General features: G+C 36.9%; 3 long non-coding RNA genes across 4 annotated transcripts; 2 read left to right on the top strand and 1 right to left on the bottom strand.

Moving 5' to 3' along the window:
* Positions 1–8,504: 8,504 nt before the first annotated feature.
* Positions 8,505–9,778, top strand: LOC138125267 (uncharacterized). The gene is made up of 3 exons (XR_011157391.1): positions 8,505–9,270; positions 9,323–9,411; positions 9,673–9,778. It is a non-coding gene; the product is annotated as an uncharacterized lncRNA (long non-coding RNA).
* A 26,854-nt stretch (positions 9,779–36,632) lies between these two features.
* Positions 36,633–70,478, bottom strand: LOC138126511 (uncharacterized). Its single transcript, XR_011157860.1, has 2 exons — positions 69,994–70,478; positions 36,633–36,937 (listed from the first exon to the last, which is right to left on the bottom strand). It is a non-coding gene; the product is annotated as an uncharacterized lncRNA (long non-coding RNA).
* Positions 55,880–58,059, top strand: LOC138126667 (uncharacterized). 2 transcript variants are annotated; one of them, XR_011157912.1, is made up of 5 exons: positions 55,880–56,793; positions 56,864–57,148; positions 57,201–57,408; positions 57,463–57,821; positions 57,882–58,059. It is a non-coding gene; the product is annotated as an uncharacterized lncRNA (long non-coding RNA). The 2 variants fall into 2 exon arrangements; XR_011157911.1 differs by having other exon boundaries at positions 55,880–57,148.
* Positions 70,479–72,089: the final 1,611 nt, after the last annotated feature.

Raw genomic sequence — 72,089 nt, 5'->3', positions numbered from 1 at the left:
AAATTTATTTCGTAATACATATGTATAAACTTTTATTGTCCATGACTGTTTATAGCGAAAATCGGTTATAACGAGTAAGTATGTTGGTCCCTTGAGTTCTCGTTATAGAGAAAGAGTTTGAAAAATCGCTTATACGAAAAAAAATGGCTTCGAAGTAATTTTTTTACAGGAATATTTTGAAGGCATTAATGCCATTATTACGACTAGTCCGTAATTACTAATTACACTCTAGTTACACATTTTCGACCATATAAATTCGAGCAAAAGATTTTCGAGAAATTGCAGTTCGAGGAACTTGTATTTCGAGAAAAGTTACAATCGAGCAATTTCATTTTCGAGCAACTGCATTCGAGGAATTTGCCTGAGACGCCCTTTAGTGATATCACCAACAATATCCAGACAGATGCAAAGGCATTAAGATAATATTTTTAATTTAATTATATTGCTTTAAAACTGTTTTGTAGGCAACCCGAAGCTTTTTGATTGTATCTGGCAACCCAGTGGCCCAGTGAATGCAAATGCTTATTCAACAGACTTGGATTGCAATATTAAGCAAGAAGTTCGTCTTGTACTCTATGATATGGTGCAGAGCAGTAAGACAAGGGTGGTGTATTGTAAAGCTATTTTTTAATGAAATTTGTTTTGTCAGAATAATCTTTCGTCATTTTTTTTAGATTGTTATGGGTTTTTTGGTCATATGAATAATGACGTAGTTTAATTATGTCATTTTTTGTTGTAGAGAAGCCTGCAACTTTAAGCAGTCTTGGTACAGAGTTGGCCACAAAATTTATTTATGAACACAAAAGGTCTAGTTTAGCACTACTTTTGGAAAACTTAAACTTTTCATTAAAAAAGATGGCAATCGAAGAGCTCTAATGGAAAAGCCACATGTAGTTGCGTTAAGGAAATTTTTTTAATCTAATTTTATGGAGAATGCTGCCTCCATACTACTGCATCTTTAATCCTATAGAGATGGTATGGAGCCAGGCTAAAAGAAAATATGATGAAGTGGTCCTAGAAATCCACATCCTTTGTAAGCATGAGCCCTTGCTTTAGCAGCCATAACAACACCACAGTGGGCTAATTATATAGAGCACACAGATCGACTGATTTTTTAAATACTAGACCAAAGAAAAAATCGTCACTGTCGACGAAATCATCATCAATTTATATTTGGATTCCGACGATAGCGATTGTGATTTCAGTAATTTTGATGATGAATAGTTTGTTAGCCGCGCGAAATTCTCCACCCACAGGGCGTCCCATTTACGACCCAGTCTGGAGCACGTTCTTGCCCAAGGTTGCGCAAGGGAGGAGGAAGGAGTTTTTGCAGCGTCGGTCACCTTACAATTATTAATTATTATTCATTCTTTACTCGACCAATGTACCAATTACCAATACCAATATACTTGGCAGGTATTTTCTATTAGGCATATTATTAATATTGCCGAGTTTGCGACCTTGGGGGGTTGCCGCTCGCCCCACCATACTGGAGAATAAGATTGTAAAATCACATTTCTGCGATTATTTCATTATCCGTGCGACATACGTCTATCTAAGTTATAATAGAAAATATAGAGCCTACAATTCTCTACATTTGTTTGTTGTTTATGTTTTTTTGTCAGATCAATAGTTTCGTAGTTACAGCGTGTAGAAATCGAGAATTTCTATTGTTTTTGTACTTTTTATTCTTTTCTACACCACCACAGAGGTAGAGCAATAGGGTGCGTTTTGTTTAAGTAGTGTCCCCGGTGGGCATAGTCCACGATGCAGTAGAAGTTTACTGTTTTACTCTTTTTGATCTCTTTGTAACGTAGACGGATCCAAATGATCTGGATCGATCGGTATACCTAGATGAGCTAAATTCATCAGAGTTTATGAATTCGGGAATTCCTCTTGAGAATTTTCCTCTTGTTCCTCAGGGTCATCATCATCAGGATCATTTGGCGTTTACCTGTTTCATTTGTATACACGTTGGAGTCTGATATGCCCCTAGACGGACAAACAATAAATACTCGATTTCTACAGGTTGTAACTACAAAACTATTGATCTGACAAAAAAACGTAAATAACAAAAATTGTAGAGAATTGTATGTTCTACATTTTTTGTAATTAGTTAGATATACGTATCTCGCACGGATAATGAAATAATCACAGACGTTCCAGAATCTGAAGATCAAGACGAACAAATACCTGAAATCAATGAATTTCTATTTTGGCAAACGCCAGATGATCTTGATGATGATGATGATGACCCTGAGGAACAAGAGGAAACTTCTCAAGAGGAATTCCCGAATTCATAAACTCTGATGAATTCAGCTCATCTATATCGTTCGATCCAGATCATTCGGGTCCATCTACGTTACAAAGAGATCAAAAAGAGTGATACGGTTGGAAAACTTCATCACTCATTTTGGGTATGTCTGTGGACGTTCGGGCCATCCGTTTTCATAAGACCAATGGGATGACGTTTTGACAGTACCTGCGGCACTTGCGTGGTAGGTACCGGAGGGCGCCACCGGGCATTCCTTGCATGGCCAACTGTATCAAAACGCTAAACACTTATTATGGCCGTCCCACTCCATGATTTCTCCGTAAGAAAAATTGTTCTTGACATTTAAAAAAATCGTACGTACAGTAGAGACCTCAAGTGACAATTATTTCAACTAAAAGACAACGGATGACAGAAACGTCTTTTTTTTCTGTAATTGGTTATGTCCTATTCTTGGTTATGTCCATGTTAAATATTTATAAGTAAATAAATTAACTGCAAGTGTTAATTGCAGTAACAAAATAATAAAAATAGTAAAAGTGTAATATAAGAAACATATAATAGGTAAGGTGTTGTGTCAATAGCTTAAAAACCATAAAAAAACCAACTTCAATTGCTTCAAAATACCAGACATAACCTCAAATTGTTTTAATTCGAATTTAGTATTTTTCTGAATACATTGTGTTGTTGGATAATGTGACTCGTGTCAGCATTAGAATAAGTGAGCACATCAAAAAGATTGTCACCTATGAAAAAAATTCAACAAGATAATGGTAGCTAAATTTCCTAGAATGGAACAAAGTTTTCATGGTTGCAGAGGATAACCCAAATGGACTTAATAAATACAAAGATTCGCCGACCCAGCTAGCAAATAAGTTACCAGGAGCCAACAAGTCGTTTATCAAAAAGAAACATTCAGTTTAAAGGAAAATGCATATGGGAGGAACACACAGGATGAGATTCTAAATTTGTAATAAAAGCTTTAAAAATGTATCGACACGTTTATTTACCTTTAAATGTACAGTTTTCTATCAAAATGGAACAGATTTTTCAGTATTAAAATGGTGTTTGGAAATAGCGACCTTCGGTTATAACGACCGAATTTCACCGGTCCCTTCCACGTCGTTATAAACGATACCTATATACTGTATATGGTTTGGATAATACCAAATCTGAAACCATTGGTGAAAGACCTTGCACAGCCAACAAAATGCTCTGCTATGTTATCCACGGGTTATCAACTAGATACACAATTGCTGCAGGGTACTTTTTCCATTCAACATTAACCACGGCAAAATTTTCACAGATTATGGTTTCATTGTGCTTTAGCTTGTTACTGACAATCATGCATCAAATGTAGCTTAATTTAAAAATCTTTGCAGCGGAACGTTAAAAAATCATATTGACTTTTTTTTTCCACTATTTCTAAGTTTTGATTACTAGGTGCGTTCAGATACTACCTCGGAGATGCAAGCACAAATTTAATAGACTTCAACAGCTGATTGGAGATCAATCTGAAATAAACGAACGAAATTAGGGTAGGTAAATTGTTCACTTTAGCTCCCGGTCGAATTTTCGCGTTTTTTCTGGCCAGACACCCTTAGGGCGTCCTCCTACATCGTTTCCCATCACTCTAACCTTGTGCAAATGACCTTGTTTTTCTCTCTTGTTCCACATACCACATAAACATAACCAGATATAACCTTACTATTGTGACAGGCGCCAAAATCTCAACATCCTCGGTCGAAATACTCCTAGCAAATCGAGCTTCCTCTAATGACGTCTAATATCCGAACGATTTAGATTTACATCAATTTGCTCATTTTATAATAACCGAACGATTTTGACGTAAATTAGCATAAAAATGATATAAACGAACGCAGCTACTGTCAATACTGTCATTGTGACGAATTTCGTTTTCAAATCAGTTCCCCTCTTAATCTATGATCAGTTCCTAATGTTAATTTAGGGGGCGCCACTGTACGTACGCTCCACGGCCTACTCGACGGGAACACTTTTTCAAACCAAGTGGGACGGCCATAATAAGCGCCTAGCGTTTTGATACAGTTGGCCATGTTCCTTGTTGGGTGATCGGTGCAAGTAGAAGCCGAGACAACCCGTGTGCTGCTCCTCCGAGTCTACCCCACGTTCGTTGGAAATCCGACCTTTTTGGAGCCGTGTTGGAGTGTTCCCGGGCCAAGTGTCGTCTTTTCCCTCGTCGGACGGATCGGGACGTGGAGCTCTGGACTCGTCAGGACCGACCACGCTCAAGCGGATCAGCCACGTGGTTGCCGGGAGAAAAAGCCGAACCTTTTTTTTGCCGTATCGTTCGCCGTAGGGTACATTTTTTTGTGGTCGAAGGTTATCCTCTTGTTTCAGGTTTGACGCCTGCAGCGGAATCATTTTCATCGCCGGGACTCCTCGAGGACAGTGCGCACTGGACCATCGCGGAGCTCTGCCGGGATCCATCGACCCCTGTGAGGTAGGTCCCTGTATGAAGGGGTAACTTCCGACATCTTCTGGTGTGGCGAACGACACCCCCCCATTGGTCTTACGAGTGTGCCTCATTCCTCGTTGTTTTTTTGTTCAAGGACTCACGTCTCCACAGCCTTAATGTACCTTTAATTTAAGTTTCCATTTTCTTTTTTTTATCTTCCATTTCATTCTGTTTAGAATCATTTTTTTTGTTTCTCTTGTTTTTTTTTAATAAAGGCTGAATGTTCTCCAGGGACACGTATAAATTTAATTGATTGACCTCTGTGGTGGTGTGGAAAAGAATAAAAAGTACAAAAATAAAAGAAATTCTCGATTTCTACACGCTGTAACTACGAAACTATTGATCTGAGGAAAAAACATAAAGAACAAAAGATGTAGAGAATTGCATGCTCTACATTTTCTATAATAACTTAGATAGAGGTATCTCGCACGGATAATGAAATAATCGCAAAAATGTGATTTTGCACCCCTATTCTCCAATATGGCGGGCGAGTGACAACCCCCCAAGGTCTGATAGAAGATACCTGCCAAGTATAAACTTTTCTGTACCTTTTGCAAGGTAAAACTCCCTATTGATTGGACTAACTGTCGTGAATGGATCTAGGTTCACCACAAAAAAAGAAAATAAATCTTTTTTGGAAGTCACAAACTCCTTGCACGAATACTGTAATCTCCTTTTTTGTAATTTGCCTCCATTTTGATTCTCTAATAGACATATTAACGAACGCGACGTCGTCATCTGGGATGTCCTTATAGTCATTATTTCACGGAACATTTTACGAAAATTTTTAGGTTGGCAAAGCTTGATCCGTCATGCGTGTCAATTTAAATTACAAAATGTGCAAAGAATTATTTATCAACAACAACAAATTCGCGACCGTATTTTTGGCAATTTCACGTATTTCAGCGGGCGTACATGAAAGATTATCTTCCATATTCGTGTTTTGTGGCAGAATTTGGATAAAACAAAAGGTGACTTTGAAGACTTGATCAAATTTTCACTTTTGAAATTAAGACATTACCAACCGCCACAAAAATCCCTAAATCGAGGAAAGTAAACATTTTTGTTTAAAAAGGGCTTAAAAAGGGCAAATTACAAAAAATAGTATAAAAAACTCGTTTCATAAGACCTTGAAGCACTCATTCTTTAAAATAACTCGTGGTTACGCCACTCGTTTTTTAATCTTGAATTCGTTCTTCAAGACTGGTCTTATGAAACTTGTCTTTTAATATACTATTCTGGAATACACATGATGATGTTTAGAAGCTGGTCTTTTTATATTTAGATGGCTGCTATCTACAGCTCCAATAACACCATCAATTCATCTTTGATCGTGTTCAGCTTGTGGCCGCTGGGCCACTTAATATAATGAGGGCTTTTTTTTACAAAAAATTCTACTACTTTTGTAACAATACGATGACAGGAACTTTTGGTGACGTTGAACCTATCAGCACATTGTCAAAATATTTCTGGGTTAGAAAGATGGTACCTTTCTAACACAGAAACATTTCAGAATTTCAAACAATTATAGAACTCATGAATCAACAAAGTGAGCACCGGCATCAACAAATAATGGCACTGTTAGGAGCACAAGATAAGAAAAGAAAACGCCCAAGAAGAGACGTCATGAAAGCTCTTCTCAATCTGATTAGTTGATTGCTAATTGTGAGGACTGAATTTTCTTTTATACCTAATTACTGTTCAAAAAAATAAGCAGTATGGTTTACTTTTGTTACACATCAACTGAATGTTCCTTTATAATAATTGTTAAAAAAGAATTAAGCATTATACTTTATTTTTGTTGCTAAACTGCACATAGTTCGTTTATTTATTGTTGTTTAATTAAGTTCAAAATAAATACGTTCATGGACTATACTTTAGGTATTTTATTATTAGATTTTGCTAACATTCAAGGTGTTATTTGCAATGGAATTTCGTTTGTTTTATGTACTGCATTAATATTTCTATTCACCTCACTGTACTCTTCATCATCTACAGCTTCCCCATTGTAGCTTGAGCTGTAAGCGCCGGATGCGCAGTGGTCCAACAGCCACTCCACTAATTTTGTAGCATTTCCTTGCTGCTTTCAGAGTGTCAACATCGGATTGTACAGTCAAAAGAAAAAGTTTGTAGCGTCCTAGTGTTCTGTTTCTTTCATTATTATCTGCTTATTTAATAAAATCAGTCTTTTTCAAGACTAGTTGATCTAGTTATATCCACAGGATTGTAAGTACGCTTTTACATTCATTATACATTATTAATTTGAAGAAATTGCACGTTGTCTCTTATTTTACAGTGCTCCCAACATGGCGTTTACAAGCAAAGTGAAGTGATAAAGTTTTACATGGCCAAAGCCGAGAAATTATTAATTCTGTTTTAAGTTTTATGGAAGAAGAAGCTCGTAATAATAATGTGACGATACCTCTTGCCGAGGTAATATTTTCACCAATTCTTTTTAGCTATTGTTAATATTTTTTGTCACTTCCAATCATAGGTAAAAGAACGTGTTGCTGCAGCAGGTGATGTCAGCCTAGCTACTGTGACAGGCATAAAGCAGAAAAAACGGCAAATTGATGCAGGCGAAAAGCCATCATTCTCGACACCAAATAAAACCAGACCAGACAGAAATTCAAAAACTGCTTTAGATGATTTTGATCGGGGAGCTCTAAGGCGAACAATACTGAATTTTCACGTAACGGAGAGAAAAGGAAAAGTTGAAAAATATCCATAAAAATGTTTGCGAAGATATCGGCTATCAAGGTGCAATGGAGACGCTATGAAAAGAAATTCACAAATTAGGATTTCGGTGGCGAAAATTTAAAAATAATAGAAAAATATTGATGGAGAAGCATGATATCCGCTATGCTCGCGTGGAGTTTCTAAGAAAAATGCGCTCATTTAGAGAAGAAGGACGTCCAATTGTTTACATGGACGAGACATACATTAATTCGTCACAAACACATCAAAAAGGATGGAGTAACAATTCAAATGAAGGTCTTTTTAAACCTATTTCAAAAGGTCTCCGGCTGATTATTATAAATGCTGGAGGCGAAAATGGATTTGATCCTGGAGCTTATGCTAGGTGGAAATCAAATTCAAACACCGGTGATTATCATCATGAGATGAATTTCGAGAATTATGAAAAATGGGTAAGGACTCAATTAGTGCCCCACCTGCTACCAAAAAGTGTTGTTGTGATTGACAACGCACCTTATCATAATAAACAAAAAGAAAAGTGTCCAACTTCGGCGTCCACACAGGATGACAACAAGAAGTGGTTGCGCGAAAGGGGCATTGCTTTCAACGAAAATATGCTCAAATCGGAACTATACAATATAGTAAAAAATTATAAACCCCGATTGAAACAATTTAAAATTGACGATGTTTTCATTGAGCATGGTTTCGACGTGCTGCGACTACCCCCATATCACCCAGATCTGAACCCCATCGCCCATCGAGTTAGTGTGGGCCAGCATGAAACAACATGTGGCCAAAAACAATGTCACATTTAATTTTTCAGATGTGATAAAATTGTGTGACAATTTTTTAGAAGAATTTAGAATTTACAGTCGAAGAGTGGGAAAAACGGTGTAATAGGGCTAAAAAGTTTGAGGAAGAATTTATTTCCAGAGAGCCGATGCATAGATACAGTGGTCGACGAAATGATCATTAATTTGGGAGAAGACAGTGACAGCGAAAGCGACAACAGCGATACCGACGACTATGAAGACAGTGGGCCGTATGATTTCCCTTTCGTTAAAACTTTCATTAACGCGTCTTTATCTAAATAATTGATTTGGCTAAACAACTGTTTAGAGAATTATTTAAATAAAGGGTTATGATTTCCTCTATTTAAGACGTTCGTTAACTAAATACCTTCTTTAAGGAAACAATGTTTGGCAACGCTGCCAGCGCGTGTAATTTCAATTATATCCGCATGGGGACGCTACTGTTTAAAGTTTCAATTTCAGTTGACATGCGCTGTCGATTTACGTTCAAATTTTAAAATTTGTGTTAATTATTATTGTTTGTTAATTAACGAGTGTAATAATGTAAGTATCTATACTGTAACACCTTAATCGTGCCTAGTATCTACACATAATTTGTTTATAGGAGTAAAAGAGACAGAATAAAAAAATTTTCGGAAGAAGAAAAAATTATTATCATTGATTTCGTCAGAGATCACAAGGATGTTCTGGAGTCCAAAAGCTCTGAACCCAAATGCAATAAAAAAAAGAAACAGCTCTGGGAGCAATTATCCCATAATATGAGAAAAATTGGGGTCGAAAGAGATCCAAGTAACTTGCGAAGTGCTTACTACAGATTTAAACAACAGGCGAAATCTGCAGTGGGCGCTTATAAAAGGTATTTTAAAAAAACTGGAGGTGGTCCCGGACCCTCAACAGAACCAACAGAATTAGAGTGGGCAATAGCAAATATTTGTCCAATCGACTTCGAAGAAGATGAACCACTGTTAGATTCGGATGATAGGAGCCTGAATGTAACTTTGTTATTTTTTATCAACGTTTTTTACACGTTTTTCATATTTTTAGAATATAATTATAGATGAAGGAGACGAATCTCGAGACGAATTCACTTTGGAAGGCCTCGTAGATCCAAATACAGGATTAATTATTTCGAGGTAAGTAGAGGGCCAACAAGCACAGTCTGGACTATTTCAAAATAAATGACACTTTCAAAATGAATAATTAGTTCTACATACCGACCTACCTAAGTACGAGTAGATGTGAAAATTTGTATAGTGATTTGTTGGTCTATAAGTTTTTCAGGTATTCTAACTTACAATTAGGTATCCACTGTAAGCAATAAAATATATTTGAATATATTTAAATGTTTTTAGGTAAATGAAACCCATAATTTTTCAACTTTATTTTATTTTCAGTGAAAATCCTCGCCCGCAAAGTCCTCTAAGTATCCCCCCAAAGTCTTCTCCAAAATCTACCAAATTACCACAATCCAAGCGAAGAAAAATTGCTCCAATGACAGAGACACAATCTAAAATGGTTTCTTTACATGAAAGACAAATTAATGAAAAGATTCAAAAAAATAATGAACTAGTAAATTTAGAAATGCAATTAATACAAACAAAGTTGAAAAACGAAGAGGAACGTCATAAATTGCAGTTAGAGCAACTAAATTTGAGTATCGAGAACGAACAGAAAAAAAAATATATAAAAGATTTAAAAATTAAAAAACTTAAATTTGAAATAGAAAAATTATTGACCAAATAAATAAAGCTAAAAATTGTTGTGTGATTGTTCTAATTATTGTTGTTGATAAAAATAAACTTTACATTTGAACCAAAATTAAATGCTATTACTGATGTTTGTTTTTGTGCTCTAAATTTAGTATAAATAGGTAGGTAGGAACTTATATTATATCTACAATACATACATCCAAACTATTGCCTGGGATGCCTAAAATATCTTTCTATAAAGTGGTTTCTAAACAGTAAACCTCCCCCTTGACCGTTATGAACAGGTCTTGGCAGATCCGCTTCTTCTTCGTCACTTGATTCTTCTTCAGAATCATCCTCAAAGTCATTATCTCGGTTCAGCCTTATGTTATATAGAACTGCCATCGCCACTATACATATTTTTGAGGTTGACAGCTTAATTTCAAGACCTCTTCTCAAAGCTTTAAACATATTTTTCCACTGCCCAAAACAACATTCAACTTTTACTCTTGTGCCTTTGTGAGCTGCATTATAAGCAAGTTGAGCTGCAGTTCTTGGATTTAATAAAGGAGTCAACATGTAACGGGTACAGGCGTATCCACTATCTCCTAACAATATTCCACGTCGACGATTATTCTACAATAAATACATACCTACCTAGTTAATGGTTCTCAAAGAATTTACTAGTAAATAGTAATACATATATATAACAAAGTCAAAATGCGGAGGCGAGACGCCGGCAATTATGTTGATAAACACTGCACTATTACTTGATAGTAATATTCGTAATAGTGTATGTACTCCGGCAAAATTGCCGTGCCGCCGGGTGGCGGAGGGATAGTATATAGGTATATGTACAGCTTGACCAGAATAGCTTGGCGAGTGAGATGCGCACAAGAGGAAACGAGCGAGTCTCTGTAAGACAAGGATATGGCTATGGTTGTAGGTACGGTACACTCAACGAAGCAAGTCTGCTCAAAACAGCCCTGACATTCTGTTCACTTGAAGCTTGAAGCGCTGATTTTCGCCCGTTTGTACACGATCTCAACACTTCCAGACCCAACAGACAAGTGCGCTTCGCTAGTGGGAGGGATTTCAGTCCACTGCGTCACTAGCCAAGCTGTTCTGGTCGATCTGTATGTATTCAATGTAAAGAACATTTTAGAAGTGTTAGCTCAAAATTCATAGGTGTATATGTAGGTGCCTACCTCAAAATCGTTCTTTACAAGACTGTTTGCAAAAATTCTAGAGTCGTGAGCGCTTCCACGCCAACGGCTAACAATATCAAATATTTCCGTCCTTGGGCCACATACTACTTGAACATTTAAAGAATAAAATCCTTTTCTGCCCCAATAAAGACGAGGATTTTGTCCATCTGGATTCTTTACTTTTATGTGGGTGCAATCTATGCATCCCACTACACCAGGAAAGTTTCTGACATCAAAAAATCTTCTTTTTAAGTTGTCGATATCATTAGGCCACCTCACAAATTGTCTTAAGAGTCTTGCAATGACCAAAGACACTCTCAGTACAATTCTGCTAACCGATGATTGTGTGACACCGTGTAAGTCCCCTAGGAAAAATTAATAATAACACCAGTAGGCCCTTCGATCTTTTTTATGGGTAAGTTCTCTGAAAATTTGCAACTTACCTAATTCCAGTTGATAACTACCTTTGGAGTAGAATCTAAGTGTAATTAGTAGCTGTAATTCGGGACTAACATCTACTGCTCTATTTGAAGCGGATTTGATGTCATTCCTTATAAGATTCACGACATACCGTGCGGTGTCTTTACTTAACCGATATCTCTTTTTAAACTCACTTTCCGAAAATTCGTCTAAAGGATTTTTTCTTAAACGATAAGTATATCTATTTTCCGGAGGATCAATATTCATATCCTCGTTGATGAGATCGATTTCCTCCAAAATGTTATCTAAATCGGCCATTTTTTGGTAAATGTCAAGTTAATGAAAATATTAAACATCACTTGTCGTTGTTTAAAATTTTATTTAAAAATAACCACTAACGACAGTCGTTAAACACTTAATTAAAGGGAAATCATAGGTAAAAATTAAAGACCGTCTTTAAGTCCTTAACGACTGTCTCTAAGTCTTAATGAAGAGGAAATCATACGGCCCAATGAATTTGGAGAAAATGAATTATCTGGCATCTGTGAAATCTCAGAAGATGCCACAACTTCAAGAACCTATTTGAATTTATAAATGCGAACATTGGTACCTATATTATATAGGGTGTTTTTTTAAATTTCACCTCGTAGTATGCGTTTAAGAATCGATTGTGAATGCATCACGGATTACAGACCACGAATCAGCTGTTTAAATCTAACCTCACTTTTTACGTTGTCTTTTTTAATGATAAAGCGTACAGCGTCCTTCCAGAAGGACCGGATCGACTCATTTGAGGACGCTAGAAATCAAGATATTTGAGTACTTTGCGTACTGCCAGCAGGACGGCAATGTAACTTGTGATTCAAAAAAACGTTCATCAAAGTATGCCATGAAAGACAAAGATAGATATGACAGGCATGTCGTAGCTTGCGTCAATTCTGACAGATTTAATTTCAGATTTATGATTGTGAAAATTATAGGTTATTAATTTATTATTGTAATATTTGAACGTTATGGCTTTCACCGACCACTAAAAACGCTGCACGTTGGAAATTTATTTTAGAAACGGCGTAAAAATTGATGGGCAGTGGGTTTATTCGACACGTAATGCTTTTGAAGATTTCCAGGACACTTTTCCAGAAGTGTTCGTGCATTTTGATGCATTTAGCAGAAAAATACATCGTCTTGTGCACTTTACAAGGAAACTGGAAGTGTAGGACGTAAAGAAGGTAATGGAAGACCAAAGGTGAGAAATGAAGAAAACAGTGAAACGGTACACGTAATTGAGGAACAGCCAAATACTTCAATACGCCACTTCAATACGCCATTTACAACAAGTCAATCTGTCCTATAGGCTACACCACATGTCAGCGTATTCTGAAACAAGATCTTCATTTACATCCTTATCATCTACAACTAGTCCATGAAGTACTTGCAAATGATCGACCTCGAAGACAACAATTCTGGCAGTGCAATAGTGTAAAAAAAATTCTTTAGTGATAAATCGTGCTTTAATGGAATTTTATGACAACCGCCTTATTAGTTTAAATATGCCACATGAATGGCCTCCCAGGTCTTGTAATCTGACCCTGTGTGAATTCTTTTTGTGGCCATACATTAAAAACTCAATTTTCAGTGCACCTGTGGTTGATTCTTCGGCAAAGGATAGCTAACAAATTTGAATAAATCAATAATTCGCCGTGGATGTTGGAAAATGTTATTGACTCCATTAAAAGTTAAGCATGCGTGAACGTCTTAAAGTTTTATTTATTAATGTTATTAATAATTATTTTTCAATCAATGAAGTATATTTGTTTCATAAAAATAGTTATTTTTGTATTAAGTGCGCAAAATGAGTGTTTTTTGTTGGCGCATGAGATGAGTTTTTGGTCGAGACCGTCAGGCACTGCGCCACTCATTCAATTGTGCTTGCGAATCTCACTCGTCTGACGCACTCGTGGATTCATTCTCAAGCACAATTAATAATTCGTGACCAGTTTGAAAAATAATCGACTACTCGTGGTATTATAAATGATTATTTCATCCATCATCGTTTTCGTTTTCGTAAGGTTTTATTTTTTGGATTACAGCGATAATCGAACGATATCCATCTCTCGGGCTAAAGCCCTGGAGCTGGATTCATCGTTCTCCGGGCGTAATCATCGTTGTAACGCCCTTGGTGCATAAATAGCTATTACCAAGAGTGAATTTTATGGGTTACAAAATATACAAAATTCATGTTTGCGTTATTGTTATAATGTTTTTCTAACACTAATATCTTATACTGTTTCCATGGTGCATTTGAGCTCACACCTTATGTTTCCCATAAAATACGCTTTTCTCTATAAGGCACGTCGTCAATAGCAACGTATCTTATAGAGTCATAAAATACGCTCACACAAATTATTCAAGTAACATTTTATTCATCATTTTTACAGTAATTATCACAAAAGTGAAAAGTACAATTATTGAATTGGAACTGCCACATTAGCTTCGTGCTCTTGTTTCTAACATCTTCTTCTTTAACTTCTGCTGTTTCATCCAATGCAAGTGCCCGGCCATCGAAAACTGGCAATCTTTACATTTTCTTCAAATGATTTTTGCCGTAGTGTGAATTAACTTTTAATGAAGTTCTACACACTTACCCCATATGAAGAAAAGCCAAAATGACATCTTCCGTTACCTCCGTGATGCTTTTTTTATTATTCCGGCCTTGAAACGAAACATACACCTTTTCGTATGCGCTTTTAGACTTCATTGGTAACAAATTGCCCCTTTTTGAAGTGAACCTTTTTATGGGAGGGTTTTGAAATTTGAAATTCTGATCGGCAACCTTTTTGTTGACGAAAAGTGGTGGGGGTAAACACTGTCGGGTCGAGTGAGAGAAGTGTCTCGCACAACGGTTGCGCCAATATTTCTATCTCACTTAAATGTAAGTGAAGCTCTTTGACACGATACAAACATCCCTTAAAATTGTGTATACTTCTGTCTTTGTCACACTCACGGCATTTATCGATAATGTCCTCTCTTTTAATCTGGAGGCTTAAAAATGAACAATGAGTTACGCATTTCGATATTCTTCTTCTTCATTAAAATATACAATTTTGTTGTGAATATGCTATTTAAAAGTGATTGATGAATAATTACAATGTTTCCTTGTAATACAAAAGTTTCACTTCTATCCTGCGTCTTTACGACACACTCATTTTTTTTTTTATTTCTTCTGGAACGTTTTGGCACATTTCAACGATGAAAATTGTTTTTTCCAAATTTGTTGATATTATTACCATAGTCATAGTACCCACGGCAACCTCCGCATTTTGTGTATTGTGACACGCCTCGAATAATATCTGAATTTATTAAAATTTCTGATAAGATGTTAGTGTTAGAAAAAAATCTTGAAGACAACGCGTGTTTTATAGTTTAAAAATCTCGATCTATTAAATCCTCGCTCCCTGCGGTCGCTCTGATTTAAACTACGATCTCGATTTTTAAATCGACTATAAAACGCTTCCACCCGAGTTTGTGCAGAGATATGAACGATCGATCGGCTCTAGTTCAAAACCTCAGAAGATCAAGAATTAATTATTTATTTCATCAGTGGGATAACGGCATCATTAATACACGAATGGGCCAATTGTGCATACGAGAGCGTTAACCCGAGTTAACGTAAGAGCATGAGTATGAGTATGAGTTGTAAAAGTGAAAAAAAGATTATACTCGTATATCAAAATAGATCTTTTTTATTTAAATCGAAGGAGCATGGCAGAAAATGTGTACCTAAACAATTTTGCAAATTTGTGTAATAATTTCTCTTTGTTTTAGCATAATGCGTGAGTCTGAAAGTCTTCCATCAGACGTGGAAGAAGCTGCAACAAACGTTGTTTCGTCACTTTTACCATAAAAATCAATAATTAATAGCTATTTATGCACCAAGGGCGTCACAACTATGATTACGCCCGGAGAACGATGAAATCCAACTCGAGGGCTTTAGCTCGGGGGATGGATATGGTTCGATGGTCGTAATCAGTCGGTGACGCCGTGGTGCATACAAGATTGTAGTTTTCACTTCGTGTTCTTTAAAAAAAGACAAGGAATTGGCATTACCTACATAAATACAATATCTGGTAGCCTATGAAACAAAAACAGATTGTTTACTTTTAATTGTCAAATTTTCTTTTGAATTGTCAAATTTGCTTTTAAGTTGCAATTATGAATACGCTGCCAGAATGGGAACAAGATAAAACTCAAAAAGCAACGGAAGGTTTGCTACCTTTTAAATCGCAAGATAAATATGAAAAAGACTACGAAATCTTTAGGATATGGCAGTCAAAATATGAAATAGCGACTGTAAGTGCGACTGTACTGTTGGCGTACTTTCAAGAACTGGTAAGTTTCACAGTAAAATTATTTTCTAATTTTGTGTTTAGTCATGCCTATGCACTTTTATGCGAATGGTGCGATGAAAAGAAAATTAATAACGCAGCGGATAAAGGCTGTATGACACGGTGCTAAATTTTGTAGAAAATTTGTTAGAAAATGAGAGAGGACCAATGAACGATCAGGATCTGACAAAGACAGACTATGTTGCTGATCGTTCATTGGTCCTGATCGAGGGTCTCTCTATTTTCTACAAAATTTAGCATCGTGTCAAACAAGCTTAAGAAGGTAATGTTAGCTTACTTCGAGAATTTGTTCAAACAATAAGCCTTCAAGTATTTGATCGAATTATTCGATGATACGAGCAACTACGCTATGAAGAAAAATGTGGACCTCAATAAATACATTCAGTTCGTGGCATTTCTCAAGAGAAAATCTGAAGGGTATAAACCGAAGAAATGAAAATATTTGATGTAAACAACATGGTTACTAACAAAGGTAAATTATTTCGATCATAAATTTATATAGCTAAGAAACAATTTTTAACGTTGTGCTAATTTTGGGACGTGAAGGTGCATGTAGGAAGGAGGAACTCACTTATATGCATGTAAAAGATGTGAAAGACGAAAAAAATCTTTTCTGCTTCATAATACCCAATACAAAGTCAAATTTCGCGCGAATTTGTTGTAACTAATGGAGACATTGAAGGAATCAATTTAGTAGAAGTAGTTCGAAAATACATAGCACTGCATCCTTAAAGCTGCGATCATGGAAGGTTGTTGGATATAAGAATGGCAAATGTACAAAACAGCCAGTGGGTATTAACACAATTGGCACCATACCGAAAAATGTTGCATCTTTTTTAAAATTACCAAATGTAAAAGATTACACAGGGCACTGCTTTAGAAGATCATCAACTTAGGAATCGGCAAACTCGTTACGTTTGTCAAAAAATGAACTTTATTGCTGTCGGGAATCATGGCTATTACTATTTTATCGGTAGATGCTTAATACTTAATTTTTCTTTTCTAACAGAACCAGAAGGTGTTAGAAAATAATTAGAAAAGAATTCAGGTACATTTTCTTACTCTACAACTTTTGTATTTAGGGTTTTGTTGGAAAATAATTAGGGGAGCCAATATCCGAGGAGTTTTACTATTACACGTAAAGTGCCTATGTACCACAATCCATTCTACACCCGGTAGAACTTTTTTCTTTTTAATAGTTTGATTTTTACTTTAAATCATAGGCATCCTAAAATGTCACAGTTTGACACTAGCGTTAAAAAAATAATTGAAGGTATTTTTTTTAAATGCCACGATATCTCACTGATTCAGACAGCCAGGGCTTATTGCAAAGCTAGAAGAAAATTGGTCGTTGGCTGCTGTGGCGAGAAAATTACATTGCAGTAAGACTTGCATCTTCAATATAAGGCGGCACGAACGCCAATGAATACAGCACAATTTAATATAACGAAAAATACGTAAATTTTCGGAAGCTATCGTTCACTTTTGGATGACCGCGATTGTACATATTATTTAAAACGTTATTTGGAATAGTTTTGTTAAAAAACTATCTAGTATGGTCAATCAATGTCAAATTTTGTTTTATTTTAGCATTCTCAAAAAAGAATTAAACCTTCTGAAATTTCGACAACATCAACAAAAAATGAGGCATCAAGAAAGAGAAAAAATGCCTACTAGTTTAAGCAGGTTTCTCTAAAACGACGAAAGATCTATACCCATAAATACCAATGAAGACTTTGTCGTTAATGCGATGATATCACCATCCGCGTCAACGTCGCGGTCGTCATTACAAGAAAATTTTGAAAAGGAGGAAATTTCAGCATTATCGCGCATTTATGAAAACTCCCATTCAAATGAAGACTCTGAAACTGAGGCTCAACCTGAAACGAAAAACTGAACTGGAAGGACAAAATATTACGGTCATTTCTGACGATCCAGGCTTATGGACTGAATTAATCACGAGTGAGATTTCAAGAATTTTGGTGAAGAGTAAACCTGTGCAGTTGAAAGAACGTAATTATCCTGTTAACGAAAATGGAAGAAAATTTTCTGATAAATATTTTGTTAGACAACTTTCCAATGGCGAACACACAGTAAGGGAATGGCTAATTTATTCTAAATCAAAAAATTCAATATTGTTTCTGTTGCAAAATTTTTGGAAAACCTTTCAATAGTTTTTGTGATTCAAAAGGGTTCTCTGACTGGCAACATTTGAAGACCTCCCCGGAAGAATGTTGTAAGTAGCATGTTTTCGAAAATCGCGATTTTAGTGGAATAATGTTGTACATGTATTTCTCATAGATAAAATAAAACATACGCCATATGGCAACGATCATTTTTTTTAAATTCGGAAATATAATCCTTTTTTTTCACGATCGGGAGTAGAAATCAACTTTTCGGATGTCAACATCGTGACAGAAGTAGAGCATTTTCTCCCTAGGGAGCAAATATTTGCAAATATTTGCTCCCTAGGGAGTTTTCATTTTTTTGACAGTTGTGACAAAAATCTAATGGGAGTTTTCATTTTTTTTTGACTGTTGTGACAAAAATCTAATTGTGTTGTCAAGGCAACTACTAATTCCATTAAATTCATCGAAAGATGACAACTCATTTGTCATCATTTTTTTATTCTTAAAATTTGAGATTTTTGTGCTGTTTCTACTCCCTACCGTGAAAAAAATAGTATATATACTTCTGGAGAGAATGCTCATTTTTCCCTCGGTGCTTTGTAGCCCTCGGGCTTCGCCCTCTGGCTACAAACTGCACCTTAGGAAAAATCATGCATTTCTCTCCCTCAATATATAATATACTATTTTACGCGCAAATGCTAATTTATTGTCTTGTCCACAATCCGCTATTTTTTGTTTAAATTTATTTTTTGAAGGAAAAGAAAAACTTAGCCTTTTATGGGTTAAACGGGCACTTCCCTTAACCCTAGAATACTAGCCATTCGTAAAATTCACGAAACGAAACATTTAACACACAATTTGCAAAAATGCCCAAGCGGCAGGAAGCTGACCGTCCGTTTAACTTCATCTTTCTTGTTGTTAAGCAATTTATGCATACAATGCTTGTGATAGATTGAGTGGAAGTGTATAAACTGGGTGACATTTCGTAATTTTTACGAAAGGTTAGTATCGACGTGAATACATTCTTGAACACTTTCTTTGTAATATAGGGTATTTTCCGGCAAGAAATGAAAGACCAGAACCCTGCGGTATCGTGTATTATCTACTCGAGAACAAGGCCTGAGCGGTGTGACGTATTCGTCACGTGACACTTTGCTAGTAGTCATAACAAGTCAGCCCCTACGCCCCCTACGCTCGTGCATCGGCTTTTTGTTTGACTAATTTTCAGTTAGTACATGCTATTGCACTTTAATTTTGCAAAGGTGTGTTGATAGGACGTTCCTACGTTATTGTATTTTGGGCTTTTCGTCAAAAACTCATTAAGGAGAGTGTTTTGAACGGTGTTTTCAAGTTGCAAAATATTTGGTTATGTTACTCTCATTCGTGTGGTGAATTCATTTGACGTAATTTTTATTTCATATCAAGTGTATATTATAATAGGGTGTTTAAAGACGTGTTCGAAGATGCCATACAGGTGTTGTGTACCACTCTGCAAGGGGAATTATGGCTATGGCGATGCTCCAAACGTGACGGTGTTTTCATTTCCGCAAGATCAGGAATTTAAAAAAAATGGCTGAAAGCAATTCCGCGCGCTGATTTTATTCCAACAAAGATATCATCTCGGATGCTCCTAAAGTAGACAAAAAAACCGGTGAGTCTTCCACTTCCTGTTTAAAACGTCTCCGTTTAAAAGTTGGTGCTATACCAAGTATCTTTTCTAATTGCCTAAAGTACTTGTCGAAATCTTGTTCCAAAATTCGTGAAAGTGACGAAAACAATTTATTAATGGCTATTAATGAAAGCAATTTCTTTCCAAAGTTTTGATCAGCTGTTAGAAATTATAGATTCATTCGCTCCCGAACAAAACTGGTTGAAAATAAGGGATCTACGGCAACTGGACGCGGTAAATTAGTCGCGCGAAAAGTGGTCGCCGCAACCTGGACGCGCGATAATTGGACGCGACGAAAATTGGACTCGTGAGAATAATTATAATAATTATAATAACAGTATGTTATTGAAATGCGTTAAGAAAATTTAAACGGTGATAGAACTCATCAAAACAAATTACTTTTTTATTTACCATTTATTCGAAAAAAAATTCTAAACCCAGATAAAATTTCAATTAGTTTGATCGTAAATTCTAGTACCCGCCAATGTCTCCATGCGTACATTAAAAACGAAAGAAGATAAAAAACTTAGATAGTCAAGCAAAAACCAATTCTTTATTCGTAGTAAGTGAGAGTGACATTGAAGTTACGCACCACACTTGATCAAGGGCACTAACCTTTAAATTAAATGTTCGAAATGACGCCCTCCGTAATCGATGCACGCTCTTGTGTGCCCTTCGAGCCACAGATGCTTGAGTTCTCATCAACATGTCATAATTTTATCGAATTGCCTCGGTGTCAACTGGAGTCTCATACACATTTTAAATGGTCCCATAAAAAAAAGTCAAAAGGGTTTAATTACGGTGAACGAGCTGCCGATAAAACTGGTCAATTACGACCTATTGAAGAAGCCATTAACAAAATGCAATTCACCATTTTTAACGATAATTACGGAAAATTCACTTTGTAATAAATCGTAAACACGGCCGCATGCAGGCGAAGGATGTGACTAAATTGTGTCAGTAAGTTTTTGCACGACCTATCCGCCTGGGTTTTTGCCGTATCTTTCACCGTCCCATCCATAAACGACTCGATGACACGGAATACGGTGAAAATAAATTTGAGTTTTCGAAAAAATGGTAAATAGAAAAGTAATTTGTTTCGATGAGTTCTATCATCGTTTAAATTTTCTTAAGACATTTTAATAAACACGCTGTATAAATACGTCTTGGTCGTCGTTGATGCATTCAACAAGTACTGTTACTTGTTAGGTACCTCTGAAATTTGTTACTGCCTACGAAACTCAACAAGCGTTACAAACTTTCATGGGTTGTTTTGGCACACCTCGAGTCGTTATTGTTAATAGTGGAACTAATTTTCACAATCTCTCTGAGGGCAAATTTTTGGATGAGTTTCATATTGACTATCTATTTTATCACGCCTAATGTGCATCGTGCCAACTGTCAAGTGGAAAGATATATCCCCACCATTATCGAGACGCAAGTAAGGGAAGAATGAATGGCCGAACGTTCTATGGAAGATTCAACTAGTCCACAACACCACGATCCAGAAATCAATCCAGATGACCCCCTTAAGAGCCTTAATTGGAATCGAATCTAGTACTCCGCTGATCCGTGCTGCTCAGAATGATCTCGCGTGTGATTTGTCACCAGTACAAAATTTACAAGCCAACCAAGAGCGTGTTAAGGCGGCCTTACACCAAGGCAACAATTGGCAACATGTTGCCTGCAACAGTTTTTAATAATGACCGGCAACATTACTAAAAAATGTTGCAGGCAACATGTTGCCAATTGTTGCCTTGGTGTAAGGCCGCCTTTAGAGACAAGTTGCAGAACGCCAAGAGTACTGAAATCGACAATCTGAACAAGAAGAGACGAAATCATGTCAAATACTTTGTTGGTGACTTTGTGTTGTTACACCGGGCGAGTAAGATGCATGCCAATAAAAGCGACTTTTGAGTATTTAAGACCATATGAACTCATAGGGTTGTCAACTGGGGTATTTTCACCCGGAGATTCCGAGTTAAACAATAATTCTCCGGGCTCAGGGTTAAGCAATTAGAATCTCCGGGTTGAGTTGAGATATATTTGCTAAATGCGAAAATAAAAAAGAAATAGCTCTCCTAATTTCGTATATGCGTAGCGTAGGCAACTGTAGGGAAAAAACTAATGGTCAATAAATCACCACCCGAAGACGAGTTCGGATTTATAGTACCAGCAACTCTTTTCTTCTTGACTTTAATACTTACTTCAGTTTAACAGTGAGTACATTTACACGGGCCGATAACACCGGTGTTAACTGACGTTTAAATAGGATTCAACGCCGGTTTTACTAGAACCGGTTTACTAACGCTACACCACTTTACCAACAGGCGTGACGTTAGTAAGCGGGTGTAAAATGTGCGTGTAAATGGCCACCAATTTCCGCACCGACTGACAATCTGGCCGCGCTTTCAGGAGTACTCCGGAGTCACTTAGATTGACCACTTCCAGCGCTGGAGCGGCCGTCGTTCGAAGGACTGAGGAGGCAAAATCCCATGAAATTCCTGAGAACGGTAGAGGAATACGGACACTCTTTCGGGCTAGACCCGCCACGGCTTTTGGGAGTCGCGATCGACTGCCGGAATAAGGGGAACGCGAAGCACTGGACCGACATTTACCGGGACAACTGGCGGACCTACGAGGATTTCAAACGGGACTTCCTCAAGACCTGTTGGTCGGCCCAACGGCAACGGGATATTTGTTTTCAGATCTCCACGGGGCGTTACGACGGGACCATGTTGTCGCATTTCGCCTACTTCGTCGACATGATAAAGATGTTGACGACGCCTCTGTCTGAGGAAATATTGTTGGATGAACTAATTCGGCACTTTCCAGAGAACGTCCAGTCCTTGTAGATTTTGCAGAAAATCAACAACATCGCTGAAACCGCAGAATTCCTATCAGGTCAGGAAATTCCGGGACAGAATCCGGGTTTTAGGGACAACGCCTCCGGAGACAATGGCCCTACGACGACCCATCGGCATCACACCGACCAGGTGCAGAAGCGTCCGAGCCCGGACGACAACCGTTTCAACATGACGACCGGCTCCGGGTAACCGTGGCGGTGAGAAGCGGGCTCCCGGAAACCCAGGACACCCGATGACGTCGAACAGATTTTTTCTGGATAAGTTCCAACGACGTCCGGGAAACAATCAGTGGCGTAACAACAACCACCAGAACAGGAGGTCTCAGGGCGATGCTTCACGGGGCTCCAAGGATTCGGAGTACAGAACGGGGGTCCCAACAACGTAACGGCCCAAGGAGCGACAGGAACCAGCAAGTGCGTTCGGGGGAAAACGGAACCGTTCTTCTTCGCCGCACGAAATCAAAGGAAAACTTGATGTTCGACCGCGAGCATTGTTCATTAATTAAATCACCTGTCGCAGGTAACCGCGTCAACAAGCAAAGAGTTGTACCAGAGATTGACATCCACATCGCACAACATTCGGCCATGGCGTTATTGGACACCGGAAGTGAAGTCAGCTGTATCTCGGAGGAAGTTTGGGCCAAGTTAACGTCGACTGGAATTAAACCACCTACACTACCAATCACTTCGATCCACCTTCGCGGAGCCATCGGACAACGGAGTTGCCACGTCGTCATCCAATGTTACCTGGAAATCGTCATCGACGAACACGTTTATTCCGTCGTTGCAGTAGTTGTGTAGAATTTAATCAAACCCGCCATTCTGGGAGCTGATTGGCTAAACGAACAACGAGCTGTCATCGATTTCCACAACAACCAAGTGATTGTAAAAGGAGAAACGGGCAACCACAGTTTTTCTTTCAAGAAAACCAGAAGATTACGTGGAAGAACTTGTGGGACACACCAGCTACAAATCGGGTGAACGAAGAACATCTAGAGTCACTCAGCGCGCTCCAAGCAAAAATTGATCCACTCAAGATTCCCGCAACTCCGAAAACCAAATTGACACACCTGCTGCAACGTTACAGGTGCGTGGTTTGCCCTCGCCCGGGAGTAACTCACACATATACGCACGAGATCAAACTGCATGACAAGACTCCGTTCCTGAAGAGGCCGTACCCAGTGCCTTTCGCCCTGCCGTTGACGTGACCATTCAAGAAATATTAGACTTGGGTGTCATAAAACGGGAAGCGTCGCCGTATGCAAGTCCAATGACGGTAGTAAAGAAGAAAGATGGATGGTATTTGAAAAATTGCGACAAGCCAACATGACGATAAACCTGGAAAAGTCAAACTTCATTCAAAAGGAATCAGCGCCATCCGGAGTTTTCCGGTCCCACAGAAAACTAAACATTTACGCGCATTCCTTGGACTTCGCCAATTTCTACCGGAAATTTTGTGCTCGATACAGTGCAGCTACACAGGACCTCAACAAACTCCTGCAAAAGGGTGAAAAATGTCGCAACGAACAGCACAATTTTACCAAAATTTCAGCAGACAAAGCTAAATGTGATATTTGTTCCGTCACATTGTCTATTAAGGGTGGGTCAACCACCAATCTAATTCGACACACCAAAACAAAACATCCTACTGTTAATATAGATAATTTAAACAAGAGGGTAAGTTTACCAGAAGAACGGAAAAAATTATACAAAAACAATTTGTTTTTCCTTGCTTTGACCAGATTCCACGGAAATCAAATTCTCCGTCTCTTACAAAAGGTGATGCTGATGATGCTAATTGTGAAACTGCGGTCCCGTCAACCTCTGCTTCAACTTCTGCAAGTGTTGGTAGTGTTACTATATGGCCGATTTCTAGTGTTAAGACCAATAATTTTGTTGGAAAGCAATCCATCGATTCACAAGTCGGCCTATATCGGTGACTAAAAAACAGATGAACGTAGAAATCATGCAGTGGGATCTCGTACTATTAGCAAAACAGCACTTTAACGGATACAACTGTTCATTTAATATAAATACTGAAACTGAATGGAGAATATGAACTAACCATATAACATTTCATTTACTTGTCTTTATGTTAAAAGCTACTGGACTTTGTGGCTTTTAAAATTTTGCGATCTTTTTCAACTTTCCATTCGAATTTAGGGTATTTTTCTCCCGAAGATTAACTAAAATTTGCAGCAATGACTCACAAAGATTTCGAAAGCTGAAACATCATCTTCCGTATATTGGCGAAAAGCCATTAGTTAGCAAATAATTTGTGATTGGGATAATGTTTGGATTATTTATTAATGTGAATTTCAATAAATTGAGATCAATGCACTACAAAAATTGAAAATATTTTCTAACCTAATTTTATTTCGTTAAATGTCAATTTGAATGGACAGACGTTTCATGTGTCATTTTCTACGCTGTAACTCAAACTAATAAACAAGGAATTTTGAATTCGCACATTATAACAATATGTAATGAAGATAAAGAAAAAGGATTTAAAGTTGGCATTTTACATCTTTATGCATTCATCCATAAGAAGTTAGACCATTTAGGTGAATTATTAAAATCAACATCTAAACATTTTGAAAATTTAAAGCAGCACAGAACAAAATGCTCCAGTATAATAAAAAATGTAATTTCTCACAATTTTCTGGAAGATCTTATTGATGATGCAAAGGATGTTCCTTTTTCATTGATTATGATGAATCGACGGATATTTCGGTTACTAGATACTTGTGTGTCTGCATTAAATATTATAGTAACCAGAAAAGCAAAGTTGTTACTCATTTTCTTGGTATTGTTGAAATTGAGGACTGCAGTGCTGATGGAATTTCACAGAAGTTGCTGGCTTTTTTAACAGAATTAAATTTAGACATGAAAATGTTAATTGGGCTTGGCACAGATGGTGCAAATAGTCTATGTGGTAAACACTACTCTGTGTACACTGCTTTGATGAGTACAACCGACAAATTACAATTAGTGCCTTGTATTTGCCATTCCCTAAATAATGCAGCTTCTAAGGTGAGAAGTTATTGTATCATGTAAGGCATCTGAAGAGTGGCCGGCTACTATTGACGTTCTTTGTAGAGAAATATATAATTGGTTTAGTTTAAGTATTCAACGTAGAATTCAATATAAAAAAAGTCTTTGATATGTTGAAGGGAGATAATAAACCATTTCATAATGGTGTGCATTTATCAAATACTCGATGATTAGCTCGATATAATGCGGTAAATTCTCTCCTAGAACACTGGGGAAGATTTGAAAATCCATTTTAATTTAGTTGTTAATAAAGAAAGGTGCTACACAGTTCTTTTGCTTAATGAAATGTTACATGATGATGTAAATATTCTTTTTCTACAAGCTGTAAAGCCAACCTTATATGAAATTAACCACTTAAATTTAATACTTCAAAAAGACTATTTACATTGGAAAAGCACATACATATTTAGTCTCAGTAATTATGTTATTAGCTCGAAAAGTTATGGAACCAACTTTCGTCCAAGATGGCTTGAATTAAGAATGTAGATAATAATGTAGCATTTTTACCTCCTAAACAGGGTGATTATGGCATTCTTTTTCATAAAGCGTTGTCAGCCTTGAACAATAAAATTAGTAAATACATTCTTCAGCAATTAATTAATCGTTTACCTGACAATTTGACCTTATTTGAGTCAATTTAGAATTTTTTCCCAGACCATTGTTTAACTCAAATAACACTTAATTTTCGCGATGTTCCTTTTTTATATATATGTATTTTTAGACAAAGATAAATTAGAACTAGCAGAAAATCAGTGCAACAAATTAATTGATGTTCATTGGAAAGATTTCATTGATGATGTTTTTTGGCCCAAAGTATTAACCTTTAAAGATGCAGGTGGAAGACAAACATTTGGGGAATTGGCTGAATTTGTTCTGACAGTTTTGTCTTTACCAACCTCCAATGCTGTTGCAGAAAGGGCCTTTAACGTTATGAACTGCATAAAATCTAAAATTAGAAATATATTGAAAACTTAGTTGTTAAGTGCAATTTTACGAGTACGCTTAATGTCGTATACTAACGATATTTGCTGTTTAAAGTTTACACGTACAAGGAATATGTTCAATAGATTTAACAGCTCCATGTATTCCAACAAAACTGATGAACTGACCAACGATTATAATAAGTTTTGTGACATAGTCGAAGCTATTGAAAATATATATCATTGTTACAATCTACTTAGATTGCAAAATTGTAATAAATATGTATACGAAAAAAAGAAATTATATTTGTAAATAAGATAAGTATCTTATTCTTATATTTCTACAAATATTATGTTAAGTTGGTTTTCTTTTTGCAAAAATTTTATCATACTGTGTTATCATTTATCAATCAGTAATCAGTTACCACTAGATATTAATGATTGTAATAATTTGTTAAATTTCAAACAGAAGATAAGACTGTATATTACTCTTAACTTTTGATATGTATACCAGATATGTTTTCCCTATTTGTATAATATAGGGTCATTATAAATGAATGTCTCATCGCAGTAGGCGTTTGTGACGTAGTTGAATGTGCCGCGAGCTTCATAACATGAGTGAGATAGTATCGCCGATAGGTAGCGCTACCGGCGGTAGTAGAAACCTGGCCATTAGTTTGTCTAACGTTGCGAGGGTAGCGGCACATTCAAAATTTGTGTGGGTATTCAACGCCAACTACGATGGGACAATCATTTATAATGACCCTGTAGTTTCACATTTATATGATCTATTGTAGCACATTGCTAATAATAAATCATTATTATTATTCTTAGATTGTTTTACAAATACAGGGTCTATCAGAACTGGCGGACCAAAATAATACGGTGAATTCATCATCTTCTGGGATAATAGGAAAAATGCTCAAAAAAATCTATCTTAAATAGTGATTAGGAAAACAGCAATTTAAACTGACCAATCCTGTTGTTGATATTAATTTACCTATAAATCAATTTTCCTGCTTTATTTGTAACTATGGATGCATTTCAAATGATGCATATGCATTGTTGGGTATCCGCATTGTTTGTGCAATGACGGACGTTTTTAGGTTATAGTATTTTTCAGGTTATAGTATTTCTGCTAGGATGTTCCCACTTGGGAAAACGAACTGCGTAGGTAGTCCTGAGCAGCAACTGTGGCACTCTCATCACACTATCCATATGAGACAAGCATATCAAAATATTCTGAAGAAATAAACATTAAGCGTTTTTAATGACTTTTGTAATTGTCAGAAATAATTTATTATGACATAATATTCAATTATTATGTCTTTGCAACAATCAAATTTGTTTCGATAGTTACTAATATAATTTTTTTAACGTAATTTTATATCTACACGCGATTGGTCAATTAAAAACGTTATTTTAAAATCCAATGAGGATGGATTTTTTTCAATATGAGGATTTCGCCGTATTATTTTGGTCCGCCAATTCTGATACCCCGTATAATCTATTATGTAAATCCTTTTTTCCAAATATTGTTATTATTTCACACCTTTGTGGATGCAAAATGTACTTTTTTCCTTATAGAAGTTATTCTAAAAACAATTTAATCCAATAATTACAAAAGTTAAGATAAATAAGTGTTCACAATACATACTATGATTGCCTGCTGCACCTAGGTAATTAATTTTAACAAAAAAGTAATACCCAATTTTTGTGGCGGTGAACAGTATTTATGCATCTATAATACCTTCATATAAATATAATTTAGTTTTAAAGTCATTTTCCTACGGGACACAAGTGATGGGACGCCCGGTACAAATCCCAAGGTACCAACCGGAAAGTCCGGAAATGCGACGACAGCTAAGCACTGAAAGGCACTCCTCGCGGTCCCCATTAAAAGATTGTAGCGTTACAAAACGCCACAATGGCGATTGGCCGGGGTAGGAGGCCAAGAGGTCCTACTTATGCTCACGGGACTATTAGATCGCTGCTTGAATACCTGGGGCTAGCAGATAACGCACGGCATTTGACAACGCGACGCGCCCACCCTGCCTTCAAATTTTTTTACGTCGCTCATTCCGGAAGCGGAAAATTTCAATTTTGTAGAGTCATTGTGCCAGCCACCACGGGGAGGCTTGAGGAACACTTATTAGCCCCGCAAATGTCAGGCTGAGGTGGCCTCACGCCTCTAGGTTGACGAGCTGCAACCTATCTTTCGGAACCCCACTTTCACTTTCTCTTTTTCTTCACTTTCTCTTCTTCTTCTCAGCGATAGGTGACCGTACGGCAATGTTGGTTCCCTTTTCTCTTTCCTAACTCGCCGGAAAGTCACCTCCTTCTTTTCCCCCATCTTTCTTCCTGTCCTTTCCTTCCTTTTTTTTGACCTGCTAGATACGGCAATCAACATCTGAATTAACGTGCACGACTTACCGACACTTTACCGCTCCAAAACCTGAAATTTCCCGGTCGGTGAAATCCGATGTAAACAAACCGACGCCATGACGGTGCACCTGTCGTGACACGGCGCACGTGTAGTACCACCGGAGATGCACATTTTTTATTGCGCAGTACCCTGCGACCGCAGCAAGCCTTATCGCGCAACGGAATAAAGTCGAGAATCGCGCGCGTGACAATTTTCGCGATTTATGGGACTGCGGTGCCGGGATTAAAAATGCGGAAGTCGAGGCATTTCGTCGAGAGCCGCCGAGGCGACGCCAGCGGAACACTTTTCGAGTTCGTGGTCGAGTGACCCCTCGCATTAATAGAGGTAATTATCGTTCAATAGCGAATTCACTTCACTAATAGCATTTATTAGGGGTAGTTCGAACCAGTTGAATTGTTCGATCCAGTTGAATAGTTCGATCCAGTTGGATAGTTCGATCCAGTATCGACCAGTATCGTATCGTACCGCATCTTATCGTACCGCTTCATTTTCGTATCGAGATGTACCGTATAGTACGCTACCGAGGAGTACCGGAAGGACTTCCAGTTTATCGCCAAGAACCCCCTTTTACCGAATTACCGAATTACCGAATTACCGAATCATTCGAATTTCGCAACACTAACGTCAAATCGTTAGGGGTTGTTCGCTAGGGCCGTTGTTCTCTAGGGCCATTGTTCGTTAGGGCCATCGCTCGCCAGGTCCAGCTTTCGTTAAAGGATCATCTTTCGTTAGAGGCGTATCGTTCAGCATCATTTCGTTTCCGGCCAAGAAATATTGAAAAACGTCAACGTCACGCCGTGACACCATCATATAGGAACAGTACCGTACCGCAAGCCGAAAGGACGCTATTCGAGGAGACAACATACCCGGCATAAGATAAGTCGCCACATTTTTATTGTGGATTTGTGAAAAATTAAAGAACGCCTCGAATTTCCCGCTTCTCACGTTCATAATTTTCGTATGTTCATAAATTTTTGAAACTTTGCAAATGTTTAGAATTTTTTTGTAAGAACCTTTTCATTCATTTTTCAATGTCAATTTAAAGAAATTTCATTGTCAATTTCAACGTTTCGGAATTTCACCGATTTTAAACTTTCCTATCAGGATCAATTTTTATTTTTTGTCAAGGTGACACCCCAATCTTGACCTTGGGGTTCATTAAAATTTTAAATTCAATTATAAGCTCGATCAGAAGGAAGTCTAAGTTCGGGAGGTTTCTCATCAAGATACAAACACCTTTTATTTCGTCGAAGAATACCATGTTTAGTTTAAGATTCGGTCATATGTGAAAGAAAAGCTTTTCTGGTTACGACCAAAGTATTTATTAAGACCATCCTAAAGTACTGGTTCCACATTTTTCAATTTTCATCAAATAGTTACAAGCGAACCATAGTCGCATTCGTGTGAACCAGTACCGATTCATTAGAACTGTTCTGTGGATAATTTTGGGGTAACCGAATAAATCGATTTTTATTTAACGTTCAGAAAGTATTTGTGTTACACTCCCTCCGACGAGTAAAAACTGAGCACTTGTCCCGGCAGCTGGACAAGTCTAAACCAGCTCAAAAAGGTTGCCTGGCGCCCATATCCTAACCCACGCCCTCTGCCCCGAAAAACCCCTGAGAGCCCGGTGCTGTCACTGACCCATTTTAGGTCATACAAATTTTGACGCCCACAACGTGGGGCTTGATTTTTTGAGCAACCACAAATTTTGACATTTATCGCTCAATTTCGTTTTCGCAAGATTTGTAACCCAAATTGAGGCTCAGTCACTTTTTCAAATTTTCAAATCGGAGCAAAGGGAGTTGGTTCAGATTCATTTATAGTTTTCATTTTTTTATTGTGTGTGAATGAGAAGCAGAAATTTAGCGGCGAATTTACTGTACAAATAGCGGCCTTATCTTGTATCCTCGACGACAAAAACCTTTTTTCGGAGTCGACTTTATCGTGTTGCGCCCTGTTTTTGTAGTGTTTTGACCGACGTTTTTATTGCGTTACCGACCCGTGAATTTGCGGTGAGTCTTCATCAAAATGGACGAAAATTTCAAGGTCAAGCATCTACTAGCGGATGAGCTAACGTATGAATTGCGTATACGCGGCATCACGACAAGCCGAAACCAGGATGATAAAAGGAAATTGTTAGGGAGAGCTCTTTCCAAGGAGTTAGGTCGACCGGAAGAGTACTTTTTGTCACTTCATGACGCAGAATATGACCACGACACCGAGGTCCAAGCTATAGAGGACACCCTTGAGAGCATTCGCGCAATTTTGGCAGAATTTGAGGGGACGGCGGAAGACATGATTTTCAAACGGTTGAGGACTCTAACGCACCTTTCGTTTCGAATTCGGCGAAAGAGACTTCAGCAAGATGCGGAGTATCGGAATGAGGCGTACGCGACATGTTTGTTGCTCGAAGCCGATCTTCAGGAGAAGGCGGCAGAAGCGAGCCCAGTTACGGTGGAAGCGCCACCAGTCGTCGCGACTACTCCCATTTACGTACACCCTCACGTGAGATCTCCGGAACCGAAACTTGTGCCAATTCACACCTGGGGCGTATCTTTCAACGGGGAAGAAAAAGGAATGACGGTCAACCAATTCTTGGAACGGGTAGAGGAACTGTCGGTAGCTCGAAACGCGACCAGCAGGGACCTTTTTAACGCGGCAATTGATCTGTTTAGCGGCAAGGCGCTGATTTGGTATAGTTCTGTTCGGAACAGATTGAGCGATTGGGAGGAAGTGGTCCGGTTTTTGAAAGAGGAATTTCTTCCACCAGATTTGCTCTGGGATGAAATCAAAGGTAGACTTCAAGGGAAGAGCGAGTCGATAACCATTTACGTTGTGGTTATGGAGACACTTTTTGCTAGACTTAGTCGACCACCGGCAGAGATAACAAAGGTAAAGACAATTCGGAGGAATTTGCTTCCATGTTACCTCAACCAGCTAAGCATCACCGAAGTTGTCACCGTACCGGAGTTGATCAAGTTGTGCAAGAAAGTGGAGGAGTTATCGGCTTTGCGGCAGAAACATCGCGCTGCACCCAAGTCATCTTGCGTGTTAGAGCCAGAGTTGGCATATGTTCGGGCGAGCGAACCCGCAAAAGCGAATCCACGCGCAATTATCGTGAAAGAGTCTTCAGGCACGTCAGTCAGACGGAGTGAGCCCGCGATTTCATCCGCCAGACCGTTCAAATGTTGGCACTGTCAGCAACCGAATCATTCTTTCGTGAACTGTCGGGTAAAGCGAAAGCAATTTTGCTACCGTTGTAGATTTATTAAGACGGAAACTCAGTTTGGTGAACAAGTAGTCGTTGATTGTAGTGAATTTAAAACGCCTCTTCTACAACGGTTTACAGAAAAAATTAGCGAAAAAGTTATTCAAACTTTAAACAATTTATTGAAACAAGGAAAAAACATGTTTATGGTTAGTGAAGGAACAGTTGGAAGAACAACCAATATCAAGTTTGTTGAACAGACAGAAGAATAAATTTTCCTGGAGCTACACGAGAAAAAAAATGCCTGCTCCGATTAAATATAAGTGTCGATCATGCAAAGGTGAAAGTGATATGGAAGGTGTCAGATGTCTTCCTTGCACCATGCATGATTTAATTAAGAGTCAAAATTTTAAACGTTTTTTACGAGAATATAGAACTAAAGAATGAACTTGTGTGTTCTTAAATGTTATTTATTTGAAATTGTATATTTTGTAATAATGTAAATATAAATAAACCTTCACATATTCATGTTGTTTTATTACTGCTATCACCACCATATTGTGATGTAAAATGTTGCTTAATCGCAATTATGTGAACCTTGAAGATGCTGACTTAGGTTAGTCATCTCTATCCGGATGATTATGAACTGCAAAGTAAGGAAATAATGAAATAAAACACTAGATTCTTTACTATAATTTTATTAAACTTAAAGCTTGAGCTTAAAAGCTTTACTGAAAAAAATTAAAGGGTCTTTTATATTTAATGTTGATATAAAACCAGTACGAATTCTTGCATTAAAAGCTGATTCAATATTTTCCCGTTTTACATTAGAACAATTTCGATTTCAATTAGTTGAAAATTTTCCTCCCGTTTTCAAAATTAAATTTTGTTTAAGTTTTTTTTAATTTTAAACGATAATATTTTAAATATGATAAACTAGATTCTAAAGAATGAAATGACTCTAGAACATTATTTTTATGCAATTTGTTTTTTACTGCTTTATTAACAATTTTGATTGTACGAGGGTCATCCAGAAAGTAAGGTTATAAGGGCTCCTGAGGCCGGGGGAAATTTTTTGTTTCGAAGTTGGCACACCTGGCATGTAGGGGGGATCTTAGTTGTCAGTTTGTTTGGTCCTGCGTGTTTGTCGGCCATTTTGTTCAGTCACAATAAATTTTTCCGATGGAGAGGTCGTCGCGCGCTCCCGCCACCTCCGTTTTGCACAGGAAGGAGAAGCTTTTCTGGATTCTATCGTGACGGGGGAATGAGACGTCGGTGTGTCACTACACACCAGAATCCAAAAGACAATCCTTTAGTGGCGTCATTCATTTTCCCCAGCCACCAGAATGTTCAAGACGAGCCATTCAGCCGGAAAAGTCATGTCATCTGTTTTGGGTTCTTTTTGGTGGATTTTATGCCTAAAAATGCAGAGGCTTACTGCAATACCCTAAAAAAAAAACTCAGAAGAGCCATTCAGAACCGCAGAAGGGGAATGCTGACCCGGGGAGTTAGCCTCTTGCATGACAACCCAGGCCCCATACCGCGCCAGTTTCACAGGAGCTGCTGACATCGTTTGGATGGGATATTGTCATCCACCCCCGTATTCACACGACTTGGCGCCTTCGGACTATCACTTTTTCACTAAACTAAAGGAGTTTATGGGTGGGAAACGTTTTTCCAACAATCAGGAGGTCAAGGAAGTGGCTGAAAGAGCTGGCGGTGGAGGTCTATGACACTGGCATACAAAAGCTGGTGCCCCGACTGCAGAAATGTGTCGATCTCGACGGCGATTGCGTTGAAAAATAGTTTAATATACAGGGTGATTTACGAGGAATAATGAGCCCGACGGAATAGAAAATGCAACCCGCAATTCATCAGGAGAAAAACCCGGACATTTACCGCTTCGATGTCCGGCTTTTTGTTGCAATGTATTGTGGGTTGCATTTTCTATTCCGTCGGGCTCATTATTCCTCGTAAATCACCCTGTATTTGTGAAGTATTCTGTGAATTTCAATTGAATACAAGCATTTCTCGATCCTACATAAATGTTGTAACATTGAAGAAAAAACCAAAAATTGTCATCCCTCAAGTACATTACACTGCCGAGGATGAAAATTGGGATGATTGCGATTATGAAAATAATGTATTTGAAAATAAATGTTTATACTTTTATCATTAACATAACCATAGAACAACCCCCAATTTTTACAAAAAAAAAAGAGTCCTGACTTTTCAATCCAGCTTTTTGGCACTTAAACCATTTTTATTTTTTAAAATGTTTATGATTAGTCTACCTTCATTACTGGACTCATTGTTGCAAGAGGTAATTTTTTTATTCTAATTTTTCCGATTATTAAGTTTATATTTATTAAAATTGTAATTTTTTATTAATAATAGAAACTTAATTATTTTCAGATTGGATTTATGGAAAAACTTGAAAATGAGGAAGCGAAGACCACCCAGCCACTAACTAGGGGTTAAGGAAAGGGCAAGGGTAAAATTATGACAGCCACACCTCCAGAGGCTTCTCCGACTTCGACAATTTCATCGTTTTTTATGGGAGAAGAAAAACCTTTCTCAGAAGTAGATCAGATGCAAAGGGATTTTGAAACAAAAATTAAAAATAAACATGAGGATATTTTGAAATTAAATAAAAAAAAAGATATGAAAACTAAAAAAATTAACAAATATTTAGTTAGTAAATTTGATTAGGTCAATGCCCAATCGTATGCAAGCTGTTGTTAGAGTTAGTGGAGGTAATACGCGATACTAAAATTCAAGAATTGTCGCTATAATTGAGAAGACAAGCAGTTGTCAGGGAATATAGGCCCATTTAAACCGTTAAGAAACGGTCTTTCAAACAACATATTATTTGCTTAAATCTGATTCCTGGCCACTGCAAAAAAATGCATTCAAACTTGTGTGTGGGTGGGTCGATTTCTTTGCTCGCAGTGTACATGCATTCATTTGTAGTGTAAATTTTGGTGCGAGGTGCTAAAATTGTTACACCTGTCTCATGTGAGACTCACCATTAAATTAATTTCCACTCAAAGGAAAATAACGAAACATTTAAGTATCTCCCTGGGCATATAAATTATATTTAAATGTACAAGACACCTCACTGTAGGCTCTTGTACACTCTCAGATGAATGTCTGAACTAAGAGAATGAAACGTTTGTTTGGTGATTTTAATGGGAGGAGTGATGACCATGAGTGGAAAATTGTACTCGTCCTGGACCATCTCGTGTTCGCACTCCTCCCCCTGTGAGTAACAATTCTTCACTTTTAAGGGATCTTCTGTTAGGTAAAAGACCCCCCCAAATTGTTATTCACTCCAACATTGTTAGTAATTGACTGCGACAAGAAATTATAGAAACTCCCGATACTCTGCCAAAAATAATTGAAATTTTTTATATGCAATTATCGAATTTGAATTTCCCCCAACGACAGAGTTTAAGCACTGAAAGGCACTGAAGACGGTCCAAGGGGTCTTACTCTGAAAATCCTAAAATCCACGACACAACACAGAGTTTAAGCACTGAACGGCACTAAAGACGGTCCATCCGGTCTTAGGGGCCGATTTCAAGTTAGGAGTCGCAACCGGCGTAAGTAGGGGTGGCAGCGCAGCTTTATACCGCTGAACTGCGTCGTCGCTAAGTCGGGGTTTGCCACTCGATTTCAAGTCGAAAAATTTTACCTGCGCAATGGGGTGGTAGCTACGAGACGATTGCGACTATGCTACGAACTGTTGTGTCGAGCACGTGGCTCTAAATTCAAATTTCTCTAGCGTTAAATTTCATATCATTTCATTCCATATCATGGAAAAGCAAACGTAAGTATAATTTATTGCATAATTTTTACTCTAGTCAACAACAAGACCCTCAAATTAATGGTTATTTTTTAGACTTAAAAGAGGCCCCCGTGCCAAAAAATTTACCACCACCGAAGTGGACATTTTGGTGAAGGAGGTTGAAAAACGGAGGCAGGTTCTATTTGGGTCACTTCGAGGACCCTCCCTAACTCAGTTTCATAGAGACAGAGCGTGGGAGCAGGTCCTCAGTTGTGTAAATGCAGTGGCACCAGCCATTCAAACAGTTGGGGAATTAAAAAAAAAATGTAAGGACCTCAAAAACAGAACAAAAACGAAGGCAACTGCCTTCAAACGAGAGGCACGAAAAACAGGGGGAGGTGAGAACCAAGCACCTCCTCTCACTGCCACAGAGGAAAAACTGCTTTCCTTTGTTGGCATTGATAGTGTCGAAAGTATTTCTGGAGAAATAGATACCTTCCGGGAATCTGGTAAGTACAACATACATATGCAAATAAATATACATTAATCAAATTTATCTAATTTATTGATACATATTTTATGCTCTTTATAGTTATGAACAATCCTGTTCGACTCTTCGACCTTGGCTCCCCAGAAGTGGTACAATCCGAGTCACCACCACCACCTCCATTACCTTTGGAAACACTTATTAACGCAGAACCACCCTCTCCTGTCATGAACATGGAACCAGCCTTCTTGGTCATGAACACGGAACCAGGCCCCTCAGTTGCAAATGCAGAACCTGCCTCCTCGGTCATGAGCACGCGACCAGCCTCCTCCTCAAATACAACAGCCTCTACTGTGCCCAAAAACCTGTGACAGTGTGATAGTGATAGTGATCTATTAACAAACTGTGATGATTTAAGTGATTTCTGGACTAAAGTAGCTACTATGAAAAACCAGATTGGGGAACCAATGTTTAATAATTTAATGACTGTTGTGAAATTAATTTTATCGTTACCACACTCTTCTGCAGCAGCAGAGAGACTATTCTCTCAATTAAGTATGATTAAAAATAGACAGAGAAATAGATTAGCAATAACTACTTGTTCTTATATATTAGCACTTAAGGAGAATATTAAAACTGGGTTACAATTACCCCCCAAAAATTATAAAATAAGCCAAAGAATTGATAAATAAAGTCTGTTTTTGAATATTGTCTTAATTTTTTTAATGTGTCATTTGTACTCTTTTATTTGTTTGTTTGCTTTAATTTTTTAAAATATATTTTTATAACTTTCTTGCTGTTTTTTATTATTATTCGTACACATTTGTAAATACATTTACACTCGCATTTACATTACCATATTCTAGAAACGCAAATTTTAAAATTCGCGCCATTTGTGGTACAATGGTAAATGTGGTAAATTTTGGTACTTTAAGATCCTAAAAGTTGGTACAAAAATTTATTCTGTCATCGCAACACTGAGAATTCGTGAGGAGCTTCATTCGTGTGGTGTGCTTCTTCGAGTTGTCAAAATGAAACGTGCGTTTTTTTATTTCTGTGGGTGCAGTGGTGACCAGGAGAATTCGTATTCGACAGTTGTACTCGTCCTGGTACATCTCGCATCCGTAGTCCGCCTCCAAATGTAAAGTAACGCTTAAGGTATAAGATTATATGGCAGCACTAAAATTATCCCAATAATGAAAATCAATATTGGCGTTAAGAAGATGGTTGTCTCGGCTCGTGCAGCTGCATCCCTTTTCCTTCGTTCAGGGCAGGGATTAAAAATTTGTGATACAACATGTTTTTGATGTTTATTGTAAATTTTGTTATTGTAACGAAATTCCCTTTAGTACTTTGTGTCTTGAAAACAGGAAAGATGATTTGTAATAGTATTGTATATTTAATAAATAAATATAATTTCGTCGGTACGCATTTGTTTTGAGGCCGGCTCTGGAATTCACAACAGAGAGTTGCTTGAAGCATGATTTATGGTTGGGCTGACCGCCTACTGCAATTGCGACAAAAGGGACGTTTATCTCCGGTCAAATACTTTTAAAGGGCCATATAATCTTATATCTTAAGCGTTACTTTAATTACGAATGATTCTCCACTTTTAAGAAGTCTTTTGCGTGCCAAAAGACTTTCCAAAATTATTGACCATTCTAACCAACTCATTAAGAAACCGCGAATTGAAACAATCGTCATTGAGGACACAGCCGATACACAGCCCCCTACCATTATAATTCCCTATACACAGCCCCCTACCATTGTAATTCCCGATACACAGCCCCCTACCATTGTAATTCCCGATACACAGCCCCCTACCATTGTACTTCCCGATACACAGCCCCAAATTATTCAAATCCTGGATACACAGCCGATAAAAACTATCGAAATTCCGGATACACAACAAATTTTAGATTCGGTGTTAGAAAATGACTTTGGAATGGATGTTCCATCAACCCAAGTGTTAGATTAACAACTTCAGGATACATCGCTAACACGTTTGTTTGATTGCTTCGATAAAAGTGGAGAAGGTGTGAATGTTGATGTAGCTGTGAATGAGCATCATGATGAAAATCTCGATCATTCCAAAGTTGATATCAATGATCTTCAAGATCAATGTCTGAAAACTCGGGAAAATAATGATCAGGGGGTTCATTATGATGATCATTATGGTGATTTGATCCCTACTTTCGATGAAAATCTTTTAAATTCTCACCAATTAATCGACAGACGCCAGATGCGTGATAATGACTACGATTGTCAACGTTTGGTGGATGTCGAAAATAAGAGAAGCGAGATGCGTGATAACGACCAAGGTTATCAACGTTTGGTGGAGGTTGGTGAGGATTTGGAAGAGATCAACGATATTAATTCAAATTAACCAGCATCAATCATCGATAACATATTGGAGATCCGATCTGTCGCTGACGGTAAAAATCAGAGGGGTGGTGAGGATGAACGGCATCACCCTTTGATACAAGCCGTCGAGATGGATGATTTTAATATTGATTTCGATGTTGCTGCTTGGGAAGCAGCAGATGAAACATTAGAAATTGAAAACACTTTTGGAAATAATGTTCAAAATTCTCGGGCATCAATCATCGATCAGACATTGGAGATACGGTCTCTCAATGACGGTGAAAATCAGAGTGGTGGTGATGGTGAACTGCATCACCCTTTGATAGCAGCCGTCGAGATGCAGCCGAATGATCCTTTCGATGTTGATGTCGATGAAAATCTTTTGATTGTGGCATGTGACGATGCTGATAAAGATCGTGTTTTGTCGGTACCTTTCATGATCAAGTGATGTTAGGATGGGTGAGTAGTGAGAAAGAGAGAGAGTTTGTATAAAAAAGCACACCCGCGATGGCAAGCGCGACTGTTCCTCCACGTGATCTTGCTGGATATCTATTGTTTATCAATAATTTTTTATTTGAATGATTCTCCACTTTTAAGAAGTCTTTTGCAACGCAAAAGACTTCCCAAAACTGTCATCCATTCCAACAAACTCGTTAAAGAACCGCGAATTCCAACAATTGCGATTGAAGACACACAACCCCCTACTATTGTAATTCCCGATACACAGCCCCCTACTGTTGAAATTCCGATACACAACCCCAAATTATTAATATTCCCGACACACAACCATTTATTATTGAAATTCTCGATACACAGCCGGTAAAAACTGTGGAAATTCGCGATGCACAACAAATTTTAGATTCGATGTTAGAAAATAATTTGGAACAATTGAATCCCCAGGAAGAGGAATCTTGGGATTCTTTAAACTATCCTACCACCCTGTAAATGTAGATTCAATAAAAGATTATTATTGCAATGAAGTAATGCACCTTCAATTTTTATTTTTTTTTTATTTTTTAACTAAGTAGGTATCTAAACCTCGATTAATAACCAATAAAATTTTCGATGATTTTCTCAAGATCCATGGAAAATACGAAAAAGTTATGTCTACAAAACCTGGAAAATAATGATCAAGATGTTCATGGTGATGAGTATGGTGATTTGATCTGTACTTTCGATGTGAATCTTTTAACATTATATGGTGGTGCGGGATAGTGATAGTGACGTTGAACATAGTGGCACAGTATTCCGACAGAGTAATGATAGGGAAGTGGCGGGATAAGTGGGAAGTTAATTACATCTCTACGGAATTTAAAAATACCTTGGTAACATACCACGATAAAAGAAATCATGAAAAGACGAAGCCACTTCCAATAGTTAATTATAACAAAGGGATGGGTGGTGTGGATAGGCAAGACCAACTACTAATGGCGTACTATCCTTGCCAAAGAAAAACTATGATTTAGAGAGCGGATTGTTAGGCAAATGCCTTTTGCCTGCCTTTTTTGCCTTTTTCATTTCTTTCATATAACTACATATACATAAAAAGGTTTTAAATTTATTATTTGAATCACTAATTAGTCTAATTTGAATCAGTCGTCTCGTTTAGTGAGTTTTAATTTCTCCGCTAAAAAAAATAAGTTGGCAATGCGAAGGTATCGGTGCTTTTGAGTGTCGTCTGTCGTTGTTAGCTTGTACTCGTAACAAGAGAGGGGTGTCCAGCCTTCGAGATTGTTCCATACCAAACAAAGCGGATAATAGCTTTAATGCCGTTTCTGTTGTTACAGGTAAGATTGTTTTATATTGTAAATAAATTTGGTGATGGGTAGATTAAGCAAAATTGTTAGGTGTCAATAAAAATGCTCTTGTTACAGAGAAACACAATATCATTATTATTTGCACTCCACGAGGATCCAGAAAACATTATATTTTTTTTTAATTTTTACTTTCAATAATGACAAAATATCATATCAAATCTATAGTCTTCTAAAGTCTATTTTTTCTTGGTAGGCGGATGCGTGCGCATTTACAAAATCCTGCAACGAAATGCGACTTCCCTGTTGGTTACTTTATTTTTCTAGTTACACTAGAGAAATGTGCAATATTGCAGTGTTCTGTACTGTCAACCAGGTCCAAGCTGCCATTTTTGTCTCATCGTGTCTTAGAAGAACCGGATAGGAAATGTATGATTGAATTGGATGAACATCAAAAATATCTCATTCGAAAAACAGAGCACTCATTTTTCTCTGCAAACAGAATTCCTAGATACAATTGATACTGTGTACAGGGAAGTACAAAACAATGAAGAAATTCCGAACATCAGTCGTTCTAAACTTTTTTTTTACACGAATTAAAATTCAAGTAAGTACGAGTATGTACATAAATTGTTTTCAATTAACTGTAAACATTTAAATCTATGTTTATTTCAAATAGCACAAATAATGGAAAACTGTTATAATTGTAAGTACAGTTTTATATACAGGTTCTATGGTTTCACCTATAATCTTTTAAATAAAGCTGTTACTCAGTACTCTCATTACAAACAGATACACTACTTCATTTATGCATTGACTATTGGCTTTTTAATACGTATATGTGCTACAGTGTAGTTGGAAGTTTAACTGGTTTTTTAGGCATGGAAAACGAAACAGAAAAAGCCTGTTAATAGAAAGAGAGGACATCATAACTTGGCGAAGAAGATATTTACGAGAAATAAAAAAAATACGCCAAGAAGGGAGACCAATTTTTTATTTAGATGAAACTTGGTTAAATGTTGGTCACACCAAACAACAAATCTGGTATGATGAAACCATCAAGAACAGCAGAGAGCCATTTAACCAAGGTTTCTCCACAGGTTTAAAGTCCCCTTCTGGTAAAGGAAAACGCTTAATTATACTGCATATTGGTTCGGAAGATGGTTTTGTTGATGATGGATTATTACTATTTGAAGGAATTAAACAAGGAGATTATCATGATGAGATGAATGCAAACAAATATGAAGAATGGTTTACCAATATTTTAACAAAGCTTCCAGCCAATTCAGTTATTGTTATGGACAATGCATCTTATCACAGTAGAGTAGTAGAAAAAATGTCCAATTCCTCTTGGAAGAAAGTAAATATGTATTCAAAATTGGTTAAAATCAAAGCAAATTGTTTTTACAAAACCTTTGTAAAAGTTTGTACAGTTGGTAAAAATTCACAAACCAATTTATAATAAGCATGTTGTGGATTTGTTATCAGAAGAAAAAAATATGATGGTTTTACGTTTGCCACCGTATCATTGTGAATTAAACCCCACTGAATTAGTGTGGGCTTTTATAAAAAATGATGCTGCTAATAATTCAACTTTGAAGTTTTCTGTGACATTGGCAAATGTCTTCCCAGAACACTGGAAAAATAATATCGCACATGTAAAGAAGGTGGAAAGTCAAATGTGGGAAGTAGATAACCTAACAGACAGTACAATCGAAGAAATTATAATAAACATTATGAGTGATTCCAGTTCCACTGAATGGTCAGATGATGAGAAAGAAAACTAAAAGATTATGTAGTATTCTGGACACTGAAACAAGATTGAAAGACCCATGTGGAAAAGGCAAACGTGGTATAATTTTACACATTGGTTCTGACGAGGGCTTTGTTGATGGTGGTTTGTTGTTATTTGAAGGGAGCAAAAGTGGTGATTATCATCAAGAAATGAATGCGACAATTTTAAAAACCCTACCAAATAATGCAGCAATTAAAAATGATGGTCACGACACTCGGTTCAATAGGATTCAATATTTGAAGTAGCTGAAACAATTTAAAGCTGAAGGCCGTCCTTTTTTTTTCACAGACGAAAGCTACATATCCATATCAGCCACGCACTCGAACCTAAATATTCGTGGACTAATGGAAGTTCCAAATGAATCAGAGTGCCTGTTTCAAAAGGTCGGCCGCTAATTATGATTCATGCAGGCAATGAAGCAGGTTTTGTAAGTAATGGTCTTCTATTGTTTCCATCAGGAACAAAGTCAGGAGATTATCATGACGATATGAATTGGAGCAATTTTGAAAAGTGGGTAACAACTCAGTTGATACCAAATTTGCCGCCAAAATCAGTATTAGTCGTCGATAATGCGTCGTATCACAACACAAAGGAGTTAGGGATCCCATAATGGGCACCAAGAAAGGAGATATGATTAAATAAGTAAAAGACAGGAATATATCTGTAGACGAACGCCTTTTAAAGCCCGAGATCTATAACATCGTGAAGAGACACGAAGAAGCTTCTCCTGTATACAAATTGAATATTTTTTTAAATCAATATGGCCCCTCTCTCCATACCATCCCGAATTAAACCCCATTGGGAAGATTTGGGCGCAAGTAAAACAATGGGTCGCTTCTCATAATGTACAGGCACGAAATCTGTGTAGAAAACACGCTTAAGAGTTATTAAGCCTGATTTAATACCAATTTTAAGTGTGTCCCAGATTTAATAGATTCTAAACAATCATAGTCAAGGGAGAGAAATAATTTCCAACATATTAAATTTTATGAAGGAGGAAGCTGCGAATAGAACTGCTATAATTCCGTTGGCAAATTTCAAAGCAAGGCTTATTGCAGCTACGAAAATATCCGAACGTTCGTATCGACGAATCGCCAAGGAGGCCTCAGACGTTGCATCAGGTGTAGTTCCTTGTTTTTCGACACCAGGTAAAAACAGAAAACGTGACTGTCCCAAAAGCAAACTGTGTGATGGGGAAATTTAGACTATTCGTTCAATTATACATAACTTTTATATAATTGAAAAAAAGCAGCCAACGTTGAAAGGTTTGTAGTTGTTCTACTTTAAAAAACGATCACTACAAAGTTTTTTTTTGTGTAAGGATTCTCAAAAAGATCCAAGACTATGAGTTGTCATGTTGACTTGTATGGAATAGCAAATAATAGTAGTTTATTTGACGAGTTTGTGTGTAAATTGGGCCTTTTTTGGCACGCGTGGGCCATTTTAAAACGCGAGTGAAACGAGCGTTTTAAAGGCCCACGAGTGCCAAAAAAGCCCCAATTTACACACAAACGAGTTGAATACAACGTTTTTTTGTTCGACGAGCCCCTTAAAGGCTCCAAATCGCTTAAAACCTTTAAAATTAGCTTGACGTTTCGTTTTGACAAGTTGTGACATTTATCAAAATCCGTTCACAGAGGAGAAAATTCTCAAATTCTGACAGTGTCGAACAAAAAAAATATTTATTTGCAGTTGGAAAACAATGGCAGACAAAAGGAAAATTTTAGTAGACATACGTGTCAAGCGGATTCAATATTTAAAGCAGTTGCAACGTTATGTTCATGAGGAAAGACCAATTGTCTATACTGATGAATCCTACATCCATAGCTCCCATTCACAATCAAAAAGTTGGACAGCTGATAGTGTATTGGGATTGAAAAAGCTAATTTCCAAAGGAAAAATTCTGAAATAATTTTACCTCTATTTGCTTCGAGAGTAGGGCTATAATGACGATGACCCCCTTACAATAGGTCAACGGGTTGAGCAGATTACCTCCGACGTAAAAACGTGGAAACATTTGTTACCCGGTACAGTAGAGTTTTTCGAAATTCTCCTCTGTACCATAATTTACAAGAAAAGTGCGGACACTATTACCTGCTTGGAGATAGCTACCCTTTGCAGCGGCATCTTTTAACCCCATTTAGACAGAGGAAATTTGACTAAACGTCAAGCAAATTACAGTCGGAAACTTGCTGCAAACAGATATAAAATTGAACACTGCTTTGGTATTCTAAAGCAAAAGTCTCGCCAGTTATACCATTTAAAGCAACGACGTATGCCGCTGATTGTTCATTTTATAAGAACATATAATTACGTAATAATATTTTCTAGCCTTCCAACTTACTACTATTGCACTACTATGTTGCAAGCTATGCAGATCGGAAAATTCTAAAAAATTGTAACTTTTGTGCGTCACGTAAATTGTAGTAATGTGACTTTGGATGAAAATGTCCTTATAAACGAACGACAGTATGAAGAATGTAATTTAATACAATCCAATAGTCAGTTTGGTAGAGTTTTTCGAGCCATAACAACATTCATGTTGGAAAATATACCAAAGATGATTTTAAGTTATGGCATAAAACGAAAATTGCGTCAAATGTTCCTAAACGATTACTTTGCAGATGTTAATACTTTATTTTGTGTTGAACACAAAGATATTAGTGTTAACTCATTTGTCGATACCTGCAGTAATGTAATTTTGTTTTCTTATTTAACTAAATTAAATAGAGTATTAAGTGTCAAAGATTGACGGTACATCAATCAAGACTACGAGTATAGTTTTAGGTTGGCCTTTGAAAACAATTCAAAAGCAAGGAAACGATTATTCATTATTGTAACCGAGATTGTAATTATAAGTCCCCACATATAGTATAGTAGCTACAGCTAGACTCCGCCTCCTAATCCTGTTTATAGGATGGATCCACAGAATTTAATGTATCCCAAACATTTTTTCGACGTTATTTGACAGCGTGAACTCTTCCACTTTGTGGAGTAGATCTGGAAAAGAACTGAAATGTGCTGAACTCTGAGTTTAGATCAAATGAAATTTTGGAGAGAGGCACGTGCATTTTTAAAGCAAATGTATTTCAAGATTGTTGACTCGGAACAACGACAAGTTCCACCCACTCTCAAAAATTGAATTGTGACGTTGTGAATAGTCAGTAGAATCTGTCGTGATTTTCTGATGTTTGCGTGTACTAGACGCAATTGTAAATTTGCCCACGAATTATTGATATGCCCCATAAGTAGCCATACTGACTTGTTACGCCTCTACTTCCACTTACAAAAAGAAGATATTTGTGGTTTAAATCCTCAAATCAGGCCATTTCCAAGAAGAGTAGAAGAAGAATTTTGTCGCTTGGCTCAAGCTTTTCTGGAATCTTATCCTGAAAAAGGACCAATAGAAAATGTCAACCAATGGTCGAGCAGAGAAGAGGCAAAGCTTGTATGGAATGTGACAAAGAAGACATCGCTATCGACCACTTTTCCACCAGCGCTCCAAGTGTGAACATCGATCCTGTGAGTGAAAACTAATTCCTTTTTCTTCTAGTTGGCCCGTTCGACTCTGACTGAACATCGCGCTCCGCCGATGAGTCAGAGAACCCTGCACTCCTCCAAGAGGGGCAACCCCCCGGAATCCTCCTGTTCGAGCTCCACGTATCCCTGCAGACCAACCTTCTCCACCAAGAAGAGTTCTCACAGAAATGTTAAATAAAATTCCTTTCCAAATTGGTATTAATGAATCAATTTTTAATCATCTGAAAAAACGTGGAAACTATAGAAAAGCACTGTGTACTGATGTTCGATGAAATTTCGTTGTCCCCCGGATTAGAATACAATTCACGGACAGATTCTGTAGTAGGTTTTGTGGATTCTGGCGGTTCAGCTCGTTGCCTTGCATTTGCCGATCATGCATTAACTTTTATGGTCAAAGGAATCTACAAAAAGTGGAAGCAATCTGTTTGCTTTACTTTTTGTGAAAGAACGACGTCCACCGACCAGCTGTCAAAAATTTTAAAAGAGGTCATTCGTCACTCACGAAGTTGTGGTCTGATTGTTTTGGCGACAATATCTGACCAAGGTTGGAAATCAACTGATTTCAAGTGCGAATAAGCACTTTGCTAAATTAAATAAAGAAAATAGGCTACAAGGCTAATTGATACGGTAGAAGTGGTACATTAATTTGATTTTCCCCACTTAATGAAGTGTATTAGGAAAATGCCATTAACTAAAGAACTTCATTCTGTTCAGGAAGGTTAGAGGCCGTGGAGGCTTAAGATCAACCAACGTGTTATCCAGGAATTTGCAGGACAGAACATTGAAGCGTTACGACTAACCTTTTCAGGAAGATGTCGAAAAGGTAGACAAGAAGCAGGGTGTATACAGTCAGTTCACAAATTAGTTAACTAATCATACTGATGAACAAAAGCCGTTTATCTTGAAAGCACATTTTCGAAGTCGGATTATTTTGAGATGATCTCACCACCTGAAAATATAATCCCCGATTTGGATGCGACTCCAGAGATATTGTCGCCACCCACACCAGCCCGTGTAGTCCCTGGAAAGGGGAAGGTTTGGAAAAATATGATGGAGTTGCAGGATAGTGATACGGACAGTAAATCGGACAGTGCCAATGATATATCGTGCGATCCATTGAATTTGTAATTAGACTTGGCGCTGGAACGCATGTCTAATTTTGAACTTTCGCGGCAAACGTCACATTTAATGACAATTGTAAAACAGAAAGTGGCGAATTAAGGATTCGAGGGATTAAGAGAAAAATTACAATGGTAATGTTTGTTTTATTAAACAATGTTACAACAGATGCTGAAAGTGTTCACCACTTTGTTCTAAGCACAAACGGGCCCTTCGTTTGACTCCACTGATAGCATTTTGAAACATTAATTTACACACAAATAAGTGCATCGATTCAAAAAGACCTACGGCTTCAGTTCCAGCGCCAACTCTAACTACAAATTCAGTGGATCGCACGATAAATGATAGTGTGGGGATGATCACTCACTAACAGGTAGAATGCAAGTTACCCAGCAATTATTACCACCAGATTATGAAAAAAGAATTCAATATTATCAATGGTTCAATAAAATCTTGAATAATGATGACGTATTAGATATCACCTTTATGTCAGACGAGACATGGTTTCATTTGTCTAGATACATTCATAGCCAGAATTATAGAACATGGGCTACGGAAAACCCTCATAATTTTGTTGAATCAAGTTTACACCCACAGAAAATAGGAGTTTGAGTAGCAATGTCCCGACGTCGAATAATATGTCCAATATTTTTTAATGAGACAATAACTGCAGAACGATATCGCAACCAAATATTGGAAGTTTTCATAAATCAACAGCATGAAGACGAACTGCAAACAGGGTATTTTCAACAGGATGGAGCCCCACCCCATGTTGCTCATCAAACAATAAATTATCTTCAAGAGTTTTTTGGTGGCAGATTAGCGAATAAAGATCGTTGGCCACCTCGTTCACCCGACTTGACTCCGTTAGATTTCAATCTGTTTGGCAGTTTAAAAACCAAGGTTTTTCGAAATAGAATAGAAATGGGGTGCCGCAGGGCTCGGTGCTTGGTCCGCTATTGTTCACTCTTTACACATCTGACTTGCTTGCCAGATTACAATGTCCTTTTGCAGCTTACGCAAATGACGTAAAAATTTTTAGTTCATCCAATGAATGTACAGATATTAACAAGCTACAAATTGATTTAAATTTTGTGACTGAATGGAGTGATCAGTGGTGTGTACCCTTGAATCCGGACAAATGTTCCGTCATGTATCTTGGTTTCAACAATCCAAAAAAATTACATCAAGTTGGAAACCGAGACATCACGGTAGTTGAAAATCAAAATGATTTGGGCGTCCTCGTTAATAACAAGTTGAACTGGGGCAACCAGAGCGCCAAACCCGCTAGAATTTCCAATTCCCCACTAGATACGCCCATGATCATGTCAGACTTTATTTTTGCTGTCACTACTTGTTACCAACATAATAAATTATTCACTAGGCGCCAAATTCAACTTGTCCCCATTCCAACCAACAAAAAGAAAACATTTGGGGAATTGCCAGTTTTTATTCAAAACACATTGATCAGGAAAATGTGGCATTGGAAGTGACACGTGGCAAAACACCATACATACCGGGTGTCCCATCACTTGTGTCCCGTAGGAAAATGACTTTAAAACTAAATTATATTTATATGAAGGTATTATAGATGCATAAATACTGTTCACCGCCACAAAAGTTGGGTATTACTCTTTTGTTAAAATTAATTACCTAGGTGCAGCAGACAAAAAACTATCACTTTAAAAATTAAACTGTTCGATGCAGTTCAAATTTAGTACACGTTATGAAACTATGATAAAGAAATAAAATCCGTGGTTAAAATTTAATGAAAATGTTTTGATGTAAAGATATTTGGTTTATTTAATTTGGAGTGTTTTACTTTATGAAAATTTATGGCAGACAAAGTTAAGTTTGTGGTTGTCTTGTCCCCAATTTATGGTACCAAGATTTTTGAGGGCCGCTTAAGCCGAAGTCCAGGTACCTAGGCCCCCAGTCTGGCCAGATGGTGTCCAGAATTTGCTTAGGGTATTTTCAACTTTATTGCTACATGACATAAAGGTTAGTAAACAACTAGAGGTAATCAGCTTGTCATTACTCATTAGTCATTACCTGCAAGTTTTCCTGTAATTATTTTTTCACTTCAAATACACAGTATTCTTTTGGATATCGAAGAGTTAACTTCGTGAAGAAAAAAGTGTAGTTTTGGTTTAGTTATAAAATAAGTGTCTTTTCCGAAATGCCTTTTAATTATTCATTCTAGGAAAAAGTGGATATGATCCTTATCTACGGGGGAGCTCACCAAAATGCAGTCGTTGCCGAAAGACTTTACGCGGAAAGATTTCCATTGCGAAATCATCCTCAAAAAAGATTTTTAAACGTCTTGTGGAAGGACTCAAAGAAACAGGAAGTTTGAAACCGAAAACCAAGGATGTCGTCAACAAACCCATCACCAACGAATTAAACAAGGCAATTGTGTTAAATTACGCTGATAACAATCATCATATTGGCATACGAGGAATCAGCAGCGAAACTGGCATCAGCAAATCATCTGTGGGAAGGATCTTCCAACAACATAAGTATCATCCGTACCATCTTGATTTGCATCAAGAACTCCACGGGGATGATTTTGAAAACAGAGTTGCGTTTTGCGAATGGGCCCAAGGAAGATTACGCGAGGATAGAATGTTCTTCAAAAATGTTTTATTCACGGACGAATCGTCATTTAAAAGTAACGGTCATGTGGATAGGCACAATATGCATTATTGGTCGCCTGTGAACCCGCATTGGATGCGTGAACAAAAAATACAAAATCGCTGGTCGTTAAATGTTTGGGGTGGCATTATAAATAATAGATTGATAGGACCGTTCTTTTTCCATCAAAATTTGACAGGGGAAATCTACGCAAATTTCCTGGAAAATGAGTTGGATGACTTATTAGAAAATGTACCACTGAATCAAATAGCAAACATGTGGTTTCAGCAAGATGGAGCTCCGCCACATTTTGCACTGGTTGCACGTGCAGTTGTGGATGAGAAATATCCTAATCGGTGGATTGGGCGAGGAGGTCCTGTAGCGTGGCCGCCTCGTTCTCTCGATTTAACACCTATGGATTTTTTCACGTGGGGCAGAGTGAAAGATATTGTGTACAGGACAACTCCAACAACACCTGAAGGCATGAGACAACGAATTATACAAGCGTTTCGCTCGATAAACGAATCGAATCAAGCTGCTACAGTTCAAGATTCATTCGAAGAAAGGCTTGAAGCGTGCTTAGAGCAAGCTGGGCATCATTTTGAACATTTGTTATAGTTGTTACTTTTTTATGTATTATTATTATTATTATCAATTACATATTCAAAACAACTACTCATTAAAGAATTCGTGGTACGGATTTGTTTTATTTTTTAAATGACATCAATTTGTTGAAATGTCATCCATATCAGGTAGACATCATTCAGAAGGTTCCAGCGGTATAGCTGCCTGTGTAACGGCCTCAGACAAACTGCAACCCCTCATAAATCTTCGTAAATTGTGGACAGGAGTAATAACCACAAACTTAACTTTGTCTGCCATAAGTTTTCATAAAGTAGAAGGACCCAAATTAAATTAACCAAATATCTATACATCAAAACATTTTAATTAAATTCTAATCACGGATTTTATTTCTGTATCATTTTTTCATAAAGTATACTAAATTTGAACTGCAGCGAACAAAATTTAATTTTTAAAGTGATAGTTTTTTGCCTGCTGCACCTAGGTAATTAATTTTAACAAAAAAGTAATACCCAATTTTTGTGGCGGTGAACAGTATTTATGCATCTATAATACCTTCATATAAATATAATTTAGTTTTAAAGTCATTTTCATACAGGACACAAGTGATGGGACACCCGGTTGCCCCAACAATATTAAAGTAAAATTATTATTTTCCTCTTGGTCCATCCCCACATTAATATTTTCCTAAACGAAAAGAAAAACAAAACAGCTGAGTGACAATATTGACACAATAATGCACATAACCTACAAAATTTACATGATACCTGATTGGTTGACCATAAACATGTACGACGTCTATGTATAACACACCGAATCGGTGTGTTACACACCACTCTCCAGAGAAGAAATTCATGCCTAGCCCGCGAAAACCTACGACATCACGTTAATCTTCGCCAACAAAATCAAAAGGGTGAAACTACAGTACCAGAACTTGACGATTGGATATTGCTGAAGAACGAAGTCACTTCCGACACGAGACAACAATTCGTCAAGTTCATGCCATTATATGGGGGACCGTATAAAATAATCGCCAAACTGCATCCAAACACGTACCAGATCGCCGCTGGATCTTTGAACAGGTTACAAATGAAAATTAAAGGTGATGCTCCGAAAGCACTTTTTATTCACTGCTGTGCTCATCGTTTGAATTTAGTATTGCAGAACCTTAACCTTAACATCTATTCCTGCCTTCTTCAACCAGTCTGTTAAACGAACATTTGTTTTGGATTCAGTTATTGGTAAGAGAATTCCGAAAAGTTGTCAAACTCGATGGGCTTCAAAGTTAAAAATAATACATATCGTTGATTCAGAGTGGAATAATTTAATAAGCGTATTTTCAAGAATAATTGAAGACCAAAGTTCTGGAGCAGAATCAATAAATGGTGCCCGAGGCTACTTAAAACATTTTCAAAATTTAATTTGCTTTTCTCACCGGTGTATGTAATGAAATTTTCAACATAACTGATCTGTTTGTTTTTCTGTTTTACAACGTAAATGCTTAGATATAAATTATTGCTAACAAGAAATCGACAGTGCTTCAATGAGAATAAAAAAATAAGAAATGAGAATTTTAAATGTTTTTTATCAAAAAGCACAGTCTAAATTGTCATCCATCAGTTATAGAATAGAACCCACCAAAGAGGATGAAAGTATCCACTAACAATATGGACCAGACTACTGCCTGTAAAGCGCTATATTTTAAAATTCTTGATAATATTATAGTGCAAATAGAAGTTCGTTTCAAAGACTTGGCAGATTTAAAATATTTTGCTCTGTGTTAGTATTTAAAACTTTCAAATGTGCTGCGCTAGTTGTGTTTTGTTTTAATTACTAGACAAATCTAGTCCTTGTTATTTTTTGCATGTTTTTCACACCTCTAGAAATAAAATATCATATTGAGTGCTTTGTCCGGTTATTTTATTCGTCGTAATAACTCATGGACCTCAACACTTGGCTGATAGTTCCAAGGTTTTCTTAATAATTTTCATCATTTAATAAATATTTTGTTTACACAGTACTCTTCTATATTTGACAAACAGAAATTATTTAACGAGTAAGTGTAATTTATAACAATATAGAATTTCAAATTTTAAAGGTTGTAGTGATATTGCAGTTATTTACTGAAAATGAACTGATCTAAATATTTTCTGGAGCCTATAAATTATTTGTTTTGATCGCTACTATTCCAGCTACTACAGCTAGTGTTGAGCGAAATTTTTTTTTTCTTTCTTTACTTTCAATTGAAAAAGAACTGCTCTGCGAGCTTTATAGCTTTTCGGGGAAGTCATGAAGTTTTTGGGTCCAATAACAATGGAAATTATTTAGGCATTCTTGAATTATTGGCCCGGTATGATCCATTTCTAAGGGAACATATTACTCGTTATGCCAACAAGGAAAGTGGTAACGCATTTTATTTATCAAAAGATAATGAAATGTTACATCTGATGAAAAAAAAAAATACTGGAAATTATTATCGAGCAAATTAAGTCCGCCAAATATTATTCTATAATAGATTTCAGCCCGGACATTAGTCACATTGACCAATTGACGGTAGTTATTCGGTACATGCTTTTAAATGGTACTCCCGTAGAAAAGTTATTAAATTTATTGCTAATGCAGGTCATAAAACCGAAGCTATGGAAAATCAAATAATGAAATTGTTTGAAAAACTGAAAATAAACATTTCGGATTGCAGAGGGCAGTCATACGATAACGCAAGAATCATATCCGGAATTTATTCAAGCTAACAAACGAGAATTAAAAAAGGAAATAATTTGGTTTTTTATATTCGTTGTGCTGCACATTCACTAAACTTGATAAGAGTTTCAGCAGCAGATTGCTACTTAAATGCAACTTCATATTTCATGTTTTTGGAGTAGATATGTATTTCTTTCGAGTTGAAAGGGCAGATGGGAACTCAAAAAGAAGATTGAGGAAAGTGGTGGCAGTAAAATTTTGCCTAAGGCATTATCAGCGACAAGATGGTCAGCACGAGCAAGTGCATGCAAAGCTCTTAGTGAAAATTATTCAAATTTTCGAAACACATTGGAGCAAATTGCTGCTAACACATGTGACGCGGGTCGAAGCAAATGGTTTATTAAAGAAATTTAATAGCTTAGATATACGTTTCATGACTGTTTTTAGGGATGAAATAATGAAAAGGTATATAACAAGACTAGCAAAATTTTACAAACTGTAGATATAGATTTGCAAACAGGAATGGAGATGCTTGAGGGTCTCAAAACTTTCGTAGGAAGTCTTAGAGAAAATTTTGATTTCTATGAAGAAAAGGGTAAAATTCTTTCACAAGTAAGTGATTACAATCAAAGTGAAAAAAGAAACAAAAAAAAGAAAGCTTCAGTTTGACGATGGAAAGAGTGCTGAGGTGAAGTTTGACGCAAAGACTAATATGCAAGTTAATACGTTCAATGTACTAATTATTATAGATCAACTGATGCAAGAACTAAACCATAGACTTGAAGCTTACAGGGATATTGAAGACAAGTTCGGATTAAAAAAAAAAATGAAAACTTTAAGTCACGCAGAAGTTCAAGAAAAAACAAGACATCTTCAATCAATTTACTGTTCTGACCTTGAGGACAATTTTCCTACTGAATGTTGCCATTTTAAGCACTTTTTACCAAACAACATTCCATTAAATTCCATAGTAAACCACACTGCGGTACATTCGCGAAAAAGGAATAGTTTCTACATTCCCCAATATAGATATTGCCTTCAGAATATTTTTGGGTATTGCGGTAACAAATTGCAGTGCTGAAAGATCATTTTCATTATTAAAGAGAATAAAATCGCTAAAATGTGTACAGCTGCAGAATACATTGAAATTATCGTGATTTATGAAGAATGCGAACGAAACGCACGGGAGGCCGCCAGAATATACAGCGAACGTTTTCCAAACAATAACCGACATCCGGATCATAAAACTATTTTGCACGCAATAGCGAGAGGAAGAGAAACAGAACAAGTGACTTCTAATCGTTCAGAAGTTGGAGGTCCCACAAGAAACTCGTGTTGAACACGTTTGAAGAAAACCCCACTACAAGTCAAAGAGATGTCTCTCACCAAATGGCGATGTCGAGGAGCTCTGTCCAAAGAATTTTGAAAGAAAACTCCATGCACGCTTATCATTACACACGGGTGCAACAATTAAAACCTGAAGATTATCACATAAGACGAAGGTTTTGCGAGTGGCTGTTGAATTAAAATAATGGGGACCCTAACTTTCTATCTCGTGTTCTCTTTACTGATCAGACGATGTTTGGTCGAGAAGGTTGTTTTAATGCTCATAACGGACATGTCTGGGCTGAAGAAAATCCACACGCACTCTTTCACAGAGGATTTCAAGAAAGGTTTTCTATCAACTTATGGGCCGATCTTTTGGTTGATCGTGTGGCAGGTACAGTTACTTCCAGTGAAACCATATTCCTAATAAGTGTTTTATTCAAGATTGGGTCTTTCGAATTTCCTGTGCGTTTGACGCGCCAAAGATACGCAGAGTTTATCCGTAACGAGTTGGAAGATCTACTTGAGGATGTGCCCCTAGTTTTTCGTGCTAACTGTTGGTATCAGCACGATGGTGCACCACCGCACTTTAACAGAGATTATTGGACCAGCAGTATGCCCAGCGTTGGATAGGCCGGGGTGGCCCACATCACTGGCCTGCTCCCCCGCTTGATTTCTTTCTTTGGAGCCATGTAAAGAACATAGCTTACAGCGAACCAATTAATACAGAAGCTGAATTAAGAGACCGATTGCAGGAGGCTTTTCAAGTGATTACCCCTTACATGATAAATAATTCGCACGCCAGTTTGATCAGAAGAGCCCAGCTGTGTATCCAAATGAACGTGGGAATATTCGAGCATCTCCTTTAATTTCGTTTAATCCGTTTGTCGTTTTTGGTATTTTTGATTCGTCGATTGTTCGTTTCGGTTTTCTTCCAGTATTGTTTTGTTAAATTGTGTTACATGATTAAATCTGGTTCTTTTTAGAACCCTTCAAGTCGTTTTATTACCAACAGGCCTACATCGTTAGATTTAATTGCTATTATTAAATACCGGTCTTCGTAGACCACCCACTCATTTATCATTGCGATGCGCGATTTTCGAATATGAAATTCCGACCTTCGAACGTAAAATCGACTCGTACGTCCATAAAATAGTAGTTTTTCAGTTTCATTCCTTTCTATTGTGGCAGACAACAGTAAGTTTCAATAATTTCGGGTTTTAGTCATGTCTGTCAGTGTCAGTGAACCTAACCAAACAGCATCAAAAGGTTCGTTCACCAAAAAAATGTGCAGTAGCATTATTTTTCATTCCTTAGCAACGCTTTTACTGTAAGCACTACGCCTGAGCGAGAGCTTCTAGGATTGGTCACTTTGAAACCTCTATATCTACCAAACGAAGAACAAAAGACCTACTTTTTTCTGCATTTACGGCATTTCCATTGCTGTTACCACTAGCACATTTCCGCTGGGAAGGGTGTTGTGGGCCACCCTGTATATGATCGATTTTTTGGTTATTAGTAGGGCCCGGATTTTAGGCAAAATGGACTATTTTTATTTTTTAAGGCACATGTATGAAACTTGTCTATAAATGATTTCTGGCTTAATTAGAGTAATTAGAGCCATATTTGATTCTGCCTATTCGGCCTAAAATGCCCTTTAAATACCTATTTTACCTTTTAACTGCCTGAACATGCCTAAAATGACCAATAATCAATTTCATTTTTGCGGTTTTTTCCCAATTTTCGAATTCTGGGAAGTTTACGGTATTGAAAATGTAAAAGTGGTACCTCAATAAAATTTACAATGCTTTATGATTTTAAAATTTAAGGAGATGTAATTACTGAAATGTACAAAGTGCAGTACAATACAGGAATTACTTTTTCGCTTTTACGGTTGGGACCATGATGTCAGCGGTAAATACTCCGACAATACCTAAGTACCACAAACCATTAGACTGGACTGGCATAAATTACAGAGTTTATCTGTTTGCCTCTGTTCGAAGGGGTGCAGGTATACGCGGTCTAATGTTTTCTGATACTTAGGTATTGTTAGAAGCTTTAACGTTTATAAAATGGTCCTTGCCATAAAAACGAAAATTAAAATCCCGAAGTGAAACAATAAGAGAAACCTTAAGGGTGTCATTTTCTAAAAATTTAAGAAATATAAAATTAACCATCTCCTCTGAAATTTGGTGGGAGACGTAAATATAAGCATTACAAATTTGTCATTTCTCGTTTACTTTATCTCCGTGCAGTGGTCGTATTTCTTGTGAACCTGTTTAAAGTGAACATAATGCCGAAACAAAAAATTAGTTTACGCGAAAAAATATTACAGTGGACAAGCAAGAAAGATTTATATGAAATAAAATCAACCCGAGAAATGTTTTGTAAAGCTTGTGGTAAACTGGTAAGTTAAGCATAATTAAAAATATGTCATTTTATATTTTTTACTTATTTGAAAATTTTATTTTTTGTAGTTTATATGCGAAAAAAAATGTCACTTGCAACAGCATGAGCAAACGGCCATCCATAAAGAGAACATTATGACACCGCTTCGGCAAACGTTGCTGACACAGAACTTGGAGGAATCGGCAAATAGTACATTCAATATGGAACTTTGTAACGTCTTTTTAGCTGCCAATATACCATGGCACAAACTACAAAATCCTGCGTTTCAGAATTTTCTGACAAAATATTGTGGTAGAAAAATTCCGGATGAGTCTACTTTACGGAAAAATTATTTACCAAAATGCTACAAAGATGTATGAACATACTATCTTTTAATATTTAATTTAAAATTATTTTCACTTTTAGACTATTGACCGCATTCGGAATGAGCTGGATCCTTTTAACATATGGGTTTCAGTTGACGAAACAACAGATGCACTTGGGCGATATGTGGCGAATTGTCTGGTTGGGAAACTTTCAGAAGATGAACCTGGAAAATCTTATCTTTTGGCGTCTAAACAATTAGAAAGAACAAATCATGAGACAATAGCTAGATTCGTAAATCAATCTTTAGGTAAGGGTTTTTCACTTTTTTAAATTTATTTTGATTTAAAATTTCTATGCGTAGAAATCTTGTGGAGTACCAGAGTTGTTGCTGAAAAGTTTCTTTTGTTTGTAACGGATGGAGCACCATATATGATAAAATCTGGTAGACACCTTAAGGTGTTTTATCCAAAAATTGTGCATGTCACATGCTTAGCGCATGCTTTAAATCTAGTGGCTGAAAAAATTCGCTATCAATATGAAGATGTGGATAATTTAATTTCGAACGTGAAAAAAATTTTCGTTAAGGCACCTTTGAGAGTTGAAATGTACAAAGAAAAACTAAAAGAAATGCCACTGCCTCCACAGCCAATTTTAACACGATGGGGAACATGGCTTCAGGCTGCTATGTTTTACAGCGAACACTTTGATTCCATTAAAGAAGTAAGTATATAAAAGATAAGCAAATTAATTGATTGTTAAACTGTTTTTAACTACTCACAGGTTGTCATGTCCTTTGATGGAAGTTCTGCTGTTGCTATTCAAAAAGCACAGTCTATAATGAAGAAACCCGGAATAAAAAACCAATTAATTTATGTTCGCAGTAATTTTAAAATAATCTGCGAAAGTATTACTCAATTGGAAAAAAATGGGTTACCTTTAACCGATTCAATCAAAATTGTTGAAATAGTATTTTACATTACAAGCCAGGTAAAATGGTTTTTACTGGCGAATGGAGGATATAACTGACGAGTCGAAGACGAGTCAGTTACCTCCTTGAGCCAGTAAAACCAGTTACCTGGCGTGTCTTGTATAATATTTTATTTGTTACTAAATTGTAAACAACTAAATAAAATTAAAAATGATCAAATTCTGTTTTCTTCCAAATTATTGCTCAAAACTCAGAAACCTTAGAAGTACAATTACTATGACAACGCGCCGTTTGTTCAAATTGTTTATTTCCGTCAAGATTTTTTCTCAAATGAACGTGCCAGAAGAAATCAAAAAGGAGGCTATAAACGTGGCTTCCAGTTTACTGCCAGCGAAGTCTTTAGCAAGATATGAACGAGAATATGAAGAATTTAAAAATTGGCAGAAAAACAATAACGTAACTAGTGTAACGGAAGACGTTCTTTTGGTGTATCTTCACCAACTATCAGACAAATTTAGCCCCAATTCTTTGTGGTCGAAATGGTCCATGTTAAAAAGCTGCCTGGAAATTAAAGAAAATGCTGAAGTTCGCAGGTTTGTTTTCCTATTACAGACGTTGTCAAAAAAGTGATATTTTAACTTGACATTTGTAGATTTCATAAGGTAATTGCTTTTCTCAAGAGAAAGAATGAGCGTTACGTGCCGAAGAAGGCAAGGGTTTTAACAAAAGAGCAATTGGAAAAATTTCTTGTTGAAGCTCCTGATGACTATTGGTTGTGATTACAATTTTTGGAATTTTTGGTGCTTGCCGGTGTGACGAGCTTCTCTCGTTGACGGTGAAGGACGTAGAAGATGTTGAGAAATATATTATCGTCACTTTACGGAATACAAAGAATTTAACTACAAGGAGATTTACGATCACAGATGAGGGCTGCAGTTGTCAACCTTGTGTTTTGTACAGAAAATATGCAGCTCTTCGTCCTCGTCAAGCAGACCAATTACGTTTCTTTTTAACCTACCGTAATGGCAAATGTATTTCCCTCAATGTTCGCCAGCACACTATTGGCGGTGTACCGAAAAAAACTGCAACATACTTAGGGCTACAAGAACCTGAATTATACACAGGTCACTCATTTCGCCGATCAGCAGCAACAATGGTTGTGGATGCAGGTGGAGATATTTTGACACTAAAACGTGCGGGAGGATGGAAAAGTAGTGGAATTGCGGAAGGTTATGTGGATGATTCTATCAATAAAAAAATTGAAATTGCGAAAAAAATGTTTCCTGGACGAAACTCAACAGATGTGGCTTCCACTTCGACAAATGTGGCTTCCACTTCGGGAGGTTCTACAATTAATTGTCCAATGACGAGCGAATTCACTTCCGCTTCAGGAATGTTCGACATTAGCGGAAATTCTAATTGTACATTTAATTTTAATTTGTATGAAACAAAGAAATAAAAATGTTCAAATGTTAAAAACGCTATTATCCTTTCCAAATTTCAAATTTCTCTACTAACTTGTTAAATTCATAACTGGTCTGCTGTCAATTTAACGCTACTAGCCAGTTAAAATGACTTTTCAACGTCAAGTGACAGTTCGAATAAATGACGTTTACAATTTAGTAACAAATAAACGTATTTACCTCCCTAAAAAAATCTCCAGGCCCTGTAGCAGCAGTAGCATTAAAAAAACTTGAAGATGTTACTGAAAAAAATCCTGGATACAAATTTCTTCTAGAATTGGCAAGAATTTTTAGAGGTGAAGATGTGCCGGAACATGACACCAAAATGGAAGAAATTTATTACAAATTTGCGCCCATTACCTCTTGCGAGGTAGAAAGAAGTTTTTCAAAATATAAGTCCATTTTGGTGGATAACCGACAATGTTTTAAAGTAGAAAATTTAGAGCAATATCTTGTATGCAATGTAAATACGTAACAATGTAAATAACTAACAAACTTGTAGTATTGTATATTAATTAATAAAAAATAATTAGTAAATATCTTGTTGTGTGTACCTACTTAAAACTTTAAAAACACATTTTTTAATTTAATTAACCACAACTTTAAGGACCTAGTATGGCTTATTTTCAGTTTTTAAGGGACTATTTGCAGTAGTTTAAGGGACTATTTTAGGCACCTATTTCCGACTTTTTAATTGCCTAAAATCCGGGCCTAAGTTATTAGTGTCCAACTTATTGAATTTTTTGTATCAAACTACAATTTTGTTATTAGAATACCACTACCGTAAGTTCCTTTATGACTTTTTTTTGTTAATCTAGCTTGGAATTTATGTTTTCAAATTTGCCGCATTCGCCAGTGTGAAAATTTCTCCATTCGAAGCGACATCATTTTTAAATGGAATAGACTGTAGGTATCGCGAAGTACACTAATGAGCGTTTTGAAACCGTATTTGCGCGGCGAAGAATTAACATCTAAATAAACGACTATTATTTGAAAACTATTTTTTAAGAAGAATTAGGCCGCAAAATTCAAGAATATAAAGAAAATGGAGAATATTTCACTCTAGACAAACTGTTTGAGCTTGCTAGAGTGAAATTAGAGTACAATTACGGCCGCACTACTTTGTACTCAATTTTGAAATCAATGAGCTTCAGACATAAATTTGAAAATAAGAGAAAAATTGCAATATTTATAATATAAAATTATAATAAATTTGTTTCACAGTTTAGGACTGGTTTACAAATCTATGAGGGGCATGATGACCAACTCAATAGACTGGGACTAATGGCTTAACCTGACTTCCGAATCACGAGATAGAATGTAGCCTTTTTTTTTAATTTCGCCCTGGGTCGGAATCGAACCCGCGACCCTCGCGTCCCTGAGCCGAAACGGACTGCCTTAGGCTACGAGTATATTCTCAAAGAAAATTAAATCCTTAAGAACATATTTGCAATATTTATTATTATTATTATTATTGACGGCTAACAGGCTAGACGCCCAATTAGAAGCCCTGCCAGAAAGAAAACGATACAAAGGTCACAACACAACAACCATTACACACGGAGCATCCTAACACTCAAGCTACAACTACTGAGCACTCATCTGAGTAGGATCTCCCTGGTTCACGAGATGGAGAAGAATTTTTTGATTTGCGATATGGTGCAACAAAAAATATCGACGTGGGCCTCGACACTGGGAATTGCACAGCATTCGAGTAACAGGTGACTTGAGCCCCCTGTCCGTGTGGCGCTGACCGATGTAGAAAGCACTCCTTGCCCTAAAACTCGAGCGGCTAACCCTCAAACTGATCCGCTCCAGAACGAGAGGACATTCCTGCAGCCCCCTGAACAATGTGAACAAAAAGATCACCGAATGCTCCATACGTCTATGAAGCAGAGACTGCAGACCAACCTCACCGAGCAGAAGACTTTGCTGACACTCATGCACCATTCAAAATCCACCTTTTAGTTTAATGGATCATTTACCTCAAATGGTTTCATCTGTAGGGGAAGTGGGCCTAAAATGGGGTATGTAGGTAAAACGGGATATCAGTGTTTAACCCGCAACGAGAGCTGGCAACTACTCGTATTAGCACCTAATGCGTGTGTGTGGACGCTAGTGTTAGTGGTCTGCTGTCAAAAGTGCGATCCGCTTGTGTTTTAAACAGAGAGAGTGATTTTATTGGTTTCGGAAGTTGTGAATGTAATAATTAGTGTTTACGGAATAAGCTCCTGGAAGAAGAGAACAACTCGTGGTCTTGGGTTGTTACTGCGCATCAAATTGTCTTCAAAGGTTAGTTAACAAGCGATGCAGGCCAAATTGCTCTGAAAGACATTTGTTTTTCACGCGGTAATTTTAAAAATTTTAAGACAAATGTAGGTAAAATGGGAAATTTTTACGCCTTAAAACGGGATAGTATCCCGTTTTACCTACACCAGCCCAGTATTTATTTTTATTTGTTTTCAGATGCCTTCCACTTATAAACGAAAAACCGACCGCCAATCTTGGTCCGAAGAAGCTATGTCTAGGGCACTAGAGGCGTTGCGAAATGGAACATGTGGTTACTTAAAAGCTGCTAAACAATTTAATGTTCCAAAGTCGACTTTAGAAAGGCGTTTTAAAAACAAAAATAAACAGGCACTTGACCATTCAAAACAACTGGGGAGCAGAAAATTAACGTTTCCAATGGAACTAGAGAAACAGTTAGTAGATTATGTTAAAAACATGGAAGCTATGTTATATGGACTAACAACAAGAAGTATTCGAAGTCTTGCGTATCAAATTGCTGTTAGAAATAATATCGTTCATCACTTTAATAATGAAACTAAGTTGGCAGGATGGCACTGGTTACATTCCTTTCTGAAGAGAAACAATTTGTCTCTTCGCAGTCCTGAAGCAACTTCTGCGGCAAGAGCGCAAGGCTTCAACCGAGAAGCAGTTGGCTCATTTTTTGATATTTTGAAATCGCTCCAAGAGAAACATAATTTCCCGCCATCAAGAATATTTAACGTGGACGAAACAGGTATCACTACTGTCCAATCTCGACCATCAAAAATTATTGCTGCCAGAGGAAGAAAACAAGTAGGCTCCCTAACATCAGCCGAACGTGGGGAGTTAACGACTGTAGTAATTTGTATGAGTGCAAGTGGCATTTTTGTCCCACCTATGCTAATTTTTCCTCGAGTGCGAATGAAACCTCAATTTGCTGATGGAACTCCGCCAGGTTCACTATCAGTTTGCCATAAATCTGGGTGGATGCAATTAGAGTTGTTTGAGAAATGGTTTGATCATTTCGTTCATCACACTCAAACTTCGAAAAGTAATCCAGTATTACTCATACTGGATGGGCATAAAACACACACCCAAAATATAGCAACGATAGAAAAAGCACGGCAGAATGGAGTAACAATTTTATGTTTACCACCGCATACCAGTCACCGTATGCAGCCGCTCGTTTATGGGGCCACTCACCACTTTTTATACTCAAGAAGTGGAAATATGGTTGAGAAACCATCCAGGACGCCGCATTACTATAAACGAAGTTGGATCTTTGTTCGCTAAAGCATATCTAAGAGGCTCAACACCTTTAAACGCCATTAATGGTTTTAAGAAAACTGGATTATATCCATTGGACCACACAGTATTTACAGAAGATATGTATGCTGCAGCTTTGCCAACTAGTTATGACCCACCTCAAAACAATGACAGTACTGAAAATGATGCAGTTGCAGCTGTGTCACCTGAAATGGAAGATGCAATGGAACAAATTCAACGTGACTTTGTAAGAGAGTCTACACCAGATGAGCAAATAATCACTCAAGTTGAAAAACCATCAACTAGCAGCATGTGCAATTTAATCAGTCCTGAAACAATTGCTCCATATCCGAAAGCTAAGAATGTAAAGCTATCAAAAAAGAAAGTCAGCAGAAAGGGTAAAGCTGCAATCCTTACCAGTACCCCTTATAAAGAAGAGTTAGAAAAATCCCTGGTTCAGAAAAACAGAAAAAATAATGCAGACAAAATGAAAACGAATAGAATAACTTTCAAAAACAAAAACGCTGCAAACAACAGCTCATCGAAAGGTAAGAAACAGGAGTCTAATGTGACCAAAGCACGAGTATCAAGGACCCAATCCAGTAGCAGCGAATCTGACGTTGATGTGGAATGCCTGTTTTGCGGTAATAACTATTCTAAAGACCACTGCGGAGAAGGATAGATAATGTGCTGTCGTTGCGGCAAATGGGCCCATGATGAATGTGCAGGTGTAGAAAGTGATGATGATGACGAATTCACATGTGATATTTGCCTACAAAAATAAAGTTTTTGAAAAATATATTTTCTAAATAAATCTTATTATAGGAATAATTTCCCGTGTTAAATCCATATCCCGTTTTACCTCCAGCACTTTCCCATTTTACCGACACTGTGTAGGTAAAATGGGAAATTGCAGACATTTACTAATTAACCACATGTAACTACTTGTTTTTTATTTTAGATTGTTTTTGATGAATATATGTTTAAATCAATAACTATACTATAGCAAGATTTACTTTACACAATTTTACAACACTTATTTTTTTTTATACATAACGTTAAACGTTAAGTATCCCATTTTAAGCCCACTTCCCCTACGAGTATGTCCACACTCAAAAATAGCAAAAAAGTTGCAACAACACAACAAGAGGAAGAAAGCTACACAATTACCTGTAAGTGTATTAGGACCTTCAAATACAGAAAAATTGAAAAATGATTTGAAAGAAAACTATTTCTCATTAATAATAATTGATGAGACGACAGATGTCAGCACCTCAAAATGTCTTGCATAGACAACACAGTAAACCTATAGAACCCAAACTGCCATAGTTTTTTGTGTCGCGACGCTATCTACTGGCTTGTGGTAGGTGCAAAATAAGACACAGCCAGCTGGATATCCTGGCTTTTTTATTTATTTTAATACCACGAGTAGTCCAAATTATGTGGATTATTTTTCAAACTGGTCACGAATTATCAATTGTGCTTGGGAATGAATCCACGAGTGCGTCAGCACGAGCGAGGTTCCCAAGCACAATTGAATGAGTGAAACCAGTTTGAAAAATAGTCTACATAATTTGGACTACGAGTTGTATTCGGAGGACTATTTTAAGCCAAATAGCTTGTTCGCCGACAATCAGTTTGGCTTCAGAAAAAATGTTTCCACCTCACATGCTATTTTAACACTTATTGATAAAATTACTCAAAGCTTTGAGGATAAGCGCTACTATGTTGCACTTTTCCTCGACTTGAGCAAAGCGTTTGATACGGTTTCGCATCAGATTCTATTAAGAAAACTTTCTATGGTTTGCTAAAGGAGTCCAGAGATCTAGCAAAAGAGTGGGGGGTAACAACTGTTTTCAAAAATAAAAGACGGAAGATAACGAAACGCTTTTTTGATGAGTTATCGGAAGATGAGAGAATTTCGGACCCGGAATCGTATTTCAAAGTCAATGTGTACTATTGCTGTTTAGATATATTAATTTCTCAAACTAAACAAAGATTTCAGAGCCTTTATGATTTGAGTAAAATGTTCGAAGTCTTACAACCGGATAAACACTTATCCTTTTCAAACGAGATGATCAAAAAGGAAGCCGGAAAACGGACTAGCAAATACAATAAAGACATGTCAGTTGATCTCTGCGAACAATTAATTGTTTTGAAAACTTGCTTAAAATCTGAAATTGAGAAAATTCATTCAATTAAGGAACTCACAGATTTATTACTTATAAAATTCAATAGCCTTTCCTCCAGTTTTCTCGAGGTAATAACAGCATGCTGCCTATTTTTGACCCTTCCAACTGCAACAGCTGAAAGAAGTTGTTCTAAGCTCAAACTTATTAAAAACTATCTTAGAACTTCTATGGGACAAGAACGGCTATCGGTCTTATCAATACTGTCCATAGAAACAGAACATCTTGAAAAACTAAAATCGTGTTCAGCTATGGATGTTTAATATTTTCATTAACTTGACATTTACCAAAAAATGGCCGATTTAGACAACATTTTGGAGGAAATCGACTTAATTAACGAGGATATGAATATTGATCCTGCGGAAAATAGACACAGGTACTTATCGCCTAAGGAAAAATCCTTTGGACGAATTTTCAGAAATTGAATTTAAAAAGAGGTATCGGTTAAGGGTGCTGTGAACTACTAGACAAAATCGAGGAAAAGTGGTGTAAACGGGGATCGTGTTTCAGCCCACATTTTTAACTTTGAAAAAGCGGTCGATGTGTCTACATATTGGTTATACGCATCATGGCAAATATTGGTTTCAGAGAGGATTGTAAATTATCATCAAAAACATCACTGTATACAATCCCCTTAATTTTCATCGCAACTATGATACAAGAGGCAATGATATTTGTGTAAACCTCCTGAAATTAATAAAATCGAGGCATGGCTCTAACTAGTATTGCAACAAACTCTTTAATAACTTACCCCCTTTTCTGAAAAAAAGAGCCATCCTTACAATTATTAGGTAAAATAAAAAAATATCTCATATTTAAATCGTTCTACTCGATTGGAGAATTTCTAAATAATGACTTTAATGATTTTGAAACAGTCTTCATTGAAAATAGCTTTGTTCCTTATTTTCTTTTTCTCTTTCTTGCATGCATGTAACAATTTTATTTTCTTAATGTCTATGTTTGACGTGTGTAAACATGTATCAAATGCAGTGAACTCAATACTACTCGTCCAATTGCCGACCGTAAAGGCGGCCTTACACCAAGGCAACAATTGGCAACATGTTGCCTGCAACATTTTTTAGTAATGACCGGCAACATTAATAAAAAATGTTGCAGGCAACATGTTGCCAATTGTTGCCCTGGTGTAAGGCCGCCTTAACAGTTTTTGTGTCAGGCGCATGAACAAAGACAGACTCGCGGTGTAGTATTTGCGTCGCTGTCTAACTCGTTTAACAGTGCTGCGTTCGTTGTCAGGTGTACCTTTGATAGCGCTTTTACTGTTTATACTAGGTGAAATCTCTAAATATACCGGGTTGACAATCACTTCGTTGTCGTGTGCAGTGTTTTTCGGACTTAAATGGTGTTTGTGCTTATCTGTAGTTCCAAAATGGTCCTGAATTGTGTTGCTTATGGTTGCAATAATTTACAGGATTCGAGATCTAAAATAAGTTTTCATACGTAAGCTTGTTACAACATAAGTCAAATTTAAAAAAAATTGATGCAAAATGCAGCCGTTACTAATTTTGCGCAAAATTTGGAACTATTTTTGCCAAAACACTCGGTGACGGAAGAATTTATAAATAGAGATTTGCATGAAATACAACTAGTTAAGAACATAACTGATGTGTTCTGAAAATGCAGAATGCATCACCATGCAAAACTTTTAAATTTTCGATTACACGGCAAAGCCTCAAGTATTCGTCAAAAAATGACAAAATTAATTTTTTGCACGACCTGTATATAATGAGCAACTTTACTCAATGATTGTATGGAGTAAAGCGGCTCTTTGTTCCCCTTGGGCAAAAAACCGCAGCCAACTCAAGCTTTTAATCATCTTTTTTCCCCTTGGGCAAAAAAACATAGCCTATTCAACCTTTTATAGTACCTACATTTTTATTTCGAATTAATTTTTTTTTCACTCGAGGTGCAGTTTGTAGCCCGAAGGTCCTACAAAGCAACGACGGGAACAATCATGCATTCCCGAGGTGCAGATACTATTATTTGCACGATTCAAAAATTTTAATTGAAAAAAGCCGAAAGATTAAAAATTATTTTTAACTGTCAACATGAGACTTCAATTTAGCTTGACAGTTAGTGATAATTTACAAATTTTCGGCTTTTTTCTATTAAAATCGGTGAGTCGTGCAAAAAATAGTATATGGACCTCGGGAGTGAATGATTTTTACCCTACAAATTGCACCTCGGGTAAAAATCATCCACTTCACTCCCTCGGTGCATAATATACTATTATTCAAAAGTTGTTAATTTTCAGTGTTTTTTTAAGTAATAATTGTGTCCCGTAACAGTAAATATTGTCATTCTATTTAAAATGGCTTTTACTTATTACTTTCCTCTATTTATCGCCTCTTATTAGCATTATTAGTATGATGGGTCAATACCGGCCACAAGCCAGAAAAGGATAGAAATACTACACAGTGGCGGGTTGCATACATCTGTAGATTGCCTCAGTCGCGGATACGTTTGCGTCCCTTCCAAATAGTGTGGAGTTCACTGACCAAATGTAATGCACAAATATATATACAGTGGAATCCGTTTACAACGAGGGAGCTTCAAGGGACCGAAAATTTTTCTCGCTATAACCGGATTTCGCACTAACCGGATATCATAACATTTTTCAAAATTATTAATTGTTTATTAAAATTGTGTTTTAAATAGTGTTTTATTGATAAGAAACATGTTAATACAATTCATAGGTCATTATTTTTGATCTAAATAATCAGTTATTTGTTTTTGTTTATAATTTATAATAGATCTAAAGAATTTTCCAACATTAAAAATTAAAATAGACCTCAATGCACACTCTTCTATTGGGTGATTCAAAATGATTGTGGCCAAGTATGGCAACTATGTACGAAAATTTATGTGGCAACTGTGTGGATGAGGTAGAGTTGTCATTTGTATGACATTTCATAAGCGTGCATTTGATTTTTTTGATATCATTACACATTGATTTGACAGTTTTCAAAATTGCGCGACTATGAACTGTCAAAGAAATATCAACACTACCCTATCCACACAGTTGCCACATAAATTTTCGTACATAGTTGTCATACTTGGCCACAATCATTTTGAATCACCCAATACATCTGCGCATTCAAAACACTATTTTAATGCTTAATATTCTTAAAACACCTAGAATGTTTAGATTTACCTAGGACTAGCAATTTTCGTTTTTCTAACCATTCAACCATTCAAATTAGCACAGACTAAAACTGTCACTCATTCTTTTGATATTTTGCCGCCGCTTTTTTTTTTTCACCATTTTGTACTCAATTTAATATGGCGAATTTTTCCGAAATACTCAACTGTTTTCGTTTAGACATGAGACTCGTAAAAGCAAGTTACTTCAGCAAGAAGCTAAATGCAACTAACTAAAATTTACAATCTTTTTGTATCGGATTTCCAGATAAACTCATTTTTAAAACTCCAGAAAACACATTAAATTTATGTGAATGAACAGACGATATAATTGATGGTGTTTGCAGAAATTCTTCTCCTTATAACCGGTTTAACCATCACTAGACAAGCCGTTATATCAGGATTCTCGTTATAACCGATCTCGCTGTATACGGATTTTTTTATTTGATAACAAATGAGAAACCAACCAAACAAAGTAGAAATCCTCGTTATAACCGGTCCCTCGTTATAACAACCCGTACTCGTTATAAACGGTTTTTACTCTATTATTATTATCCAAAGTGCGATTCTGTCATTTTATAGTGGGTAGTCTTTCAATCCAAAGTGCAATTGTTTTATTTTATAGTAGGTAAGCTTAAAGCTACAATTAACCCAATTGAAAGTTAGATTCTGTCATGTTATAGTTGGTTAGCATAAAGTTAAAAGAATTCTTGAAAGTGCCATTATACAGTGTGCAATAAAATGACTTTCATCCAGTTACCTTTGCATTACCCTTGTAAAAATACGAAATGCCGCTCTACAGAAAAAAAAGAAAGCCTAACCTCAAAATATACTAATATCCAAATTCCAAAAGTGATTTATTGCGAAGGGATGATATGAATGCAATGGTAACATTGAAATTAAAAAGGAGCTAACAAAAGCAAGTCACAGCTAGTGTTGAAAGTGGCCACCAACATTTGTTAATTGAATTTTGTAAATTGTAACAATTGTCAATTCGATTGATGACATTTATTGACAGAACTAAGAGTTCGGCACTTCAAAAAAAAGTAGACCGGTGGAGGAATATTTACATGTGCAAAAATTCCAAAGCAAACTAGATGAAAATCATTTTATTCCACACTGTATATTCCCCGTTACAGAAATAGAGAGCGATCAAATTAATTTGTAATCGAGTTATCCATGAATCCGAAGTCGTATGTCGTTACTTGAACTCCACGCTCCAATAAATACAGCTTGAAACACAGGTTAGATCTCGACATATCATCGCAAAAGACATACGGATTCAAATCCATGGACGACTCGATTACAAATTAATTTGATCGCTGGATATTAGCGCTGCTGTCAAATTTGACATGGGACTTCTTATACATTAGATATTATTTTGTTTAGAATTTGAATTTTATATTTGTTTATTGTTGTTTTTCTTTAAAATGATCAAAAATAAAAAAGTTAAAGATGATTTTCATTTATTTCTGTGATTATCTTATTGTGTCCAGGGAGGCGCATTAAAATGTTTCCAGGAGCGAATTAATTCTAAAACCGGCACTCCTGAACTTGCAGCTATTTTATAACATTTATTAACATTTATCTTCCCTACACGCTACAGAATAAGTACTCACCTTTAGGGGCCATCTGCTGAAGATTTGTCGACTGCATTGTGCGAAATTAGTTTCAATTCGCACCGAAATTCCAGTCCACACCACGCAACAAACGATTCATTTTTGAAACTCTTTGTCACTACCGGAGGCACAACCGAATATTTTTTCACAACACGATTAATTTTATTGTCTCTGGCTTTTTACCTTCGAATTCGTTATTCACAGAAAAACACGTGCATGGTGCATCACGTCACCCGCCAAAACCGAATTACGTTATGCGACAAACGACCCGCAATTTTGCATGCGCCTAACAAGTGAGGTTATAGGTACAAAATATTATTGTTAATAAACGCAAAGCGGTTTGATAAATCGATACTAGCACTCACCTACAGTTTACACTACCGTTGAAGCATTGCTTCTTAACCGTTCGAGCGTTTGTTTGACTGCCGATGCCGAAACAAACTGAAATCAGAAAAAATTTCCAAGCTCACCGACAGGATGAAGACTGGCCGGTGGCCGCAGCAGGGGGGTGAAACAACATAGGACGTATTGAAACCGCGAGCATCAGCGCCATCTGCTCGCCCTGAGACGACTTATATTCTCAGAAGTCAAATATAATAATAAAAAAAAACTAGTAACAATAAAATTATAGTACAAAACACAATGTTGTAACTTAATTTTAATGAAAAAGTACATGTTAACTCGTATTTTTTATTTTATTTTATAATTATTTTATATAGTTTAGCGCCATCTATTAGCTCTGAACTAAACAAATATAAGAAACCGTGTAAATCACAGAGTCAGCAGTTCAGCACTTCAAAATTCAAGATCAGTTTAATTTAATTAAACCATGCTTTCGTCGTTTGTGTTTAAAAAAAGTGTTGTATGCCCAATTGTAATAATAAGGATGCTTAACGTCGCCTCATCCATAATGTGTAACTCATAACGTTCTACAAATACCTAACCTACCGTCTACCGGACTTATAACGTAAATTACTATATTGTTATTAAAACGATTTAACAGACAATAATTGTACCTTTCTTAAGTTGATTACTTGATTAGTGTCGTTTTGAGTTAATATTTTTGTGATAATACATTTTTTTAACAGTTATTACAGAATGTTTTGTTTTATCTTCGACTTGAATTAATTATTATCACTGACAATTAGTCATTAATAATGTGTTATAAAATTGTATAAAAACAATACAACATAAAGTAACACATTATTAATGATTAATTGTTATTGATAATATTACCTTTGAAATTAAAAATTTAAATTTGGTAGTAGGTTTGGACCCGTGGTTTGGTCTGTTGCCTGGCTAAATGTTTTGGCTCAGGGCGGATAGATGGCTCTGAAACTGGTTCTCATTCTTAGACAAAGAGTGGCCTATCCGTATTAGTAATCCGTGGGCCGCAGTGCCGCACAGCGCCGGCTATTGGCCGATAGTTTAGTCCGATTGGATAGCTTCCGCGCAGACCAGACAAACTAAACTGTTTGGTCTTAGAAGGTATACTGTGGTTTGGTCACAGCAGTAGTCTCACTCGACGTCGGCACTTTGATGTTTTCTGAAACCGTTGTGCTTTCGCGCAAGTTACTGCGCAATGAATTTAACAGGCGTTTTACATGAAATTAAACGTTACGGACAGGAATTTAAATCGGGGGTATTGGATCTCTTATGCGCAGTAACTAGCGCGGACTTACAACTGAATACAAAGATTTTGCGGAGTGCGACTACTGCTTAGAAGGTATACTGTGGTTTGGTTGACTGTCAGTGCGCAGCAGTGGTGGCTCGTAACAATTTCAACCGGTACGGCAGATTCGTTGGTATTTTTTTTTTAAATGCTCAAAGTTGTCGCCGTATTTGTTCCATATTTATTTAAAATAATGTTTAATAATAATAATATAATGGAAATTTAAAAAAACTTTTTTTTTGATAAAGAACAAATTCACTCTTCAGCAAGAATCAAGAGGAAGGTCTAGCTAGAGCAATTCTTGCTAGGAGGGGAGGATTAAGGAATTTGGTAAGGTAACGTAGGTAACTAATAATTTATTAAAAAAAACGTAGCGAAACAAATATAAAAATGTAAAAGAAAACTAAATTCCAAAAAAAAATCA

The sequence above is a fragment of the Tenebrio molitor genome, chromosome 3 (genome assembly GCF_963966145.1).
Source record: "Tenebrio molitor chromosome 3, icTenMoli1.1, whole genome shotgun sequence".
Classification (NCBI taxonomy): Eukaryota; Metazoa; Arthropoda; class Insecta; order Coleoptera; family Tenebrionidae; genus Tenebrio; species Tenebrio molitor.
This window is presented reverse-complemented; position numbering and strand designations above follow the sequence as displayed.